Source organism: Canis lupus, chromosome 22 (genome assembly GCF_011100685.1).
Source record: "Canis lupus familiaris isolate Mischka breed German Shepherd chromosome 22, alternate assembly UU_Cfam_GSD_1.0, whole genome shotgun sequence".
In the NCBI taxonomy this organism is placed as follows: Eukaryota; Metazoa; Chordata; class Mammalia; order Carnivora; family Canidae; genus Canis; species Canis lupus.
Window position 1 is genome coordinate 32080645 of NC_049243.1, and position 72089 is coordinate 32152733.

At 41.7% G+C, this 72089-nt stretch overlaps 2 protein-coding genes and 2 long non-coding RNA genes across 4 annotated transcripts; 1 reads left to right on the forward strand and 3 right to left on the reverse strand.

Annotated features, from left to right (window-relative positions):
- Positions 1-5619: 5619 nt before the first annotated feature.
- On the reverse strand, positions 5620-7972 carry POU4F1 (POU class 4 homeobox 1). The gene is made up of 2 exons (XM_038569375.1): positions 7743-7972; positions 5620-6998 (listed from the first exon to the last, which is right to left on the reverse strand). Exons 1-2 carry the CDS (start codon positions 7863-7865, stop codon positions 5856-5858), a joined length of 1266 nt encoding a protein of 421 aa, XP_038425303.1. The 5' UTR covers positions 7866-7972; the 3' UTR covers positions 5620-5855.
- A 1393-nt stretch (positions 7973-9365) lies between these two features.
- LOC111091761 lies at positions 9366-11195 on the reverse strand. The gene is made up of 2 exons (XR_005376040.1): positions 10327-11195; positions 9366-9952 (listed from the first exon to the last, which is right to left on the reverse strand). It is a non-coding gene; the product is annotated as an uncharacterized LOC111091761 (long non-coding RNA).
- Positions 11196-17558: 6363 nt separating this feature from the next.
- Positions 17559-58734, reverse strand: OBI1 (ORC ubiquitin ligase 1). The gene is made up of 6 exons (XM_038569835.1): positions 58579-58734; positions 46198-46333; positions 44032-44123; positions 41929-42177; positions 38177-38265; positions 17559-20383 (listed from the first exon to the last, which is right to left on the reverse strand). The coding sequence occupies exons 1-6, from the start codon at positions 58648-58650 to the stop codon at positions 18868-18870; spliced, it is 2154 nt and encodes a 717-aa protein (XP_038425763.1). The 5' UTR covers positions 58651-58734; the 3' UTR covers positions 17559-18867.
- Positions 23006-27491, forward strand: LOC119865208. The gene is made up of 3 exons (XR_005376425.1): positions 23006-23115; positions 23438-23516; positions 27299-27491. It is a non-coding gene; the product is annotated as an uncharacterized LOC119865208 (long non-coding RNA).
- Positions 58735-72089: the final 13355 nt, after the last annotated feature.

Below are 72089 nucleotides of genomic sequence, written 5' to 3' on the forward strand. Positions count from 1 at the left end.
GGGCTTTGGTGGTGCGCACCTTAACTACAACAACAACAAAACAAAAACCGAGATCTTACTTCCCCTTATTATTATTATTAATTATTATTTTTAACGTAAACCAGTGTTGAAAGTTTCGTGGTGCTTAAGGCGTCCGCATGACCTAGGCAAACTGCAGCGAGGGGAGCCTTTTGAACCTCGCTGAGCTGCTAGTCGCTCCCCTCTCGGGACGTCCCCGAGGCGCTCACACGGTGGGAGTGGCCCTGCGCGAGCTCCTAATTACCCGCTGCGGAACTCCGGCTCCGTCTCGCAGGGGACGAGGAGCACGCAGCGCGCATGTGCGGGCCCCGCGCGCTCCCCGCGCGCTCCGTGCGCGCCCCGTCCGCCGGGCGCTCCCAGCCCGCGGCGCCCCGCCTGCCGCCCCCGACACCGCTGCGCAAGCGCGCGGGGGGTCCGGGCCTCGGACCGCTGACCGGTCGCGGGGCGGTTAGCGGCGGGGCCGGGTGGCAGCCGGGGCCCGCCGGCTGGTGGCTGTCCCGCCGTCCGAGAGGAACTGAGGTCGGTCTCGGGCGGCTGGACGCCTTCAGGCCGCGAGTCTCCCGGCAGGAGGCGCTTGGCCGAGGCTCGCGCGCTCGGGGCGCTGGGATGCCCCGCGCGGACGGCCCCGGGTGGGCGGGTGTCTCCGAGGCTGGGGGAGAATCCGAGTCGGGTCGGGGGAGGGCGGGTCCCTCCTGGCTGCAAATTATGACCCAATCAGCTCAGCCTGTGGTTGGAAACGGCACCCGCCCTTCCACCCGCTCGGGACTCCGAGTCCAGCCCGGGGACAGGTGAGCTGCCGCGGGCGGCGGCTGCAGGGGAGGCAGCAGCCCCGCGAGGCGGCCCCCGAAGCAACTCCCGGAGTCCGAGGAGCGCTCGTCCGCTCCGCTCCCGAGGCCCTGCCCCGCCCCGCCCCGCCCCGCCCGCGCCCAGCCCCGCGAGCCGGGCTCTCCCGTTTCGGGCAGAGCGACTGGGAGGGCTGCCTGTCTCCCATCAAGTTGACAACAATTAGGAAAGTTTTTAATTAGCTTCTTGTTATCATTCATTTTATTAATTTCCAGGACTCTCAGGCCATGAATTATTCAAAGGGCAAGGCAACCGGAGCGGGGCGGTCGCGCGCCCCCGCCGCACGTTCCCGGCCCGGCTCCGGGAGCGCCGCTTGCCCGCCGCCCCGGAGGGCGTGAGCCGGCCCCGCGCCGCCAGCCGCGGCGGCGCGAAGGTTTGATCAAATATTAAATAACGTAATTATTGCGACAAGGCTTATCTCGCAGGTGGAAAAGAGGCTCCCCGCGAGAATTAGAATTCGGCTGCTATTTAAAAAAAAAAAAATCAATTAAGCTTGCGGTCTCCTTTGAAACCGCCCGCGAGCTGTGTGTGGCTCCCGTCGTGGGGCTACGACCGCGGCGCCAGGAACACCGATAAGCAGCACCGCACCAGGTAATAACTGTGGTCCTCACCTTTATCATCCCGCTGGCCACCAAGGCAATTCAAGTGGAGTGCGGAACACTTGCTTTTTTAGCCAAAGTCAGAAGTCACAATTCCAACTTCATGGACTAGACACTTATGAAAGCTCATCCCCGCCCCCGCCCCCCCCCCCCAGACAGGTGCAGCGGGGATGCTTCACGCAAGGTCGACGGGAGAGGCCCAGGCGACACCGCCCAGAGGGCCGCGGGCGGGGGCTGGCCAGGTGAGTCGTAGGGGCTCGGGCGCCCTGCCTTGTGCTGCGCGTGGTAACAGGGCCGAAGAAGGCTTCATATCACGAGCAACGTAAAAATTGATACGATCATGGCAGCGAGTGCCTACGATTTATTTACGAGAGTGTAATCGAAGTTGAGAGCAATTTCAGAACATGCGTCACACAAAAATCTATTCAGAAGTTAGTTGCTGTGTCTTGAGGACATCATTTCCTAGACCTATGGAAGGAGCAGGACCCTGAGCTAGGACTGGGACAAAGAGAAGTTTAAAATGAATGGATGGCATAAACGTCGCAGGTGCATTTCATGCTTATTTTTCCTCTGCCCTTCCTACTCCACGACCGCCTGGATTTCCTGAGAAGCTGAAATACAAACGGAGCACAATTTTCCCACTCTCTCCAACTGGAGAGTATTCTTTTAAAGTACCGGAGCCACGCGTTTTACTATTTCCACTCACCGACTGGTTTCAGAAACTGCTTAGAGTGTAGTTCCTCTTCAGAACCAGAAAACTTTGAAAGGCCAACTACCGCTGAGTGAAAAGCCTTTGCACTCGCTTCAGGAGGACGTTTGCTTGTTTGTTTCTTCCTAAATTGACAAAGGTGTCTTAGAATAGTCTTATTATTCCTTCCCAGGTACACAGATTCACTCACCAGAGAGCAAAGCATTTCTGTTTTGCACAGTTTCCTACTACATAAAATAGGAAACTCTGCAAAGCATGTGTTTTCATGGTGTTTTATTAACATAATATCGTCTTCTTTTTATTTGGTAAGGATTTTAATACAAAACAAATGCTTAAGTTCTTATTACATACATAGGTCATCATTATATAATACAAATGTATTTGCCTGCAACATTTCTGTTTGGAGCAGATTGAAAAAAAAAAAAAGACAGTCTTTGTAAATCTTTTCATTTGTTCATTCCTGATTCTCCAACAATGAAATCTGGTCGTACTTTTCCTATAAAATAACAGTTTGGGTTTTTTTTTTTTTTACAAATGCATTTTATTAAAAACTTTGATGACATTTCAAGTCAATAACAACAGAAACAAATCAATTTTGATGGAAGAGATCTATTTTTAAAAATACCTCTAGTGCTTTTTTTTTAAAACATTAACAACTGTTTAAAATCACAGCTTTTTAAATGTATTATCCTTTTTTGAACATCAAGTGTTTTGTTTCACAGATTTGCCGGTGAAATTAAAAAGATTTGGCTAAAATAGGATGATGTCAGAAGATATAATCCCAGCTATTAAGAAACTTTGTACATTTGGCATCTAATCTAGTCCGAAGGTCACCAAGAAATAAACCATCTCTGGCCTTTCTGGAGCAGTAGGTGGCACACTAAATGTTCCAAATGAACACAGGCATTTGACATGGTGGCTGGACAGATCAGTGGATGATTTTTTTTTAAAATATATTTCTTAACCTCCAAAGAAAAGTCATTTAGTTACAACATGTTTAAAGAAATGTTTATAGGCTAGAAAACCACATATATACCTCCAAATGCCTCTTTCCCTGAACCTCAATTTAATTTGGGGTGTGGGGGGGAACCTGGTTATTTACAACCTTCCACCACTCTGAAGTGAAGGCTGTGGTTTAAGAGTTTTTGTAGTTTTAAAAAAAACTGATAAACACAGGCAACTAATATAGAATTTATTTTATTCAGAGCACCGCTTTTCACATGAGTTATCTGAAAGTGAATTCTGATTCAGCAGAAAAATACATCATTCTCACCCCTTCCTCACTTTTTATCCCCCTTTGAATATCCTCCCCTGTATTTGTGGTTGAATTGAGTTTCATTTTTTGACCGGCTCTACCAGGACTTGGCCCAGTATAAACAAAAATGCACCCAAATCATAAAATTGCTCTTCTTTCAGTTATGTTTTATTTGTAAGCGTACCGGGACACATCCCCCTGTTGTATTTTGGCGCACAAAAATGGTTCTAATAGAAGTGGGGAGGGGAAAAGGTAATAGAGCAAAGACATAACCAAGGAGAAAGCTCAGCAGACATACATGGACAGGTAGATCAATCCGTGAGACATTTCAGGATTAACACTGGCAGTTTGTAACCACTGTGTGAGTGTGTGCATTAAAGAAAATATTTACAGTAATCTTCCTTTTTTTTTTTCTCTTCCTCTAAATACAAGAATATGACAAGAATGTTGTGTTTTCGGTGAAAACAGGCAGTAGACTGTGAAATCACACTATCCACAAAACGGTCTATCAGAAAGCTAGCCCAGTTTAGTGCTCAGTTTCAAATGCATAGTATGTTTGCGCTGCAAACAATGATATACAACATAATTAAATAAATAATGCCTAACCAGAGTGAGACCTAATTGTGTTTCTTTCTGCACCTTTCAGATCATGCATGATTTCAGTCTTGTTAAATGGCAGAGTTTTTTTCTCATTTGTTCTGTTTTCAATTTTTTAGTTCTTATTAAAGGATGGTAATAAACCATCTCCACACGAGATCAAAAGAGTATCTTGTGCACCAAGCAGGCATTTTACCTAACCACCTTCAACTGTCTCATTTTTTAAATCCAGCAGCAGTTCATAGAGTACCTTGATTATTACTATGAAATACTATACATGATTTTCTATTTGGGAGACTGATAGTGCAAATTAAAGTTCTTCCTACCCAACATTTATCCCCAGCAATAAATTACTTTTGAATAATAATAACAATAATAATAATAACAATAATGAAACAGTTGTTTTGCTCTCCCCCCCCCAACATGCAGACCCCTTTGAAACAAACGGAAGGGCTTTAAACCTCTCTTCCTCTCTTCTGGGATTTAGTTGATTTTTCTCCCAGCCAAGTCCTGCTCCAACTGAAAGCAGAAACTTTCCAGTATTTCAAAGATTTCATGTTTTTCAAAGAGAGAAAGAAAGGGTACCTAGAAGAGCAAGGTGGGTCTTGTTTTGGAGAGAAAATAGGGCACAGTATTTCTCCTACCGTCTTCCACCCCATCAGTGTATTTGAATCAATAGGGGGAAAAGTCAGTAGAGAGTTTAAAATAAACCACACTGGGAAAAATAAATGAAAGGGCAAGCAAGTTCCATGGGGGGGGGGGGGGGGGAGCTTATTTGGAAGTAATCTGTTTTCCAGATCTTAGATATAAGAGCAGAAATGCAAAGAGAAAAACTTTGTCAAATTGTTTTATTCTCCTGGAATAAAATATTTATTTCAGAGCTCCTAAATTCTGCCTTTTAGTCAGCTCAAAAGCCCTGTGTGTCTCTCTAAACGTCCCCACCAGACAGTGTCGAGGCCAGGAGTATAGGCCAGGTCACAGGAAAACTTGGGACTCCCGAATAGCCTCCCTCTCATTCAGCTGTGCCCACCCCCCTCACTTTCTGGCAATGGAGAACAGGTATGGGGTCTCATTGGAACGGAGAAAATAAATCAAAGAGGACACGGATGGGGTGGAGGTGAGACTTGGGAGGGAAAAAGTAAACACAGAGACAGAACAGCTAGCTTCGCTACCCAGAATTTCACCTTCTGGTGTGTTTGGTTTTCGGTTTTTAACTCAGTTCAGGTATGTAGGGTTGGGGTTGGTGGTAGTAATAGGGGTGCTCTTTTTTCTCTTCCTTAGGGGGTAATGAAGCTGCAGAATACGGCTCCCCAGAGTTAAGTTTCTAAAGCATTTTTTTTTCTTTGCTTTTGTTCTGTTTTAGTTTGTCTTTATTTGTCTGGTTTTTGGTGGTTGGTAGGTTTGTTTTTGTACATAGTCCCTTGGTCCCCAGGAGATTTTGACAAGTGTCTCTGGTCAAAAACAGTTCATTTCCCTACTCTTCCCGAGTCTCCCCCCCCCCCCACCCTAACCCCCAGAACCAATCTGCTCCTCTGAACCCCTCCTCCAGCCTCTGTCTTCCTTCCCCCAAACTCCCCTCTCACCCAAATATCCCCCCTTTCCCCCCGCGCCTGGCTCTCGGGTGTCCACACCCAGCACCCCAGTCCGCTTCTCTGGGGAGGGTAAAGGGCAGGGAGAGCGGAGAGGGGGTGGAGGAGAGTGCGCTCGGAGGGACTCCCCAGATGCAAGCAAGGTAACGGACACTCCAGATCTAGGAGGAAACGGGCTCAGGGAAAGGCCCCCCAAAGCCCCTTGGGCTCCCGCTCTGCCCCGCCCTGCACCTCCCACTCCCCCCTCAGTAAGTGGCGGAGAACTTCATCCGCTTCTGCTTCTGTCTCTGGTTGCAAAACCACACCCGCACCACGTTCTTTTTGAGGTCCAGTTTCTCGGCGATGGCGGCGATCTTCTCGGAGGAGGGCCGGGGCTGTACGGCGAAGTAGGCCTCGAGGGAGCGCTTCTCCGGCGCCGCGATGGAAGTCCGCTTGCGCTTCTTCTCGCCGCCGTTGAAGAGCTCGGGCTTGTTCATTTTCTCGCGCTGCGCGCCCTCGGCCTCCTCGAGCCACGCCTGCAGGATGGGCTTGAGCGCGATCATGTTGTTGTGCGAGAGCGTGAGCGACTCGAACCTGCAGATGGTGCTCTGGCTGAGCGAGCCCACGCCCGGGATCTTGAGGTTGGCCAGCGCCGAGCCCACGTCGGCCTGCGTCACGCCCAGCTTGATGCGCCTCTGCTTGAAGCGCTCGGCGAACGCCTCGAGCTCGCGCGGGTCCGTGTCCGAGTCGCAGATGGACGCCAGGCCCGCCGCGCCCACCACGGCCGCCGCCGCCGACGCCGCCGCCACCTGCCCGGCCGCCGCCGCCGCCGCCGCCGCCGCCGCGCCGTGGTGCGCCGCCGCCGCCACCAGCCCGGGGTGCGGCAGCCCCGACGGCATGTTCATGGCGGCCGCCGCCGCCGGGTGCGACAGGTGGCCCAGGCCGTGCATGTGCGGGTGCGGGTGCGCCGAGCCGCCGAGCAGCCCGCCGCCCGGGCCGCCGCCGCCGCCGCCCGGGCCGCCGCCGCCGCCGCCGCCGCCGGGGCCGCCGCCGCCGGGGCCGCCGCCGCCCCCCGGGCCGCCGCCGCCCCCCGGGCCGTCGTGGGCGCCGCCGCCGCCGCCCGCCGCGCCCGCGCCCCCCGCGCCGGCCATGAGCGCGAGCGAGGGCGACGAAATGTGGTCCAGCAGGTCGCCGGGCTCGAGCGCCTGGTGGTGGTGGTGGTGGTGGTGGTGGTGCGCCAGCGGCACGGTGGACGTGGACGTGCATGGCACGCTGTTCATCGTGTGGTACGTGGCGTCTGGCTTGAAAGGGTGGCTCTTGCCCTGGGACACGGCGATGTCCACGGCCGCCAGCGCCTCTGCCCGCGCCAGCAGCGTTTCGTCTAGGCTGGCGAAGAGGTTGCTCTGCAGCTGCAGGCGACACAAACCAAACCAAAACAACAAACAAACAAACACACACACAAAGCCACAAAACGGAAGGGGGAAAAAAAAAAAAAAGAAAAGCAAAAGCGCAAAACAAAACCACACACAAGCCGGAGAGCACGAGCAGAGGGCAAACCAAACACAAAGCAACCGAAATAACAACAAGGGAGGTGGGGACAGTGGAGACCGGGAAAGACGCAATAGGAAGCACATTGGGGACAAGACAGGGGGGAGAGAGGAGAAGGGACGTGAGTGTGGGAGAGAGGCAGGTGCAGGGGAGAGGGGGACACGAGAACACATTCCGGGAACCGGCGTGGGAGACCAAAAAGGAGGGGGGGGAGAAGAAGAAGAAGAAGAAGAAGAAGAAGAAGAAGAAGAAATGGAGATGTAACTCGCAGCTGGGGACCCGTGTCACGCACCCGAGCACGCACAGAGGCCGCCTTTCCGAGGCGTGAAATTAACGGAGAAAGTGGAGGGAAGTCGAGAGTCATGGCCCCAGCGCTCCGCTCTCTGATCGCAGGCGCCCGACACAGAGGCAGAGGCGACGGGTACACGACAGTAAGCGCCACCGGACAAGACATGCCTCGCGGCGGGATTCCTCTAAAAATCCCTGCCCGCAAATGCAAATCCCCGCACCTGGACCTGTGCGCACACCGGCACCCGACATGCAGTGTCTCGGAGACGGGGAGGGGGCAGGCGCGCGGGCCGGGGCCGCGGGCGTGGGGCGCTTACCGGCGGCGTGGGCAGGCAGGCCCGCCGGATGGCCTCAGAGCTGGAGTGCAGCGACGGGTACTTGTGCTCAGGGAGGGTGGGATGCATGGCAAAGTGAGGCTGCTTGCTGTTCATAGACATCATCTTGATGGCTTGGCATGTAAATCCACAAACACTCCGAAAGTCTGCGGGAAAGTGCGCACGCCGGCTCCCCCAGCCTCCCTTCGGAGGCTGCAGCCGCGGCGGCTGGCGGCGCGGAGGCGGCGGCCGCGCCGGGGGCTGCTGCTGCTGCTGCTGCTCCTCTGCTGCTGCCGCCGCTGCCGCCCGGCGCTCCCTTTGACCGTGCAGAGCGCCGCGCACCGGCCTCGCGATCCCACTTCTCCTAGAGCTCTAGCCCCGCGCGCCGACGGGATGCACTCCTCTTACACCTGAGCCCCACTTCTCGCGGCCGGTTCGGGGAGCTCTCGCGAGAGCTCCCGGCCCCGCCGCGCTGACAGGCATCAGCTGTCTCTGTCTGTCTGACGCGCGCTCGCTCGCTCGCTCGCTCTCCGCGGCGCCGTGCGTCTGCGCGCGCGCGCGCTCGCCCGGCCGCGGCAGGCGCTTGGGAGCCGCTCTTATAGTGACCACCGGCAAGGACAGCGCAGGTGATGCACCTGTAGCTAGCCGGGCATGCGCACTGCACGCCTCACCTTTCCCACCGCGGCTCTGGCAAGATCGAGAGGGCTGGCTATTGTCTCAGGGTACGCACCTTTCAGGGGGAGGAAGACGAGATGCTCGAGATGCTCGCAAGCCCCTTGGTGCTCTCCCTCTCTCAAACTCTTCCCCCGTCTCCTTCGCGGGCCCTGAATATATGCGCAGTACTCAGGCACACCTCCACCCCGGGATGTCTAACAAGCTGTTATATAATGTATACAGCTGGATATTTGTATGTTAAATTATGCCCGCGCATTCCTCTGTATACGGTATAAATAACAACACAGAAATGCAGAAGATGCTGTCTTTTGCTGCAAGAACCTGTTTCTTTCAAGGTTTATAAATAGGTTCCTGGAGAATAATCGCGGTGACAGACATTTGTTTGAAGCAGTCAGACGCTATTGATTTCCATATAATTTAATTTCCTCTGCATACTTTGTTGTTGTTGTTGTTGTTGTGAATATAACTGTGTCAGGCACCGACAGTGACAGCCACTTAGGAGCCACAAGGAGCGTGTGCTTTCTACTAGGGAACCGCTGTTGAAATGAAACTGTGCATTTCTCTTATTGTTTGTCTCCTTTAACCGTGTACAAACCCACATTTCAAACGAGCTCCGGGTGATCTGAGGCTTCTAGTAATCAAAAGGAAAAATAGTGAACAGGGTGTTGTTGGGATCCTTTCCTCTCCTCAGCAAGTACACACACACACACACACACACACACACACACACTTTATGCTGGATACTCCGGGAAAAGGAACTCACTTCAGAGAAAAAATAATAAGATGTTGAAAAGAGAACTTTATTTTCTCTCCCATTGTTTTTGCTTTCTTTGCCTCTTATCTCTATATACACATATATTCTTCTCCAATAGGGGACAGGATCAAGCCAGTTTATAGGGAAGTGTGATTAAAATATTAATTCAAACCAATTTGAAAGAAAGAAACCTAAGCTCTGGTCCGGACTTTATTTTTTATGTATTCTCTTATTGTGAAATCAAAACCTAAGAAGAATGAATCAATTAGCCAACCTGTTTTATGGCCCTTGTGTGGCAGGCAGATCAAGGGCCTCCCAGGAGAACCACAGTTCAGGTGCCAAGTCCCCAGGGACACAGAGCTTGCCCCGGGTGATAATAACAGCCCAGATGTTATCACATCTGTGGCAAGAGAGCTGGAGAGCGGCGAGAGGCTACTTATGGGAGGCAGAGATCAGATAAATAATCTTTCTGGTCTCTTCCACACCAAAGAGGACTGTATTTTCACCAAAGAACAGATCTCATTTCAATAAACCTCAGTTGCGAATGTGTGGATCTTTTCTTAGGATAAACGTGTCCATATTTAGCATACCCACTCAATGCTCAAATTCCAAGAAGAGCCCACAGGCGTCACCATGGCTTTTTCTTTCTTTTCTTTTCTCTCTACACTCCTCCCCCGTTGCAGCCAGAGACGGGAGTAAGAAAAATGTTCACTTGCTGGTGTGAGAGGAGCTGCGTTTCCATCCATTACGTGGTCCCCTGGGAGTGCTAAATGCAATTTTATCTCTATGGGGGATAGACGAGAGAAGCAGGACATCGCTGGAGGGAGCGAGTAAGTCCTAAGGTAGTTCTCACACCGGGTGCCCAGGCTTAGCCTAATCCTTCCTGATACCGACGGCAGCGGTTCCCTGAGCTGTCTCTCTAGGGGAAGGAAGGGTCCCGCAGAGGGTGAGAGTCTAGATCCTGCCCGCTCCCCAGGGAAAGGGTGGCTTTTAGGGGCCCGGAAGGGTCCATGGGAGACAGAATTGCAAACAGCACAGGTTCCTCCAGGGTGGGCCCCCAAAGTACTGGAAGCTCATCTCAGTTTACACTATGATGCTGGGAGGGCACCAGGAAACCCAGAAGTCAGGCACCCTGCCAGAGATCAGGAGTGCACTCACCTGCCAAGGTTCCTTCTATAGTTCAAGTTTCTTTGGACACCTTTCTTTGAGCAACACCTTGGGATGGGGCCAGACCTTTGCCGAGAGTATTTCAGCTTTTCCTGGGGTTAAAATATGAGGGCTGTGGGTTCAATTCCCAACCCACCCCTAACCCAATGGACTGCAAGCCCATTTGGGGCTCATCTGTGTCCACCATGGTACTTAAGAAGGTGCTTGTCACAGAGCAAAAATGTACCACCAAACAACACATGTATGTAGGAAGGAAGAGAAGGCAGATGTGGAGGGCCCAGAAGAAAAAGCCAGAGAGTTCAGCAAACCAGAGGTTAATGGGGAGCAAGCAGGAAGATCACTGAAGAGTCTCCTGTCTTCCTAAAAAGGAGATGGACACTGGACCAGAGGGGTACGTTGTCCCCACGCAGAGCTGTAAAACTTGATAGTAGCTTGTTCTTTTTCGGAGTTCAATTATTTCATCCTTCCCTCATTTACTTTCTACTTTGCTTTCCCTCCTCAAATGCTTAGTAATCACCAGGTTGAGCCAGGGCAAGACATTGGAGAGAAAATGAGGTATAAAATATGGGTATCCGCCCTCCAGGAGGTAGCAGTCTTTAAGAGTGGGGCAGCCCCAGGTGAAAGGGGTATTTATGGTACAGGCTTGAGAGGTGCGAAGAGAGGGAGGTGTAGAGAAATATGGGATGGGGTGGGAGATGATGCTGGGACAGTTATCCTGCCACATCCCTGCTGGGCCTCAGCCCCAGGCTAGAGAGTGAGGCACAGTGGCAGATCTGCTGGCAGTTCCTGGGACCTCATGAAGTCTTTCTTCTCTACTCACCCCACTGCCGGTGAAAGAAAAGGGTGGTGGACTGAGGCTCGCCAATAAGTCACTGCTTTGTTTTTCTGGTTTGGCAAGTGCAGTAACTAGTTGGCCCCTGACTGTGCTAATGATGCCCACATGGGGTCTGAGCCCTGGCATAGATTCCTGGAAAACATCCCCCCCCCCCCCCCCCCGCCCCCACTCCTTCTTCTTGTTTAATGACCAACAGAGATTCTCCCCTCCCCCCATCTCATAGCTTTGCATTTTATCAAGAGGGGGATAATGAATGCACAACTATCGATTTCCAAGGAATTTCCGCCCCCAGGGATAGGGAGTCTATCATCTGGATCAGAGACACATTTCTTTCCCTCATTAATTAATTTTCTCCTCCTCCTTTGGCAGGCCCCACTTCACATCTCCTTTGGCAGCTGCCTTTTCCCGAGCTCGGAGAGCAGAGAGATTCCTTGGTTGGAGTGAACGGCAGGAGAGGGGCCGTTCAAGGGCCGGCGGTGCTGGGAGTCAAGTCTCCTAACCTTAGACACCCACCCACCTCTACAGATCCCGAGAGCGCGCCCGACAGCTGCTGCCCGCTCCGGGCTGCCTTTCTCCTTCCAAAGGGGCGCGGGGAAAATCAGCGCTGGACTTAACAGCCCCAGGCACGCACACACACACACACACACACACACACACACACGCCTTAGGGACTGAACCCGAGTTATTTGTTCGGATTCAGGGTCAGGGGGTTGGCCCTGAAAAATGTCTACTTGAGTGCGTGGAGTTGGCGTGTGTGCACAGGAGGAGGCATCGGCCCCAGTTCGGGCCTGAGCCCAGGGATCCGGCCCTCCCTGCAGGCCGGCCCCTTCGGGTTCTGGCGGCCCGAGCCGCAGCTCTGCACCTCCCAGGCTCGGGACGTCACGTTGCCGGCGGGCAGGTGCCCAGTTTGAAAGGAGGCACAGTCCACAGCGCAGCAGCCGGGGCTCCGCGAGCAGGGGGGGGCCCCGGGCTCAGAGCTGGCCCGCGCCAGAACCAAGGGGCCGACGGGGGGAGGAGCAGGCCCTGAGGGCGGGGCGGGGGTCGGTTCTCGGGAATTGGAGCTGCCCCTGGGTGGGCCCGGCGGCGCCCTCTCGCTCCCACACTGGCCGTCCGCGGGGTGGGATGGGGGAGCTGCTGGCGCGGCCCCTTGGCTGCTCGGCCAGGCGCCTTCCCAGGGCCGGGCCCGGGCTGCCCGGATCCTAGGCGTCTCGGCGCTACCCCTCGCGCAGGCCGATCCCGTCCCCCCTGCTCCGGTTCGGGGCCGGGGCTCCCCGCGGCTCGTTCCCGGGTCCTCGGAGGTCGCTCGCGCGGGGCCGCAGCGCCCATCCCGTCGCACTGCGGGCGGTGGCCCTGCCCTCCGCCAGCCGCGGGGCCCAGCCCTGCCCCGGCCGCCGGTTCCGAGCCGCGTTCCGGCCGGCGGGAGCTCGGGGACTTCCCTGTGCCGCGGCCCGGCCCGCCCCGGGGGCTGCTCGCCGCCCTCCCCAGAGCTGAGGTCGAGTGAGGTTTGGGCCCCACGGTGATCTCCGTAGGGCTCCGGCCCCGCGTTCAGCCAGGATTCCAGCTGGCACCTGCGGAGGAGGTTCCCGGGTGAGCCGGTAGATGCCCCGCTGCCGTCTCCCTGCCGGCCGCTCCATTGAAGTGCATCTTCTTCGGGAACGTTCTCCGGGATGTGGACCAGCCCACCCCACAGGCCGCGCCCCAGTCAAGGTCACTGCCGGTCCTTACCACTCTCGGCGTTACTATGTGGGTGTCTCTCTGTCTCTCTCCCTGTCTCTGTCTCTCTCTCCACCTGCATCTCTGTGTGGACTTAAAGCCAACCTACCTTGTGGCACATCTACGGGGGGAGCCGGGCCATTACGTCTCGGCCCTAACTGGGGCACGGCCTTCCCCGCCCGCTAGTTGCCAGTCCCAGTTTCGCCGTCCGAGTGAACCCCGGGGCCCTGGGGAGGAGATCCTAAGAGGAGCAAAGGCCCCCCACGCCCCCCACCCCACCCCGCTCCACCAGGCTCCTTCAAAACCGGAAGGGCGCGCTGTTCAGAAAGCGGTGTTGGAGGTGCCCGGTTTAAAGCAAGGCACAGAGCGAGTCTACAGCAGGCATTCCCGCCAGTGGCTGTGCGACGACACAGGAATTCAGTCGCCTTCCTCTTCTCAGACAGTCGCCGCCCGCACGCAGGCCCGGGTCGAGGGAGCCCCGCGGGCGCCAACGGGCAGCGGAGGAGCCCGGCCCCGGCCGCGTGCAGGCCGCGCCCTCCGCAGGCTCAGCTCCGCCCGCCCGAGCGGGATCCCCGGGAGCGCCCAGAAGCCGCCGAGCCGAGCGCGAAGCCGCCAGTCCCACCGCAGACGTGCGGAGTGGGGTCCCGCCGCCGGGCCCGGGCGCTCCCCGCCGCCGCCGCCGCCGCCGCCCCTCCTCCTCGCCGCCCGCACAAATCAAAGCCCCTTGCGAGGGACTGGGAAATAGTTGCCTTGTCATGTAACACATTGCCCTGATTTATTATAAAATTTTAACGAAATCATGCATATTTTAACAGCCTTTAATCACTGCATGAAAATTTAATTCATGGACTGTAGCGCGTTTAAATAAATGAAGTGTTAATTCATTAGGATTAATTAATTTGTTAAAGGATTGTGTGCAAGGTTAAGGTGGAAAGAAAACTCTTTGTTGGTTTCGCGTCTTAATCGCCAGGTTTCGCGAGTGGTGATAAAATGAAAGGAAACCGCAGAGCAAGTCCGGGGTGGGGCCTGGGCGAGACGCGCTGAGGGCGCCCTCGAGAGAGCGCGGGAAATCCCGGCCCGCGGGGCTCGGGCGCGTCGGTGCTCCCGGGGGCCGGCGGGCCGGGGTTGGGGAAGAGCCGCGCTGCGCTGGCCGCGGAAATCCCGAAGTCCCGAAGGCCGGGCCGGCCGGGGTGCGAGGGAGGGAGGGGGCTCGGAGCCGAGCCGAGCGGGCTGGACCTCAGCTCCCCGCCCCCCGCGCGGAGATGACCCCGTGAGTGAAGGAGGTCGCGCCTTCCGGCCTCGCCGCGCCAAGCCCGGGCTTAATGGACAGATGATGGGCCCGCGCGGCCGCCTCCCGCGCCTCCCCGCGCCCAGGGAGCCGCTGTCTCGCCAGCAGGCCGCCGGCCCCGGCGGCGAGGGCGAGCTTCCTTCCAGTCTCGGGGGACGCCGAGAAAGAGGAGGCGGAGCAAAGCCAAACTTGCAAGGTCAGGCTGGAGCAATCCAGAGCCCTTTCTCAACCGGATGCCCTGACGTTAGGCAGTGGCGCCTTGGGCACCTCTTCTGAGACGCCCGTGAAACAGGCGCCCCTACAAGGACAACCGACAGGCCCCTCGAGGACGCGTCCTTTCCCACACCGAGCTCTTACTCATCCTGAGAGACCCAACGCGAACGGCACTTCCGTGGAGGTGCCTGGTTTCCTCTCTGCTCCATGCTATCCCCAGCACCGACGTTTTCTACTCACCGTGCTTTAAGGATCAAAATGGGCCAGAACTAGCTTCTCTGTCAGAACAGAAAGTCTCGGTAAATGCCTAAATCCTTGCCTTTGGTAACCAGATCTTTACACCACGAAATTACGAGCGTTGCACAAGGCACACACGTCTCCACATTGGGGTCATCCAACTAACATTTATTACAGGGAGTTGGCTTGCTCCCTCTAAAGACACAGCAGATCTAAGAATCTGCCATTTCAAGAAGTGGAGTTCCAATTCAAAGTATTCTGGGTCGCTTCCGTCCTATACAACTGAAGATCACCGTAGCTTGAGCTCCAGATGGGTTCTTAAAAGAAATCTGCATCTTACTAGATGTTTCCTCGCTCAGAGCGGGGTTCCGAGAATTAGGCAATAAATGTTCACTATGCACTCTGAGATCATTGCTTAAAAGGTTTTCTCCCTGCCAAGTATTATTAAAAGGATTGGGTTACATCATCACAGCAAAGACTGTGTTGTAGGACTCCCACAAATAGGAATGAAAGACCTTATGAAGCTTTGGGAAACACTTTTAATCTAATAGGGCCACACTCCATAAATGTTAAACTGTTCATCTCAGTTTGATGTTCTACAAGTATCACTCACAGGTACAAAATCTGGTATATGTATTATACAGAATAATTGAAAACAATTCAAGTAGACAGAATCAAGTTCCTGAAACATCTTAGGGTTTAAGACCAAAGTTCTTCCTCTATTCAGTGGTAACTTTAGTTCTAAACCAATGTAAATAGAAAAGAAATTATAAGAATACAAAGCAAATTTGAAATTAAGGAGCTATACATCTTAAAACCTACTATTTTCACTTTTAGTCACAGCTGATCAATTAAAACAGGAAAAAGTCATGTCATTGTGGATGGAATTAAGATTTTGAAAATTAAAAGATGAACACTAAAGGGCATGTAAAACAAAACAAAAAGCCCAGCATCATGTTACATTCCCTTACCTATTACATTTTAGAAAGAGGAGCAATCGAAAGATGCTGTTTTTAGAGACATGACAGATTAGTGTCTGCTTCTCTTATCACGAGTGCGTATTGTTCTAACACAGCCTTAGTGCTAACCCTCCCAATGAGGAAGGGTTAAATTCATCAAAATGTCAGAGCAAATACAAACTTTCTAAATGTCTAAGTGGCACACAACTCTCATCACTGAGCTTCCACTTAGTAGTGGAGTTAGACCCTGGAACATTGGCAGGAATTAAATGCTACTTGGAAAGAAACATGTTAAAAACATGTTTAGAAATATTTCTAAAGTAATTTAAAAAAATCCTTGGAAATTTCAAATCCATTCATCCTTTGGCCTCCAAATGTGAACTCTCAGCATAGGAGAGCAAGGGTACAAACTCTAGTCAGAGGCCCAGCTCTAAGACCTGGCTCTATCCCATTCCAGCCATGTGACCTCTAGTCCTCAAATCATTTATTTTTTTTGTATGTATTTTTAAAGATTTTATTTTAGAGAGAGATTGAGAGAGAGTACAAGCATGTGGAAGGGCAAGCAGAGGGAGAGGGAGAAGCAGAGTTCTTGTGGAGCATGGAGCCCCATGCAGGGCTCAATGCCAGGATCCTGGGATCATGACCTGAGCTGAAAGTAGATGCTCAACCAACTGACTGAGCCACCCAGGCACCCCTCAAATCTCTTATTTTAAACTGAGGATAACAGTTCTTGGCTTACAGAGTTTGGGAAGATGATTAAAGGAAATAGAAGTTAGCAAAGTACTTGGTTTATTTTATTTTTAGATTTTATTTATTTATTCATGAGAGATACACAGAGAGAGGCAGAGACACAGGCAGAGGGAGAAGCAGGCTCCATGCAGGGAGCCCGACATGGGACTCGATCCCAGGACCCTGGGATCAGGCCCTGAGCCAAAGGCAGACGCTCAACCACTGAGCCGCCCAGGCGTCCCAAAGTACTTGGTTTAAATAAAAGTTTTTGTTTTGTTTTTAAAGTGTGCATATAATAAATATACTTAAAAGATATATGAAACCACCACATTTATCATGATAGATCAGATTATCGTAAAAGAGGTAAAGAGTACACGTGAAAATATGTGATTAAAATAAAATCCTGCAGGTTATTCCCTTCAACTGAGAAATGTCACAGGTTTGATTAATATATGAAATATTGTTTTGGGAAGAATAGAGCAATGTTTCTGAAGCAGCTGGGAAAGACTCCGGTCCAACAGAGGCACTCTAACCCTGATTAGACATTAGTAAATAAGGTTACACGTTCTGGAATGCAAGGGCACATTGTCAGTATATATTTGGATTAATGGATTAAAAACTGACACATTCATAGTAAAGATGAGTTACAGATAGAATCAGAGTGAGGCTTACCCCCAACTTGCTCTATGATTACTCAGAAAAATTGTGGATTTCTACATTTAATAGAATTTCAAATATATTACATTGTCAAAGATATCTAAACCTCTGATATCTCATAAACTATCAGTTAACTTTAACACATCAAAAAAAATACAAATACTTATTGGAAACTATTTATGATAAAACAAAAATTACGCTTTGTTAGCTTTTATTTTTGGCCCTTATTATTTCTAAAAGTGGAGGGCATTATTCTTTAAATCATAAAAATGATCTGTTATACTTTTATGGTTCATTGAATCCTAGAGTCTATTATTAACAGGGGTCAGCGAATTTTTCTGTAAAAGGCCAAACAGTAAATATTTTAAGCTTTGTGGGCCATATGGTCTCAATGGCAACTATTCAATTCTGCCACCGCAATGTAAAAGTAGTCATAGATGATACGTAAACAAATGAGTGTAGCTGTGTTCTAATGCGACTTTATTTAGAAATACTGAAATTTGAATTTTATGTCATTTTCTTGTAATATGGAATATTTTTTGGATTCTTAAAAATCATTAAAGAATGTAAAAATCATTCAACCCTTATAAGATCAATTAGAAATGGTAAGTTTTAATGGTCTTTAAAGGCTAATTCAATATCTGAGACAACATCAAGGATTACAGTGCTTATGACATCCTTTATTCAATTCACATAGAAAAAAGCATGCAGTATTAATGTAAAACAGTACAGTATTAATGTAAAATGTTCAGTGCACATTAGATAAACAAGTCATTAGCATACAAACCATTTTTAAAGGCCTATATTGGCATACCAAACATGTTTAGAATATACTTTTTCAGAGCCTAAATTAAAAATTGTGCTTAGCTCACCTATTCTCAACACTCTTCATGAAAAAAAATTCTGTCCTACATAAAAGATATGCTATTAGCCAACTAAAACTTCTTTTTCTTAAGTAAGGAAAACAGTGCAAGCAAGAACACTACCATGCATACAGAGTTTCCACAAAGAACAGTAACATGCAAACAAGAACTTCACTCCAAAAAAAAAACCTCCCCTGGGATGAAAGTGGATCAAGAATTTGGCAAAGAGCACTTCTGCACCTGTGTATCTGGAATAATGAAGTTCCCACGTTTAGGCTCCTCCAAACCCAACCAACCGTTCTACGCCTTCTTTCCAAAGTAAGAGTAGAAGGCTCAATTTCTGATTTTCAACACACATACAAAAAGATGAGGAAACGAAAGCTACCTGACATAAAACAAATATTTTCATATAGAAAATGTATTCTTTCATTTTAGCAAAAGGTTTTCACAAAAATTGTACAAAACACAATGTTAAAAATGCAAACATACGTACAAAAAAGTCTTTAAAAAAAAAAGTAAATGAGTATTGGACTAAGGTTAGAGTGCTATTTCTCCACCATGGCCCTGCCTAAAAGTTGGGCCACCACTAAACATAAATAAAAAAGGGCAAGCAAAATTATTTTTACCCTAGGAAAGCTTTAAAGAACTCAAGTGTCTTATGAGCAGTGTGTAGACAACACAAAAAGTCTTATTTAAGAAATCCAAGTTCTGAGGACAACCAAGGCTCATTAATAGGCCACTGTATCTAACAGCTAAATTAAGATTCAAGAAAACAAAATACACCCAAACCAGATACATATAATATTCATGAAACTATCTTTTCTAGTTAAAAAGATGCCCAAATGAAACTGAAAAAGGACAAATTCTTTAAAATGAACAGAAGTATTTGGGCTACAGGCTAAACCACCATTCTGACTTGACACTTGACTACAGATTATCAATTCAAAATCATACAGAACTTTTACGAGGGGAAAAAAGTAACTTTAAAAACTTATATTCCTCTCAGGACAAAAACATAAATGACACCTTTCTAATGAGTCAACTTTTAGTTGCTTTTGATGGGCTAGCATTGGAAAGACTGCTCTGGATTTTTCTTTTCGCTGATTGATTCATATTTTTATTCCTCTTCTCAGGCACAAAGGAGGCAGACCATGGAGACTGAAGGTGGTTATGAAGACCATGCATCTCTGAAGTCATCTTAAACAAAGATGACCCAAACCGCTGATCTTCAAATAGCCGGTGTGAACTGCTTAACAAAACACCCTGGGAAAACTCAGTCTGAAACAAACAGCTCGGGGGTTTGATTTCATTAGTTCCTGGGTTAGAACTAGTATGAAGAGAAAAATCTTCATTCATTTCTTGGTCAGATGGAGAGAGGAGAAAAAAAGAAGTGGGTTTCCATTCATTCCCATTTTCTAACTGATCAGTAGTTAGAGAACCTTTGGAAAGGTTTGGCTTAGTTCTTTCCTCCAACTTATCTGGTTCCTCAAGAAATTCACTGCCTTGAGATGACTTGGATAATCCATCCAGATCCACGGACTTAAAACCATTATTACAAGGGCTCTTGCTGTTGTCAGATTCCGACATCATTGAATCCAGTTCAGAGATTTTGTCAAGGTAAGCTGCGTCCATTGATGCCTCACTGGATGTTCTTGTCCGATTCATTTCAAAAGAGCGAATAGAATTCAACCTTTTGGATAAGCATGAGCCTGATTTTTCACTTAATTTTAAAGAAATTTCTCCAACAGAATTTGCTATCGTGTTCCCCTCTGAGCTTTCAAAATCCAAGTTTTGGGCATAGCTTGTGGAACAACAGTCCCAAAACCCTGTCTTTGAGGAAGTAAAACATTCTGATTTCTTTTCATTTTCACTTCTATCATCTTCTGATGAATCTTTATTACAAACATTCGGAGAATCACAAAAATCATCAAACACCAATTTTCTGAGATGATTTGAGTGCTTTTTGGAACCTACTGCTTTGACCACAGAGCTCTCTCTGTTTTCTGGAGTACTGAGCTGAAGGCAACTAAGGGACAAAGGAGTACAAGGAGCTGGAAGATCATAAAGTTCTTCATCTTTGTAGGGTATACAATCACTTGGTTTATTACCCCATTCTCTTTCCAAGTAAGTATCCATACTTGTATCTGTGACATCTAACATTATTTCCACCTGTTTCTGATATAGGTCTTTGTTCTTCGAACAATTTGGTTCTGTTTTGCTGGTGCATTCCTGCCTCGCAGAACTGCTAGAAGGTTTTGCCAGGTGAGAACTTGAGGTGGATGAGCCAACCTGCTTTCTGGCACCATCACCTTGACTCTTTGAGGCCATATCCTCCTCGTTACCTATGCTCCCCTTGCCATCAGTAGAAAGTGCTCTCTGGCAAATGGAATTCATAGCTTCCTTCTCTTCACTTGAATTTTTTAGCTGTGCAATTTGAGATTCTAGTTCCTCTATATATTTATCACTTCGTTCCAGGGCTTTCTTGAGGCGATTGGTTTCACGTTCATGCTGTTCTACTTTGGACTGAAGAGCAGCTACTGTAAACCTTCCAAACCTGCAAGGAATGGAAAGATAGTTAAAACTTTAGAGTTCGAGCTTTTTTCTTTACTTTTCAAAGTTTAAGAATACAAACTGTCCCAACCCATTCCAATTTCACCTACCAGTGACATCTCAGACCATTCAAAGAACAGGTCAAAGCAATGCCAGATGTATTAGTTTCACAAAAGAGTTTTTCCACTTTATGTAATAATACGCATGTGATAACAATGGCAAAGATCTAATAGGATAGATAGATAGATCTGATTTTGTGGTCAAATCAGATTAGTAGTAGCAGAGATGCAGAAACTCATGGCTGATTTCCCTTCCAAGAGCTAGCTCTATCAATTCAGCTCATATATGTATGCAGGGTTATCCCCTAAAACAATGGCAAAGATTTATGATAACATTTGAACAGTGGTCCACATCTTGAAATATTTACATTCAATCATTTTCCTATCGTACAGCAGTGTTTTACAATACATTTCTTATACAATGTCACCTTGTCAAACATAAAATGCCAATTTGAAATTCAGAAATCTTAGCAGTCCCAGCAGGAGTGGTTTTAAATACTTATTTGGACCCTTTCAATTATAGCCACCCTTGATCTGAAGCTTTTACTTGGCCTTTTTGAACACTGGGCTTTAATTCATTCTAGCTCTACTTATTTTTGGCATTTTACAACTGTGTGGAACATCAATCTCATTTCTTCCAACTTTGAAATACAAAGTCAGTGCTTGTGGTTCCAATATATTACACATAAAAACATTTTCACATTTCCTGAAAAGGAACATTTTGGAGAGTAACTGAAAAAAGAACATATCAAAAATTCACTTCTTTTACTCAGGATTATCTTGTTTTCGTTATTCCCTTAAAATGGGTACTGGGGGTGGGATGCCCCAAGTGGCTCAATTGGTTAGGCAGCTGACTGTTGATTTCTACTTGGGTTGTGATCTCAGAGTCATAAATTGAGCCCCACGTGGTGCTCTGCCCTCAGTGTGGAGTCTGCTTGAGATACTCTCCCTCTGCCCTTCCCCTTTTGCACTCACTCTCACATGCATGCTCTCTAAAATAAATAAATAAAAATAAATCTTAAAAAAAAAAAAAGAATTGGGTATTAGGTTCAACTCAGAAAACAGTTTTGAGCACCTAGTATGGGCTGACATTATATCTGGAGCTGGGGATACAAAGATCAATAAGACTGTCCCAGCTCCAATGGATATAAAAGGTCTACCTTTAAATTCCATCTGAACATCAAAGAAAATTCCATCTTTTAAGAAATTGCTTCTTATGAGCCAATAAACATAAGCACTGCATTCTAACCCCATGGAAAATACTTTTCTCTACAAAAATTCTTTTAAAAAGCTTCTTTCTATCATCTTGAAGAATTCACAGATTGTCTATTTGGAGGAAAGTACTTGAGAAGGTTACTTCTAAATTTTCTTTTATCTATGGGTTTATCTTTTTCTTCCTTTCCCCTTTAATTATAAGAGTAATTACAATTAAGGGACATCTGGGTGGTTTCTTAGTTTTGGCTCAGGTCCTGATCTCAGGGTTTGTGGTATCCTCAGGTCTCATTCAGCAGGGAATCTGCTTTCCCTCTCCCTCTGTTTCTCCTACCCCCAAATCACACGCTTTCTCTGAAACAAATAAATAAATCTTTAAAAAAAGTAATTACAATGAAGAGAATATACTAGGTATTTAAAAAAAACTATAAAGAAGAAACCCAACAGTAATAATCTTTTAGAGACAACCACTGTATAGTTTTATTACTCTCACTCAATGCCCAACACCTCCTCCTACACTCCAGCCCAATTCTCGCTTTAGCTCATTCCGACACAATCCCAGCTCTGGTCATTAGGGGGAAAAAAAGCAGGGCAGAGGTAAACATAGATTCTTAAAATCTCAGAGTTAGAAAGGGCCTTAAAAGACACTGTACTGAATACTGATCTACTCACTACAATTAACTGAACTCCCAGAAAGAGCACACTCCCTTCAGCCTCTAAAAAACAAAGCAAAAACCACAGGTATAACAAAAACAAAATCAACTACAGTAACAAGCCTCCCTATATTAAAACCAAGTTTACTACTATGAGTATCAAGTTAAGTCAATGATGGTAGTTGTTCCTTCTTTGTTAAGAGAAAAATGTTTTGGTTTGTAAATGTATTTGTAGTTTCTTCAAGGGAATTTTAAAGAGCAGATAAAGATCGTAAGGACATCAGCAAAGATGTTTGTGAGTTCTTGATTGTAACTACTCTATAATCGAGTAACCCACATATTTCTAAATGGAAAAAAAATGTGTAGCATGTTTATTTCATGCAAACAGCAAAAGTGACAGCCTTAAATTTGCTTACCAAGATAAAACTTATTTTTTCCTTAAGTGCAATTTTTACAATAAAGGTAAACTCAGAAAAAAAAAATCAAACAATTTGGAATCAAATACTGTTACTAGATAGTAAGTCAGCTATTACCAAGGTATGTCCTTGGGAACTCAGAGACTTATATAAGAAAAGACTAATGACAAATAGTCTTTCCCAAAAGTTTCCCAAAATCTTATTATGTTTTTAAAAGAAGTTAACAAATGGTTCCGCATTGGAAGTCAAAATAACAGTCCCAATTGTGTAATTTTTCTGTTATTTCAGAGAGAAAGCTGAAGTGCTATGAGAACTAACAACAAAGGTCAGCAACGGAGCACATATGACAGGGACAGCAAGCAGAAGTCACTGATGGAGCCAGCTGTTTTCTAAAAGGTCACTGCCCTCAATTCCCCAAAGTTCCATTTCAATACTTTACAAGTCTATAATACTTTGAGTGATCAGACCTTTTTACCATGCTAATCAGAGGCCTGTGCTGGTGAGCAAACTAACAGAAATGTAGGGTGAAACCATGGAACTGATCAATTAATTAATCAATCCATGTAATTTTTTTGTCTCTCTCTCCCCCATTAGAGTATAAGCTCCAGGAAAGCAGGGAGTCTATCTTATATTTCACTGCTAGCTCCCTAGAACAATTCCTGGCATATAGGAGTCCTATTAAATACTTCTTGAATAAATGTTATTTTCTTACTTTAAGATCCATCAATGGCTTACATCAAGAGAGAACCACCACCATAGCACCAGATAAGCCAAAGGTCCTTGGGTCTCTTCTATATGTAAGTATTCTGATTTACTATGTTACTAAACTGAATGTTTCATACATTTGACTCTCTTTCTTTTTTGTCTTTATTTCTTCCTTTTTTTTTTTCATTGACACCAAAGAATGCAACAGAGAACAACATATACAGAGTATAGTTCTGTGGCTTTTTGTTTGTTTGTTTGTTTGACTACAGGCTTGCCATCCTATACTGCTCCTTCTAAATAAAACCTTCCATTTTAACTTTAGCAAAAGAATGGAAACATATGAGACTTTTGACATAGCTATTAGGGATTTTAAGCTAACCCTCAATTACTATATTATATTTGGCAAAGGAAATTAATCAAGTCATATAGAAGTAACAATTAGGGCTGCCTATCTGATGCTATATTTCCATAAAAGAAGACAATGAAGATAAGAGCTTATTTAACTTTGGGTTTTAATACTCTTATTCACACTAATTCCAGATATTTCCAGAGTACATAACATTAAACGAATCAATGCCAAGGCAAGCCGGAGGGAATTCTAACATCATTTACCATACTTCCTTTTCCTGAGCAAATTTCAAAATGGAGTATTTTTATAAACATTCCATTAGAGACCAAAAGGCTTTGATTTTGAAAGTAGCAGTGATGGCCAAAGGCTTCATTATGTCAGAGAAAACATCGTAAAGCAGTTTGGGAGCTGCAACTGATATATCGGAAGTGTGCTAGAATCTGGGAGAAGCTTAAAGAATTTTTCAGTGTACAATGTTAACCTATATGTACACTCTGGATTAAGGTTCCCCTTGTTCAAAAAGCTACAGAGGTAGAAGACTGTTCCTGTCCCCACTAGCAGTAAGAGAAATGAAAGCCCTACTAGTTTGACCTCTGAGGTATTACCTAGAGCAGATTTTCCCTAACAATGAAAAGCTCCTCAGTCCACATTTTCTCACAGCCCATCACACAGGGGTAACAAGAAGTGCTTGGAGGTGATCAAAAGAAAGCAACTGCGGTAAAAAAAATAAATCCCAGAACCAAGTACCAGAAGACCTAACCTTCTAGTGCTATGCTGCCATTAACAAGCTGTGAGAACTTTAGCGATTAGCTTGCCTCTCTAGTTCTCAATGGATCCCCAACAAGACAGAAAAAGGCAGCCAGCCCAGGGGGTGGCTGAGACTACTAAACTTCAGAAACATCTTCAGGACATAGAGGGACATCAGGAAAGTGAACTCACCTGCCCCCCCACTTATCTTTGATTTCATATCTTTTCCTTACTTACTAGGTAAGGAAGTAATTATGAAACAAAATGAAAGTAATCTTTGGATCTGGACCAGCTTTTCTGATCTGGTCTATGTGACAGTTTTCTAGCGTTGATATCCTTGCTGTACATGCTTCTAATATGCATAAATTTCAGTTGCTACAGTTTAGTTAAATAATACCAATTACTTAACAATGTGGCTCAAATTTACCACATTATATTAACTATTATTATATTAACATAACTATTTTATGCATGAAACTGCATAAAATAAAAACTTCAACACTCGCTTTTCAGTTCACAGAACACTACATAAATAACAGATGTACATCAGTGACCAATCAGGTCACTTCTTTCAAAGTCTGAAAGTAACTGGTCACTCTGCATCAGTCATTCAGTTCACACACAGACAGTAAAACATGTAGTCCCATCACATACATTTTACAAGAATGGATAATCAAAAGACAGAACTGGCCAACAAAAATGAAGGTGCAGCAAATAATTGAATAGTGATCAATGCTACAAGTAAAACTGGAACCAGGGATCCCTGGGTGGCGCAGCGGTTTGGCGCCTGCCTTCGGCCCAGGGCGCGATCCTGGAGACCCGGGATCGAATCCCACGTCAGGCTCCCGGTGCATGGAGCCTGCTTCTCCCTCTGCCTGTGTCTCTGCCTCTCTCTCTCTCTCTCTGTGACTATCATAAATAAATAAAAAAAAAAAAAAAAAAAAAAAAAAAAACTGGAACCAAGTGTAAATGTAATTATTGAAGAACTGACCATGGAAATTTTGAAACTGTCACTATTCCAGAGACTCTAGCAACACCTGAGAACTTGGAAGCAGTAAACTTACTGATAAAGAAAAGTAGTTGTGATAAAAAGAATAAAGTTGTCTAGAAATGACAGGCTAGCAAAAACCTTCACATTTGAGCAATATGGAGATGTTTCACAACATAGTAAGCATTAAGGATAAAATGTTGGAAGCTGATGCAAACTTAGAAGTATGACAATTCGTCAAGGCATTATAGGACAGGAAGACAGGCACTATTCAGATTATTTTCCACAAGGTTTTTACAAAGAAATTAAATACTTCTCAATGTTTCTAATGTTTTAAATTATACTACATAAATATTAATGTACTAAATATTAGTTTTACTCTTTTTTCATTTCCATATACATTTATAACTGATAGTAAAAGACTTCATGTTTTGACAAAAATTATTAAAGTTTATAAAGCAACTTGATTTTTCCTATTGATTATTAAGACTACTTTTCATGGTTTTTACTTGAATGGCCTTTTTTATGGTCCTATACAACTCTGCAAAGTGAGAATTACCTCACTAAACGAATAGCTGATATGTAAGAAAAACAAGTAAACCTAAGTGAGTCTTGAAATTTTTTTAAAGAGCTGTCACTTTACCTACCCTAAGAAAGAATAACCTATTCACAGAGGGAATTTTATTGTATGGTTTACACAACTGCGGTTGCATATCTTCTCATTCCCAGACTTTCAGAGATAACAGAAAAGTATCTTATTTTAAACATAGAGGAGAGGTAAGGTTTCACAAAGGAAGAACATTCCATTATTCCTTTCTCTTTCCTAAATACATTCTCCTAAAGCAAAATTCACCAGTTGGAGATTCCTTAAATTTGCAAACTCCTCTTTTTAATTACATATAACTGAAGTGAGTAGCTTATAATATCAACTCTTCAGAAACATGAATTTTGATAAGAGTAGGAAGAAAAGGGAGAGGCCCAAGTGCTATGTCCTGCCTCATGCTTATGTGTGCAGGGTGCGTAGAGGGGCATATTTCAGGGAAAGGCAGAGAGGATCAGGACTGTAGGAAGCTGTACTTGGTGATGGGGGCCTTTCTCTTTCCCTGCTTCCAAGAAGTTGTCTGTGTATTTACCCTTATCTATCTCATCCTTGTGTATGTGTCAGGAGGATAGTGGGGGGCATTCTGTCTTTAAACGTCTAGAGAAGCTTTGGAAGTGGCCTACATATTTTTATCTCCTGCAGAACTGTATGACTTGTCAGTGTTTCTTCAAGAGTTTTCTCTTTTTAAAATTAAACACTCAGTTATGAAAATGCTACATTCTTAATTAATTAATTCTTAATTTATTAATCATAAGAGTACTGTCTATGACCGATCCTAGCCATACAAGTCGGTTCCACAAAAATATGTGAAGTAATCTGAGCCATACTAAGAGAACAGGAAGAAATTCTTCCCCCCTGACGATTCAAGACACTTCTTTTTCTGGACCATCATCAAATAAACAAAAGAAAGAAACAGCCCCTCAATAAATGAATGAATGAATGAATGAATGAATGAATGAAGTGAACTTTTGTGTTGGAATTTACCAAGAGTAAATGTAACAAGTAAGTCTTTAACAGTAGCCTGATGACTACTGATAATGATTCTGACAAAAATAATAGCAGCAACCACAATTTATTCAATGCTTACTTGCATCAAGCACATTGCTATATATGTGTATTACATATTATCTTTTTAATTTAATTGTCGTGTCAACCCAATGACGGAAAATCTGTTGTTTTTATTTTAAAGATGATAAATGAAAAAGACTGTCTCTTGCTTAAGGATTTGCAGAAAGTGGCAGGAATGGGATTTGAATTCAAGCATGTCTGAGTCCAAACACCATGTCTGACATTATATGAAGTGCCTGAATGTAAGATCCCTTCTTCAATAAACATAAGCACCTTTTTATACTATAAAGTAATGTAAAATGCAAGCTAGGTTTGCTGGGTATACAGTCTGTACACATTGTTAAGTAACTAGGACTGTTGCAATATTTATTAATACCTACATTTGCTAATAAAACATGGAGAGGAAACAAGGAAACAAGATGTATGTATGTATGTACACATATGTATTCACAAAATTGATATTTATCAAACACCTACTATGGTTTTAGACACAGTTTCTATTAAAGTGGCCTTGCAGGAAATTATAGCATAGACACATCACCCTGACAAATGCCAACCCAAAGAGGTTAGCTCTGGGTTGAGATATGAAGACTAAATCTGAACCTGAACCATAAATTTGAAAGCTCCATCTTTAATTGTGCTCACAACAGAAAGTATACATGATCATCTTGTCTACCTTATGCATAATCAGCAGGCATCTTCAACTTTAAGGAAACAATATTTACTTGAAATGAGCAAAATGTTAAATGCAATATTTAAGGGCCTAAGCATTACATATGTATTTGTCCCTGGGTCTAATACTGAGGAATTAAAAAAAAAATACAAGCTATATTATGCTGCATCTTAGTTTTAGCATAAAATAGAAAGTGCTTCAACCTTTGTAAGAATAAATAAAACTCACAATTTCCTCCTTAAAGACAAAGGTCTCACATAGACAGTGGAACTAGGTAAAGAATTAAGGCCCAGGCAGCAATTCTTCCTCCCTCTACCTCCCAAAGGTACTGTTTAAAGATTAAGGTATAGTCTGTTTTGCAAGCTTTTGAATGCAGAGCAGAGTTTTAAAATAACAGCTCACATTAATACAATTTTGTTTTATTATTATTTTAAAGATTTTACTTATTTATTCATGAAAGACACAGAGAGGGAGAAGACAGAGACATAGGCAGAGAGAGAAGCAGGCTTCTCGCAGGGAGCTCAACATGGGACTCGATCCCAGATTCTGGGATCATGCCCTAAGCTGAAGGCAGATGCTCAACCCCTGAGCCACCCAGGTGTCCCTTATTAATATTTTTTAAAGGTTTTATTTATTTATTCATGAGAGACACAGAGAGAGAGAGAGAGAGAGAAAGAGAGAGAGAGGCACAGACATAGGCAAAGGGAGAAGGCGGCTTCCCTGTGGGGAGCCTGCTGTGGGACTTGATCCCGGGATCCCGACCTGACCCAAAGGCTCAATCAATCATTGAGCCACCCAGGCATCAATAAAATTTTAAAGAAAGTTTTGTGCATGTGTTTATTTCATTAAACTAACCATGTATTTGTAGTTAAAAACTGTGATGTTGAAAATTGTTGCTGAGATACCTAGAAACTCCTAACACAAACGACCTTAGTGTTGGGCTGCATATGGAAATTGAACATGAACAGATTCCCTTTCGTGGTCTCTAAAAAGGGCTGACATATGTATATATTAACTGCCTGTGAAGGTGGACTACTCTTTTTACTGTGGAATAAATTCCATTTTATTTGATAAATATATTTCAATTCCACATAGAAATGCCCTATTTTTCTGCCCCAATAGAAAAGATCAGCCTTGAAATTTACAGGACATCAGTGGGGATTCTAATCTTTTGTAGAAAGATAGAACATATGACATGCTATTTCATATCTTTTTACAGTTCTAAAAGGAATAAAGGATTTAGATCTTTCTCCAAAATATAATAATCTTAACAACAACAAAAATCTCAATAGTGTAAGAAGACAACTATTGTTATATGAAAAAAGCATACTTAAAAATCTCTGGACTACTATCTACACATTTTTCACTATAGTTAAATCAACCTCTCTCTCACCATGAGGAATAATCTATTTTCTTATTCTTCCAACTCCAAAGGGAATGTTTATTAACATGAGAAACAACCTAAAACAAAACAAAATAAAACAAAAAAACTGTGATCCAGCCACCCTGTAATTATTACTCTGATGACAGTTACTGAGGACTTAAAGTATGCGGAGGAAATATGAGAAAAGAAAACAAAAGGAGGAGAAGACGTCTTTGTTCTCAAGCAGTTCCTAATCTTTCTGACAACCTTGTTGCTTAGTCATTAGCATGCATTGCAGGCTCCTAAAATCTCTTATCAATACAATAAAGACAACTTGACAGAAACTGCAGTAACTGTCCATCCCCAATTAGCTGAATGCCCAGAGAAGGGCCCCTCAGGCAGCTGAGGGGCCTAAGCACACCTGGCTGTCACAGTCTGGCCCCAGGGTATCATCAGGCTCCCCTGACAGTCTACAAGTTCCCCTTCCGGGAAAACCAAAGGGCATAGCAGAATCAGTCATCAGATCAGGCTGGGGTCAAATACCAGGAATCATGGCATTTGTCAGAGAAGAATCATGAGAAGCAAAAAAAGGCCAGAATAGGTCAAGAAGGGACAATAGCCAAGGCCAGCAGACCAGAGGTGTTGCTGAAGAAGCCAAAAGACAGCAGTAATCTGAGTGGTACTGGCATGTTTTAAGATACGGGTTAGGAAGAGCGTGAGCCACGAAGGAGCCACAGCATGGAGGTAGATAAAGGCAGGAAAAACCCAGTTCAAATAAGGAGATTCAGATAAGAAATCCTGTCCAGTAGCCCAGCAACATCACCTCCTCCTCTCCCCTTTCTAACTCGCAATCTCTAAGACGACTCAGGAAAACTTCAGGAAATCCCTCTGCTCTCCTCATATGGAGAAAATGCCAAGAATTTTGGGATTTCCTGTCCTTGTAAACTCTTTGTACTTTAAGCTTCAAGGAAGCTCAAAATCTTAATTCCCTGGTTAGTTCCTTCCATATTGTGGCATGAATATAAGGACTCCTTGCTTCTGCCAGACTCTAGAGAAGGAACTCCCTCTCTCACACACATGTATTTTATACAGATACCCATATGGCATGCATTTTTAAAAATATGTCTTAGCTCCAAGAAGCTAGTTGGTAGATTAACTGGGCATGACAGTCATGGAACTTGAGAGTATAACACGTGATCCTTAATAACATAAAAACAATGGGAATAACAAGAGAAGTGTTTCCTCTGTCTTAGGAAATCATGGAATGCTTCACAGATAGAGTGACAACTGCAGGTAATTTACAAAGCAGAATAAAAACGAAGAGGCTAATGGTGAGGACCAGGGAAAGCAAAGGAAAAGGCATGAGTAAAGGTGCAAAGGCATGTCATAATATGCTAAATCTGGGTTCAGTGAGAAATTCAGCATGGCCAAAGCAGGGTGTAAGAAAGGGAAGATTGGAGAGGACACAAAAAGGCCAAAGCTTGTCATATGGTAAAGAGCTTCACATACTTACAAAGAAATTTGGGCTTTGAGGACAACAGGGAAGCATCAAAGGTTATTAAGCAAGGGAGTGAGATGATTAAATTTATATTCTACAATCCTGGCAACAATAAGGCAGATGCTTTAGGGCTGAGAGTGGAAAAGAAGAGCAAGCAGTCAGAAGGTTGTTTAAAATAGGCTAAGCAAGAAATCATGTGGATCTAAACTAGTGGGAATGAGAAGATGGATTACAGAGACATTTAAGAGGTAGGATAGATAGAATATACTAAACAATTAGGTGTGGGATGAGGAGAAGACGTGGAGAAACAGAAGACTGAGGTTTTTATCTGAAGCAACCAGATGAGTAGTAAAGCCATTAAGGAGGATAGGAACAAAGCAAGAGGATAAACAATCTTTTGAGTAGAATGGATAATGGATACAATTATTTAGACACACAACTCTATCAGTTCTTTGTGCTACACACTGTTCCAAGGACATAAAATTATTTCCGTTAATCCTCGCAATACCACATCATCCACATTTTATATAAAGAAAATGATGGCTCCAAGGGATTAAGTAATTTATGGAGTGTTATTTATCTATTCATTTAATTATTCAACAAATATTTATCAGATGCCTTTAAGGTGCTGGGGTTTTGCAAGTGAAGGGAATAGGCAGTAAGATCCTTACTCTTGTGGAGCTTAGAGTTTAGAATGGAAAAGACGGACAACAAACAAGCAATTAAACAAAGAGATAATTCCTGATTAGGGGTAGGAATACAATAATACTATAACCTCAGTTCAGCACTAGCTGTGGGCTCTGTTATAAGCACATTTCAAGTTTTAATTCACTTAACCCTTACTACAACCTATAAGATTGGTACTACTGTTGGTCTCATTTCACAGAAGACAAGTACAAGACATACAAAAAGGTTATCTTCCCCCAAATCACAGAGCTAGTAAGTAGACAAAACCAGAGTTCAGTCCTAGGGAGTCTGGCTCTGGAGTCTGTGCTCATAATCACACACTATACTGCTTTGTCATACTATGATTTTATTACTACGGTATTACAATAAGACAGAGTAAGGACTTAGAAGGTACTGGAGCAGAGGGCTGCTTTAGAATGAATGATCAGGGAAGGCCTCTCTGAATCTGATGACAAACAGAAGGAAGCAACCACATAAAGATCTGCAAGCAGAATATTCCTTTTTTTATTTTTTTTTTAAGATTTTATTTATTCATGAGAGACAGACAGAGACGGTCAGAGACATGGGCAGAGGGAGGAGCAGGATCCGTGGGGAGCCCAATGTGGGACTTGATCCCAGGACCTGAGGATCATAACCTGAGCTAAAGGCAGACGCTCAACCACTAAGCAACCCAGGTGCCCCTGGAAACAGAACATTCTAAGCAGACAGAAAAAGTCCAGCATATTTTAGAAACAGAAGGCCAGTATGGCTGGAGCAGGATGAGCTGGGGGAATGAGATGAAGTGGAACAGGCAAACATAGACTAGTCTGTAAAGAATCTAGATTTTATTTTAGGAAAAAACAGGACACTTTTAGGTAGAAGACTTATATAACTTGATTTATATTTTATGAAAAAGGTAATTTCAAGTATGGTGAAAATGAATTGGGTAGAAGAAGAAGGGACAGAGTGGAAGCAGGGAAATTTGAGTCCAGGTAGCCTGTCTCCAGAGTTAAGCATTTATTTAAGCACTATGCTTTATGGTGAATTTAAGGTATAGGATCTTGGGTGAAGGTATAAAACAGACGGAAATATGAATCTACAGCTGAGGAAAAAAGGGGAGGCCAAAAATTTATTAGATTGTATTTTTATCTCTGACATATATGTAGATGATTACTAAAGCCATAGGAGTAAATGAAATGGTTCATCAAGGAACACGAATATAGCCCAGGTCATAATTTATGAAATCTATTCTTTCCTCTTCAGAATACTTTTTTTCTTATACTAATAATAGGAAATACTGTTCACTATCCAGAGAGAATCTGGAACCTTTATCTTCCCCTAGAAGGAGCAGGGGCATGGGGGAAGATTGGTCCATAATGACAAGCCTTGGGGTTGCTGTGCAGTAAAAGAGCTGCATGCAGGGAGACATTATCAAATCCATAGATCTCACTAAAGACACAATGACAAGAACACATAACATTCCTGAATACATATTTATAGAAAGGAAAGCCATTAATCCAACTATAACCAAGTTTGATATTAATGACCTACAGAGTTTTGTACATGGAGTTTAACACCCTCTGCTGTTAAGGTAAGTTAGTAGCCAAAGGCAAGAACTGTTGCTCCACTAAAGGCTCATAATAGCTGGCACAATCCCTGCCCACAGGGGGGAAAAAAGGGCACAACTGAATAGAAAGATCTCAGACAGAGGACATGAAACTTTCAAATGCTTTATTTACAAGTCAATTCTTCATATCTCTTCAAGCTAAAAATAAATAAAAAAAAAATGACCAAAGAACTCCTAATTCTATCAAGGACAAGTTTATCTACATTCCTGGGCACAGTTTAGGAACAGTAATTGAAGCCAAGGGAATTCAGCAAAATGAGAAATGTTAACACTAAAGTCTTCCCTCAGCTTCTTCTCATTCTTGTTTTTCTACCATGTGGAGGTGTGACTCTTAGCATTGCTCACTAAACAGGAGACTAAGAATAGGACTTTCTGTTTAAAGCACAGAGTAATGGAGGTAGTAGTCATGCTAACCAGCTATTTAAGTGGGGATAATGATGGCCACTATGGAGAGATGTGCAAATTACATAGAGGACTTCTGATGAGTTTGAGAAGGAAGTCACCATGTTTCCTGAGCATAACTGGAGCTAAAGGGACTACTTAGTATCTCTAACAGCTCAAGCTGTTTCCCTGCAGCTCAGAATGCTTTCCTCCTAATAGAAACCTCTATCCTTCAAAGCCAGGCTCCAGTCCTGCCTCTTGATGAAGACTCTTTCCACTGAAGCACACTAGTCATTCTCAACTCCTATGGCTGTCTCTGCTATTTTACTTAGTATCTGTTTAGTGTCTGTTTTATGTCTTTTTGTCTCTTGCCTTCGGTAGATTATGAGTTTCCTAGAGGCAGAGACCATGTTTTATGGATTTTATTTTTTTATTACAAAAATGTTCAAGCACTCACAGAAGTAGAATAGTGTAGGTGATATATATGTGTAGTGTAGGTGAATATATTCATATTCATCACCCCCATATATTCATCACCTACATTCAATAATTATCAAGATTTTGTCTCATTTTCCTTATATATACATCCCTTTTCTTCTATTAAAATATTCTGTAGTCTATATTTAAGTATTCATTTCTAAAAGAAAATACGGACATTTTCTTAGGCAACCACAATACCTAAACAAAATTAACAGTAATCCCTTGGTATTACCTAATATCTAGTTTATAATCAAATTTATGCAATTGCCTCAAAAATGTCTTGACATGTTTTGTTATGAATCAATTTTCAAAGACGATCCATATACTGCATCTGATTATTATATCTCTTAATTCTTTTATTGTAAAGCATACCTCCCCTTCCCATTTTGCCAATGATTTTTTATTCATTTTTTAAGTTTAAAATCAATTAATTAACATATAATGTATTACTGTTTCATCAGAGGTAGGGTTTAGTGACTTATCAGTTGCACATAATAACCATCTACCGATTTTTCCTATTAAGTGTACCACATTCTGGATTTGTCTGTTTCCTCCTAGTCTTAAAAGCTATGTTTATCATGCATTTACTCAACAAGTATATATTAGGAGCAGAATATGAGCCAGAACTCTATAAAATGCAGTGCTACAACAGTGAATACAACTATAGTCCTGGCTCAGACAGAAGAAAGCCATACAAAATATTAAGTATTAGCAATTATAATATGTGCTATGAAGGGAAAGCACAAAGTAGTAAGAGAAATTATAGCAAGGGAACCTAACCTACTTTAGGGGTCAGCAGGAGTATTTATTTTATATAGTTCAATGCATCTTGTACAATATTATGTAAATAAACATTCAGTACTCCCAGGCTGGCTGGGAGAGTAAATTTTCTTCAAATTATCAGCCTTGTAAGTTAAAGGACACATCACCATCTCTGAAGTTATGAACATCAAAACTGATTCTCTTAGGAGTCCATGTTAAAGAAAGCTGAAAGGGCAAACAAATTGTTTTCCCTAGGTGAAATAAACTATTTTAGAAGAGAAGAAAAATTCAAGAAATGCATATCAAGTCAAAGAAAAAGACCACATTTTCTGGACCACTAGTTTAAATATTAGGACATTTTTGACAAGGAACAGAATGGATATTATTGAAACCTAGAAGAACAAGCTTAGTAGAACTCCTGCCATATTGCTCAAAAGGGCTTTCAGGTTAAAGTTGAGGGAGGAAAACTATCCAGGCACACTTTAAGACTGGCTAGAATGGATGGAAACCAACAGAACAGAAAAACAGTAACAGAGGAGATTAATGATAATCCAGATTTTCATTTTAAAAGGTTACAGCACTATTTTTAAAGTATTACAAAATATATAACTTTCATACAGCACTATCTGCTTGAGACCAGTGTAAATGCTTAAGTCACCCTTGTCCACACCATATGTTAGTCTCGTTGGGAGCAAATACCTTCTGCTATGGCTTATACTGTATTCTCCACCCACTGCCAAATTCACATGTTGAAGCCCTAACCCTGAGTGTGACTATATATATTGATAGAGCCTTTAGGAGATAATTAAGGTTAAATGTGATCATATGGATGAGGCCTTAGTCTGACAGAACTGGTGCCTTATAAGAAGAGGAAAAAAAAAAGGAGTGCCTGGGTGACTCAATTGGCTAAGCATATGACTTGATTTCGGCTCAGGTTATGATCTCAGGATCATGAGATCAAGCCTTGTGCTGGGTGTGGCATGTAGCCTTGCTTAAGATTTTCTCTCCCCCTCTGCCCTCCCTCAACCTCCCACCAATCCCACCAAAAAAAAAAAAGAAAGAAAGAAAATCAAAAATTTTCAAAAAAAAATAAGAGGAAGAGACACCAAAACTCTCTTGCCGACATGTGAAGAAACAGTGTGAATGTGGCTGTCTGCAAGTCAAGAAGAGAGTGCGTGCCAAAAACTAAAACTGCTAAACCTTGATCTGGGACTTCTAGCCTCTAGATTGTTGAGCAAATAAATATTCCATGTTTAAGCCACTTTATCTTTAGTATTTTGCTATGACATCCTAAGCTGACAATTACACTTTCTTAATTCTTTTCTAGTATCAGAGATTTAAAGCTCTCTATTCTGCATGACTTGTAGAATATGCGTAATTTGAAGGATACATCAGAAACTAAAGCTATGTGTATAAAAAACATACCTTGATACCTCATCAAGAAGACAGAATAAAAATAATCAGTTAAGGCTCTTCCCAATGAAGGGAACAAAATGGAACAGATGGTTTTATTTGCTTGCATTTTTTAAATTCTTGAAATTTCATATTTTTTCAACACAAATAGGAGTTCTTCTCAGGTGAACCAGATCTGGGTATTTTCAGCTGTGGTCAGCTTCTCTCTGAATCCCACTAGAGTTTGGTGATGCAGAGTAAACAAGGCTATAAATCAAATGCAATGCATTTAATACCTCAATGCATTGCAAATTGATCTGGAATAGGGGTCAGTTCAAATCGTTTTTTAAGTGAAACTATTCCCCTCCCCTGAAGGAAAGAAATGGAAGTTAAAGATAGCAAGTCCTAAAGTTATAAGAGATTCAGAAGCATGGCTGCTTATTAGAAAAGACAGAGGCCAAGTTTGTTTAGGTAAGATTCTTCCTGTTATTTATCAGGTTGGAGCCATGGATATTTAAAAACACATCCTAGTGGCTGGCATTAAATCTGAAATCTGGTGGGCAACTTTTCAAGAAATAAAAGCTACAAACAAAATAGCTTTAGTTCCATTGAGCATACTGTGGGAAATGCAGCTAATGGACAAGCATTACTGTGACTGGCAAGGCGAGGTGCCAATAAATGAGAAGAGCAGAAATTCAAACCACCACATAACAGCAACATTTCCTAAGCTTATTTCACTAATTTGTCAAAGTAGAACATTATCTGAAGTGAAAGAAAAATGAGGTTGGAAAGCACAGGGGAAGGAACTATTTAAAAGTAAAAGCTATGCTTCTTTCTCTATTGGTTAGTTATCTCTGCTTTGAGTAATTATGGTATACTTCTACCATTTCCTGATACCACACTTGGTTTTACTAAAGGCAATGTTTTCTCTTTTTCACATGATAAGCAGAGAGCTACTTCTGGTAGGATAAATTTCCACTGGTTGCTTTTTCCATTGCCTTGCCTTTTCCAGTAGGAAGAAATAAAGTCTAGTGGTTACAGAAGGAAAATGTGGAGTTCTGATATGCCACTCCTCAGAGAGGGAGTGAAGGGCCATACTCTGCTTACTGGTCTTTTTTTCCCCTAAAGAAGAAAAATTTCAAGTGCTATCTCCCATCTTTTCTCCATCTTTAACTCTCAACTTCCAACTGTTTCTTATAATTTTAAACAAACTCTTACAGGTCAACACTTGTACTCTCTTATTTGGAATGGAATGAAAAATATTCCATCATAAAGGAAGAATAGATTTCCCTAATTGTATAATTAAAACCAGTCTAAAATTCAACAAATAATGCCTTAAATTCTATTTCAGGTAGGTGTTTTAGTATAATGGTTAATGTAATAGTGTAATGATTCTCAGTGAAGCAATACAGCATGACTCTGGGCCTGGACTTCTTGGGTTCAAATCCTATTTCCACCACTTACTAGCTGTGCAGATTACATAAATTAACTTAATCTCTCTATGCCTCTTTCTCCTCATCTATAAATGGAGAACACTAATAGTACATAACAGGTTGTTGTACCTAGCAAAGAGAAAGCACTATACACATGTTAGCTACTATTAAGGTTATTTCAGAGACTATCTAAAGGGCATTATGTTAATCGCCCTCTTTGTTAGTACTATTAAACAGTTTTTAAATTAATTATTTATTTATTTTTAAAGATTTTATTTACTTATTCATGAGAGACACAGAGAGAGGCAGAGACAGGAGAAGCAGGCTCCATGCAAGAAGCCTGATGTAGAACTGGATCCCAGAACTCCAGGATCATGCCCTAGGCTGAAGGCAGGACACTCAACCACTGAGCCACCCAGGCATTCCCTATTAAACAGTTCTATGTAAAATCAAGTGAAAGTTCTGTCTTAGGTCACATAAAGCAATCCTCTTGCTAATCGGATAAGGAAAAAGGATAAGAATGAAATCCTTTCCTGAAAAATCAGTCTTAACTGACACAAAGATTTCACCCAATAACATAAGTATATACTTGACTTTTAGAGCCAAGACACTCTATTTAAATCTACGTTTCAATGAAAAGAGTCAAATGAAAAACACAATGATAGCAGCTTTTTCTAAAACACTGACATAATCTGAAACATTGCTTTGTGAGCAAAATACATACTTCTGGGGTGATCTGTTATCAACTTCAGCCTTCAGTCGTAAATTCTCTCTCACCAGGCCACCATTTTCCAATTTCAATTTTTTATTTGCCTTTAAAAAAGAGTTGAAAATAATTAAGCATTAGCTAAAACAAGTACTTTGTAAAAACTATGTCATGAGCCATCTGTATTTTTGAGAGTGCTACCAGAAAATAGAATACTAGAACATGGCCTTCAGAAACTTAAAATCACCACTGGGAATGACTTGTGAAACTGTGAACACAACCAAGCATTTTTAATCCATATTGCCCAAGCACTTTGCAATTCTCCTATCCAGGGAAATAAACAGAGCTATGTTAGTTAGCTTAGTGTCATTAAGGGACTATAGTAATGGCAAATAAGTTTTTTCCTTTTTTCACAAATGAATATTCTAAGTATAGTAACATTATACTATACGCAGTTATTTGCAAAACTAATGCTAAGAGTTAATTCTTATGAATTATGAGCTATGAGATTGATTTCTGGTTGCTACTTATTTTTTTTTTTTTAAAGATTTTATTTATTTATTTATTTATGAGAGACACAGAAAGAGGCAGGCAGAGAAATAGGCAGAGGGAGAAGCAGGCTCCATGCAGGGAGCCTGATGTGGGATTCGATCCTGGGTCTCCAGGATCACGCCCTGGGCTGAAGGCAGATGCTCAACCGCTGAGCCACCCAGGCATCCTTAAAAATAGCTACTTAAAAATAGCTTTTTAGTGATAACAAATCTAATATAATTAAACTACTTGTTTTCTTTCTTCAAAAGGCTTTCCCAAATGCCTTGGCTCACAACTTCTGGGACTCTCAAAATTGGGTCAATATTTTCTAATAAATTCTAAGGATTCTCTTTTGATAAAAAAAAAAAAAAATCCAACTATGACTTTCTTTTTGAATTGTCCGATACCTACACATTGTCTAACAGAATATTAATTGCTAGAAAATTTAGAAGTTGAATATTGATTCTGGACAAAAAGTAGTGTACCTCAATTTTAGAGTCTTCTTAAAAGCTATTTAAATTCCTCAGTCATTGCATTTTTTAATTCCAATGACTAACACTCCCTAGCCTACAAACCAATCTCACTAACTTGATCAGAGAAACATATTTGACTAGAACACTGACATTTAAAACATTTTAAAGTGAATGGGTCACAAAAACTACTGTCAACAAAAAAGCTTAAACCAAAAGACTTAAAGATTTCAAAAACCTCGGGATCCCTGGGTGGCGCAGTGGTTTGGCGCCTGCCTTTGGCCCAGGGCGCGATCCTGGAGACCCGGGATCGAATCCCACATCGGGCTCCTGGTGCATGGAGCCTGCTTCTCCCTCTGCCTGTGTCTCTGCCTCTCTCTCTCTCTGTGACTATCATAAATAAATACAAATTAAAAAAAAAAAAAGATTTCAAAAACCTGACCAATGTTTTTGACTAATTCCCAGAACTTCTGACTATATTACTTGTCCACCCACACATAAATACCCCAAGAGGATGACAAGAGAGGAAGGACAAAAAGCATTCTTCTGGGTACAACTAGCTCTTGTACTCAGACTCATCAGGGTTCTTTATTGGGCTCCTGAGTAGGTGCTCACCCTCATGGTTGCAAACAAACCAGTACTGTAGAGGGTTAATTCTTTAAGTGACTGATAAACACTATTACTGCCCCTCTGCAGATATAAAGAAAGTCATTTACTTCCTCATACACATAGACAATGAATAAAGCTCTCAAGCATAGCACCATAAGAGGAAGCACTTAGTGTATGCTTTTTGATGATGATGACAAGCTTAAATTAGAAACTCATTTGATTTCTTTTCCTCATCCCTTCCATACTGTATCGCTACATTTCAAGGTCTTTCACCAGTCCTGTGGCTCTCTAATATCCTCTTTATTGACTGGCTGGTTCCTCAACTATCAAAGGTCTTTTCTTTTTTCTTTTTTTCAACAATCAGAGGTATTTTTAGTTTAGGTGGGTAAAGATTACAAAGAGCAAAGTTCTGCCCATTTATTGCACCTAAGAGTAATGAAGACTTGAGCTAACTATTTTGCATTTGCAACACTGATTAGGTATTGATACAGGCCTCATGATGGTTTCAAAACTCACCTAGTCCTGGAAACATCAGAAAACAAGTCTATTTCACTCATTCTATGTAGTCTGAATGTTTTGTGCTCCTGTATTTGATTTATTGTATGTTATTTTGTACTTCACATTCAAATTTTGCTTCTACATTTTTAATTCATTTGTGCCCCAGTATATTGCCTAGTACTACCTAATACCACCACTAGACATCCAAAATGGGCTTATCAAATATCCCAAATAATTCTGAGGTCTCAGTGTAGCTTTGGGTATTGAATTTACCACCTGATCTTTAAAAGAGCAAAGAAAAACTTTTTTATGTATTTTTCTTTCACATATACCCCTTATACCACTTTTATAAGCTCTAGAGTAATGTTTTGATACAGATCCTGGTCTTCAAAGTAACATTTATTGCCAAAAATTTAAATCAAGTTTAATAACTATAAAAAGGAAACCACATAGAACTTAATGATGGGTCAAGAAGTTAAAGGGGACATTACTGTAACTTTCCAGCTTTCTTTCCTTTTCATATCCTCTTTTCGGACAAATCAACAGGCTAATGTTGGCCTTCAATACCCAAAGAAAGTACATTCCTCTAAACTTGGAACAAACTCAGTGCAATTATATCTGTTTTTTTTTTTTTTTTTTTCTCTCTGAAAGCACTATGTTCCCTTCTTTCTCTCATTTTGGCCTTTCCTGAGCTTAAACAACATTTATTTTATAGGTGGGTATACAAAGATGGCTTAGTATTTACACTAAAGTTTCAGACTTCTATGCTACTTAGCTTTACTGAGGATCTGAGGGTCAGTGGTGGTACTTCTTTAAGGAGCTCATTAATGATTCCAAGGAGGCAGGATTCAATAATTCAGCACACTAACAATATCTGAAGGGAATGCAGACAGGTTAATGGGTGGTTGTGGACATGGATACCACAAAACCATCTCCATTCAGCACAGCAGGACTCCACTGCAGATAAACCTGAAATGAAAGCCAAAGGCTAGTCCCTTTGGCCAATAGAATTCTACAGCACTTGATTATAACAACTTCTCATACTGCTGGCATGGATCTCATCTCCTTTCCTAGATTGAAAAATCCTAGAGATTTGCCTTTTTCTCCTATGCTTTATCTTGCTGGATGAAAGAAAGAAAAATTTAAAAATACTCTTTTGCATAGAGTATTCTAAAATAGCTACTCAAAGGCTTCTTTGGAATTAGTCATTAAGTCCTTAACTATTTACAATCTTAAAAATCAGAGCATGGTAGTACTAGAAAAAATATGTTCCAAACCTTTCATTTTATAGGCAGGGAATTGGATACATGTTTTTTCTTATGCATATAGGGCAGTCACTGACATAAGCTTAAGAAAAAATCATGGCAAACCACAAAGCAGAGAAATAGAAACACATCCTTTAAATTGATGTCACTCTTCTACAAGAAGATGCAAACTCATACAGAAGCACTACAGTCTCCAATTATGGTCACAAATGGAACCACCTGATATTTCTTGGCAATTAATGATATTTAAGGAGAAAAAAGTTTAGCCACTGCTTATAAATGCTCATCCAGAGATTTTTGTACTTTTCAAAAATCTTCTAATGAGTCAAGATAATATGGCTATTTATATTTTTGAAGGTACTTAAAATACAGAATTTTAAAAACAACCACAACTTACTTCCTTTAACTTATCCACATCATCTTTTACTTTTTCATAGATTTCATTAGCTGTTCTAAGTTTTTTCTTCCACTCTGCCTCAGTTTCTGGGCCAATTTTACTTGGATTATCTGCAACTGGATGTTTATCTTCATTTTGGTTGCCTTGCATCACAGCTAAAGGATCCAGAATAGTTTTGATTTGTGACTCCAAGCTGAGATTTTTACTCTTAAGATCTTCTACTTCTTTCTGCAGACAATCTATTTCATCCTGAAAAAGAATTGCATGGCCATTATTAGACAGACACAGATTAAACACATATGTATGCTAACTTGAAGTCAATGTGTTTTTAAATTTTATACTCCCAAATTCTATAGGTATACAGATTCATTATGCATCAGAATGGGTTGTGTGGGCAGAAAGTCACATACAGTTGAAATTCTCAAATGTATTTGACTCTGATAAAAACTGGCATTTCCATTGCTTTCATTTTAATTCAGTGACAGTTTGTGGTTAAAAAAAATATAGAAACATTGGGGCGCCTGGGTGGCTCATTAGGCTGAGCATCTGACTTTCGGTCTCAGCTCAGAACTTAATCTCAAGGATGTGAGTTCAAGCCATGTTGGGCTCCATGCTGGGTGTGGAGCCTACTAAAAAAATAATAAGTAAGTAAGTAAGTAAGTAAGTAAGTCAAATCTTTGATTTTATTGAAGATATCCAGAAAACAAGTCACATGAATTCAGCAAGGAAGCAGATTCTGCAGAAGAAAATTCTGAAGAAGAGGATGTTTAATTGTTTTAGTGAAGCAAATTGAAAAAAACAGTGTTGATCAAGATCACAATAGTTTTGATGTTTACATTTTTGTTTCTGCATTTGAAGTAGGAGTTTACATTCCTATATCATATCCATCCCTATACCATATAGGTTTACTGTAATACCATATCCATCCACTTTCCATTCAGAATAATATATGTAGTTAATTTGGATATGAATATTAAAACATCATGTTGTGCTCCTTAAACACATACAATTTTTAGATTTTATTCATTTATTTATTTATTTGAGAGAGAGAGAGAGAGAGAGTGCGAGTGTGGACATGTGTGTGCACACAAGCCAGAGGAGGGACAAAAGGAGAAGGACAAGCAGACTCCCCGCTGAATGGAGAGCCCTAAATGGGGCTCCATCCCAGGACTCTGAAATCATGACCTGAGCCAAAGTCAGATGCTTAACTGACTGAGCCACCCAGGTGCCCCAAATATATACAATTTTTATTAAAAAACAAAAACAGGGGCAGCCCTGGTGGCTCAGCTGTTTAGCACCACCTTCGGCCCGGGGCCTGATCTTGGAGACCCGGGATCGAGTCCCGCGTCGGGCTCCCTGCATGGAGCCTGCTTCTCCCTCTGCCTGTGTCTCTGCCTTTCTCTCTCTCTCCCTGTGTCTCTCATGAATAAATAAATAAAAATCTTAAAAAACAAACAAACAAACAAAGACACCAAAAAAACCCACAAAAAACCCAAAAAACCCCGCACTGGTTAACATAAAAAAAACAAATTAGAAAGTAGCATATTTCACACCAAAATCATTTTGCTGGCAGTTGACATAGGTATATTTATCTTACAAAAACTAATCAGACACAGAATTCTGAGGCAATTTATAGACAAACAAAATGGAATGAAAGTTATAGTCACTATTTACCAGAGCATTCACAATGCCCTGTGGGGGCTGAAGACTGACTTTCACAAGAGGGTTTATCTCCCAACTTGAGGGAGCAAATACCTACACAATGATGTGTCCGTTGAGGACAAATCTAAAACTAAAAAAAAAAAAAGGAAAAAAAATGCTTACATTTGTTCCTATCTTCTATCTGAAATAGAAAAGGGAAAAAGAAGATATATTTTTAAGTACGCTCCACACCTAACATAGGCCTTGAACTCAGGACCCTGAGATCAAGAAGCACATGCTCTACTGACTGAGCCAGCCAAGTACCCCTCAAATAAGATATTTTTTAAATGGCATTTAAAGTAAGTTTTCACTGGATGTGTACTGTAAAAAGTCCAGAGACTGAGATAGCTGTTTTACCTTGAATTCAATGTTGTCCTCATTTAAATTATAATTCTTATTTACCTCATACTCTTTGTGGAGTAACTCAAGTCTAGTTTTCCGAAGGTGCTTCCTGACTGTATGGCTTAGCATAGGTTCACTTTCACTTGTTCCTCCTACAGGGGGGAAAAAAAAATCTAACTTTCATTCCAATTTAGGCAGTATGAAAACAAAGATAAATGGTTTTCTTATTGTCTTGTATAGTTCTTCAGCTTAATTTCTACCTTTTCCCTTATATACACACTTGGGGCTATCACCTAGTCCTTTTCTTGATCTCAACCTTGAGAAAAGATAAATATCAAATAACACCATAAAAAATATCTTCAGTAAAATATCTGGGTGATTACTTACCTGTGTATCTTATTATAATAAACGCAATGAAGGCAAAGGCTGTATGTTGTTAATTATCACATTTGGACTACTCCAAATTTGAATACAAGACAACTGTTAAATGATAATAAAACCAATGATTTTATTTATATTTAACCAATAATTATATATATATTATCCATATTATCAATTTAAATTTCAGTTGTCAAATATTTATATATATCTTAATATGATCTCATATATTATAATATATATTATTATAACCAATGTATTCAAACATATCTAGTTACTGGTAACACAAGTGAAAAGATTAATGCATCTTTTTACTGAATCTAACAACCCAGTTGCAATGGATTATGAATCACAGCATTGACTGTATGTCTGTAATTCAATACAAATATACTTAAAATGAATTCTTCCTGAGAGCTCTTCATTTATGCTGTGGTTACTTTCTTGTACTTCTTAGTATCACCATAGCAAAGGCATTTTACAGATGCTCATTTTCAGGACGTTCTATCCAAATCGAAGGGTGAAAGAACTATTTTACTTAAGAGAATTTATGAAATATCACTTAGATACGAATGAAGGCAGGAGAAAGGATGTGAAGAAAAGCCGAGGAAAACACATTCAAATTATTTTAATCATCAAAGTTCACTGCAGAAAAATACTCCTCCAGCAGATTTCACCCAGGTACCGAGAAGGAAACCTTGACACAATTTCTGATTTCCCCTTCAGATTTCTTAGTCCCAAAGTCCTACTAGTTCTTCGTTTATCCTAGTATCTATCTTCCTTTCCATTTCCACTGTAAAAATCTTAAGTCCATTTTCCCTAAATTGGGACTATTAAAATGTCTTCTTATGTTTTCTGAAAAGTGTTTTCTATACATAGCAAATGAGAGATTCACTTTAAATTTTTCCTAAAACAGAAACAAATAATTTTAATTTCTGCAATCTAAGTAAGATAACTTATATGAACAGAATAAAATCCAAACACTAAAAGAGCTCTTTAAATGTTTAATTTTTCAAGGATCTTCTAGTTCAACTTTTATTGTCCCTTTTATCCACACTGGTATGGCACTGAATGTTCTTTTTTATCCTTAAACCAGACTCACATTCTCCCTTAACTGGCTAGAGCCTCCTACATGACCTACTCACACAATGTCTTTCCGCTTCAGCCCAACCCGCATATCATCACCCCAGTAATATTCCTCAAGCACATTTTGGATCTTGCCACTTCCCTGTTCAAAACCATCAGCTCACTTCACCCTTATTCTCACCCATAGAGCCAGTCCATGAATGAGTTTATTACTCAAGATTCCATGCACTAAAGTCTCAAATTTATCTTTTCATCATTATTTCAGTAGTCAGACCCAAACTAAACTACTGATCATTTATTTCTAAAAACATGCTTTGTATTTTCCTACTTCTGATCTTTAGGTCATGCTATTCCCTCTGTATGAAATGCCCTCCCCAATCTTTACCAGTTGAAATTTTATCCATCTTTCAATCTCTTAAGGCTACCTGCTTTATGAAGCCTTTCTTGATGTTCCCAGCTGAACTTCTTTGCCTGAACTCTACGGGCCTCTTTTGACCTTTAGCATCTGCTGCTTTAAACCATTAATATTTTGGTTCACATGCACAGCCTCTACCAGAATGTTAGTTCCAGGAGGCTCTAAGAGTTCTCATAGTGGCTAGTGCCCCTCATGTGCTTCACTTACAGATTATACAAAATGACCAATCCATCCAGAATATTGGCAAAATGACATCAGTGAAAATTGTCTATTTTAGTCTTCCTCCAAGTATACATTATTTAGAAATAGTTTCAAATTTGTTTTCATGTGTTTATAAAATAGGCCCTTACCAATAATCTCTTTGCAAGGATTTTCAGGTGTGATGGGAACTCTGCAAGCTGGACACTGGCTATTATTCTTCAACCACAAATCGATACAAATTGAACAAAACACATGGTTGTTGATGCATATAACAGGCTGGCGTACCTTTGAAAAAAGAAACATTACTTTTAGTACAGGGCAATAGTCAGAGTTAGTATCTCAATTGGTTTAGTTTATAATTTTTTTTTTTTTTTTTTTTTTATTCATGATAGGCACATAGTGAGAGAGAGAGAGGCAGAGACACAGGCAGAGGGAGAAGCAGGCTCCATGCACCGGGAGCCCGACGTGGGATCCGATCCCGGGTCTCCAGGATTGTGCCCTGGGCCAAAGGCAGGCGCCAAACCGCTGCGCCACCCAGGGATCCCTCAATTGGTTTAGTTTAGAGCAAACAAATAGTTTCTCTAGAGTATAGCAGAGTAAGTGCTTTAAGAGGAAATTATCCAGGATTTATAAAAATGCTGGTTTATAATTTAAACATCAAACAATGCTGACAGAAATACTGACATACGCTAAATAGAAAAATCTTTGACTCCATTTTAACAAGCACAAATATTAATACTTTAGATTTATACTGTCTTCTATTTTACAAAGGGCTTTCACATGCACTTTCTCTCTCTCTTTGCTTTTGTTTTAAATAGTCCTCCTGTGAGGTAAACACAGTAAATATACCTCACAAATAAGGAAACCAAAATGTGAAGAAATTAGGTGGCTCAGTCAGGATTAACTAGGTGTTCTGACTGTGTGTGGTTGTCTTATAAGACAGAAAATAGAAGAAACAAGTTACTTTAGTTTTCTGATATTGTGTTTGTTTACACATTTAATGTCTATCTTTCCTATTAAAAAGGAAGCGGCATGAGAGCAAGAACTTCCTTCATCTCATTCATTCCTAAGAAGACAGCCTAGTACACAGTAGGTACTCAATAAAAATTAGTTGAAGTAACTGCTATTAATTCAGTATTTAACACGAATTAGGGAATATAGCCAGAAGGAACAATAATTTAATATTCTTCAAGTAGCAAAAATTTTAAAATAAAACCCAAAATGACACAAAAATGCTTAGGCTCTCACTTGATTCACAAGGTAATGTTACTGTGGGACTCAGAACACTTTATAGCATTGTCAGTATTTTCCTGTCCTAATGATAATAAAAATGCCATTTTATAGTCTTTCTGCACTAGAGTCAGAAGATCAAGAGGAAGCAAAGAAAGTGGAGGGAGAAGGGAAGAGACAGAACTACCACAAACCACTTTCTGCAGAGAAAATGCTTGTGCTGTTGTACCTCTTGCCTCAGAAAGATAGTATTCATTAATTTGAAAGAAATCACAGATGTATGGTAATCCACGACAGGCAAGTAATTATTTTAAGTCTCACTGTAAAGAACTTCCTGGTCTTAGTCTGGCTTTCCAAACACTGAGATGGCTCCTTGATTATGAACATTAACATATGAAAACTAAACAGAGAAGATAATTTACCATGCATTTAGACTTCCTCTTGGAGAAAAATCAATTCTAATTCATTCAGTTCAGCTGATTTGACAGAGCTGATATGAATGAATGAATGAATGAATGAATGAGACCATGAAGGACAGCTTCTCAAACTCTTCCAAAGTATTCCTACCTACAACAAGGAGTGAATGCTTATCTAGAAGGTATTCCTGGTCAGTCTCAAAAGGCAGATAAGTCTAAATTTCCTTTACAGGAATTTAATTCCTTTAAAAGGAATTAAAAAAAGTTTTTTCCTAAAACTGTTTTTTCCTAAAAAGTCATGTGATTTGTCCAAGTCTAAACCATCATATATTTATGGGTGTTTTCATTTCATCTTTAAAGTCATGAAATAGGGGTGCCTGGGTGGCTCAGTCTGTTGAGCATCTGCCTTCGGCTGGGGTTATGCTCCCAGAGTCCTGGAATCTGACCCATATCCTGCTCCTGCTCAGCGGGGGAACCTGCTTTTCCCTCTCCCTCTGCCTGCCACGCCTCTTGCTTGGGCTCTCTCTCTGTTTGCCTCTCTCCCCCTGTCAAATATGTAAATAAAATCTAAAAAAAAAAGAATAATAAATTTTTAAAAATAAAGTCATTTAATGTTTTTAAAAATAAAAAAATTCTCAAACTAAGTACCAGAAAGATACTGCCATATCTGTCCTAGAGCTTCATTCAACATACACACACAAACAAACACACACACACACACACACACACACACCCTAATTCCTACAATACTCCCAGAGGTAGATATACCCCCTAAAATTAAGAAACTCAACTAAAAAAAGAGAAGTTATCCCCTTGGACTTTTAGAAGCAGTGATTTATTTTATTTTTTTAGTCATGAGTTCATCTAAAATGGATGAAAACCAATGGTCAAAACATAAAACTGCACATCTAAAAAGATTCAAGATGTTCTCCTACCCTTATAGGCTTCCTTCATTAGAAGCACATTTAAAGGAAGCAGTATTTTCAGGCAGCCCAAGTGGCTCAGCGGTTTAGCACCGCCTTCGGCCTGGAGCATGGTCCTGGGGACCTAGGATCTAGTCCTGTCGGGCTCCCTGCTTGGAGCCTGCTTCTCCCTCTGCCTGTGTCTCTGCCTCTCTCTGTCTCTCTCTCATGAATGAATAAATAAATAAAATCTTTTAAAAAATAATAAATAAATAAAGGAATCAGTATTTTCCATGTAATTCCTTCCACAACAAAGATTATCTCCCCAATCTAAAAGTGGTTTTGGATAACTTAGTGATTGGTACTATCATTAACTAAGGTGAGGAAGAGGAGGTCTCACATGTGGTAGAAATCAAGAATTCTGTTTTGGCCATGTTAAAACTGTGATGCCAGGTAGACTTGTAAATAGATAAGGCAGAGTCTGAGAATCACCAGCATACAAAATGATGGCATTTAAATCCACAGGACTAAGAAGATCCCTCCATGGGCAGAGTGGCTGGAGACAAGGCACTCCAGCAAGCAGAGGAAGGAAAAGGAAAAGCAATCAGCAAAGGGGGACTAGGAAGGAGGGGCCTATGCTAGAGGACAGGAGAGTATGGTCTTAAACAGAAGCCAAGAAAAGAAGTTTTCGAAGAGGAAGTCAGTGGCCAAGCATGTCAAATAATAAGAGAATGAGCTTGGGGCGCCTGGGTGGCTCAGCTGGCAAAGTGTCAGACTCTTGATTTCAGCTCAGGTCATGATCTCAGGGTTGTGAAATGGGGCCCTGCATCAGGCTCCTGGCTAGGCATGGAGCCTGCTTCCCTCTTTCCTTATCTCTCTGCCCCACCCCTCTCCATCTCTAAAAGAAAGAGAGAGAGAGAGAGAGAGAGAGAATGAGAATGAGCTTGATATGAACAGAGAAAATAACTATGGGATTTAATTGCACGGAAGTCATTGTGATCTGTTACTGACAAACACTGACAGTTTCAGGAAATGGTAGGAATAGAAACTTGATTGAAGGCTGAGAGAGAGGGAATGGTTAAGTGATGACACAGAATATAGACAATTCCTTCATGTTTTGCTATAAAGGAATGAGCATAAAAATAAAGACCATGGTAAGAAATGACAATGAGAACGATACAGTAAAGAGGGCATATTAATGATGGAGGAAGAAGAGGAGGATTAGAGCCATAGGCAGCAAAGTCCCTAAGAAGTCAAGATGGAATGAAATCCAAAGCACAAAGCAGAGGTTTTGGCTTGTATGGGACTGAGGATCTATCTTTCAGTGTAACAAAAGGGAAAGCCAGGGAAGTGAGAAAAAATGCAAAGGAGCTGAAGATCTGTTGATGGAAAAATGAGAGAACTCATGTTCTAAAATTCCAATTGCTTATATTTTATTGTTAAATATGAGGTGAGGTTACCAGCTGAAAGTGAGAAGTGGGTAGGGCTATCAACTTGAGAAAACAGAAAAAGCAGCTATTTTGAAAAGACGGTAAATTTACTAGAAATTTATATGTAGCAGGACTACCAAACATTGTTGAGTTCCTATTTGAGATCTAAGATTTTGACTATAAACCAAAACCAAATTAACACTAGTGTGTATTTTTATTTTTTTAAGTCATTCTTTTTTTTTTTTTAAGATTTTATTTATTTATTCATGAGAGACACAGAGGGGGAGAGAGAGAGAGAGAGAGAGAGAGAGAGGCAGAGACACAGGCAGAGGGAGAAGCAGGCTCCATTCAGGGAGTCCAACGTGGGACTCGATCCCGGGTCTCCAGGGTCAGGCCCTGGGCTGAAGGCAGCGTTGAGCCACCCAGGCTGCCCTAGTGTGTATTTTTCTTACCAATTTTTACCTGTGCAGTTTTACGTGGGAAGCAAATGAATAGTTGGGTTTACCCAGAGTTGGATTTTTGCCAAGGAGAAAGAGAGAGACAAGAGACTGATGATAATAAATGACCATGGCTAACAAGGGACATGAGTATATGAATGGTAATGATGACAGTGAAAAAGTGATATTCATAAGTCAACAAATTGGTCTGGATAAGACTAAAGTAATGCTGGAGAGTAGGTATGATGAAAAGAGGATCAGAGTGAGATGCTTACAGTCAAAATACTGGAGGTGGTACAGCTCCTTTCTCTAATGTTTTTTTCCTGGGCCATCTTATCTGGCATAGTTCTATTTTCTCTCTTAATATCATGTATCGCATGTTAACATATTTTCTATGACAACTCCTGAGAATCCTCTGTAACTGGACCTCAGTAAATGGCAAAGCTTAGGCTTTGAGAGACAAACTCCAGCTCTGCCACTTGAGCTGTTTGACCTTGGGTAAGCCCTTTAGTTACAATGAGCATAGGTTTCGGTCTCTAAAGATAGTGATTTAACTTAGTACACTCTTTTCATTCAGACATTAAGATTTAATAATGTAAATATATAAACATAGAGGGTTCCACATAGCAATCTCTCAAAAAAAGAAAAAAAGAAAAGATAATATTACCATTATCTCTGTGCCTCAGAGCCAACTCCTGTAAGGATCCTGGAGCTGCCTCAATCATAACATATCCAGACCCAAACTTGGCCTACTCCACACATTTGCTCCTCTTCTGGCACTCCTTATCTAAGTTAATGGCACTACCACCTCATTACTTGGGCTAAAATACAACCGTCTCTGACTCACCCTTTTTACTTAGCCTCACCATCCAATCAATTGGTCACCAAATCCTGGTATCATATATCAAGTCTAAGTAGCCAGAGATTTTAAGATGCACCATTATTTTATGTACCACTAAGAAAAAAGAATGAAAAATGCTGCCAATTACTATAAGATGCCATCATTTGTAAGGTACAGCCAGGTTTCAAAAAAGCTATAATGTGAAAAAATTACATCCTAGGATTGTCAAAATATGTCAAATCTACCTCTAAATGTTTTTGTTTTGTTTTATTTTACCTATCATCTATCCCTTCTTTTCCATCTTCACCTCAATAATGAGTTCAGGCTCTCATTCCTTCAGCTATGGATCTATTGTAGTGACCTCCTCCCAAGCTTCCTGGGAGGAAGTGAATTTGAAAAATATTCACTTCTGTCCACCCTTCAAACTGATGCAGAACTATCTTTCTACAATATGGATCAGCAGTGTTCACTGCTCTCCTGCAAAACGCAATGATTTTTCCCTGTTCACAGTTTTAAGAATAGCATTCAAAGAACAACATAATCTGGTTCTTAAACAGCCCTTTTATCTGCTATTTCAATACTGATCTTCTATTTCAATACTTGATATAACCTACACTTCAACCACACAGATCTACTGGATGTTCACCAAATTAACAAGAACAGTGGAGGCTTCTTGTTTACCATGCTCTCATTTCTTAGCTTAATAAATCTTCTTGGCCTCCAGCTTCCCCAATCAGAATTCTTTCCACCTTTTAAGATGAAAATCAAATGTTACCTCTTCTGCAAGGCCTTCATGAATCCTTTTTAGAATCCTTTGCAGAATAAGGTCTTTGTCTGATTTTCATAAGGGTACTCCTTAAGCATTGATTTCCCTGTTAGATTTCAGGCTCCTTGGGGGTAGGGGATGAGCATGCTCATCTTTGTACCCAACTACAGCACCTGATTTAATGCTCTGCACACTCTTAAGATTTTAAAAAGTGAATTTTGATGTAGTAAGATGAAAGATTAAGATAATGTTCCTAAAAGTGTCTCAAGAAGCAAAAAGTCAATGGCTACTGCCAAACTGTGAAAAAGCAAAAGTTTAACCTTCCCATTTAATGGCCAAATTCTATAGAGTAACCACCACAGGGAGATAACTTAGTTCTCTCTGCTAAGACCATTGGCAATGCCACCCACAGGAGAATCAGTGTCACTGTTTGATACCTGATATTGTCACTGTCATTGTGTTGGAGTTTTGAAACAGTTGACTAATTCAGTTCTTTGGACCAAGTACTTACCAGATGACAATTTCTAAACAATGGTTCAAATTTAGCTTAGGAGAATAGAAATCTATAAAGAAGAAATAACTACTAAAACAAATTACCTGTTATTTGTTTGACTGTAACGTTCAGGAGCAAAATGCAAAGAATCTAGCTTTCCCTCAATTCCTGTCTAGCTATCTTCCTCTACCCAGATCCTGGTATATACAGTACCTAAACACACACATAATTTTCCTTAATATAATCTTCTTGAGATAGAGAAATAGTCATAAGTTGCCTGTTATTAGACTGTATATCTATTTACTCTCAAATGAGATCTGTGGCATTAAAACAGTATTCTTATAAAATAAAAATGCTAGATGACAATGGCAAGTGACATGTACAATTCCAAACTCATCTGGAGTAAACATGTCGGAATGATACTCTAGGGCAATGCACCCTGAGGTTGGTGAGGAGGAGGGAGAGAAGAGAAAAGCAAGGTATGAAAAGTAGGCTCTGCTCATTGGAATGGGCCTGAGGGGGCAGTCCTAAGTGCAGAAAGATTAACTCTAAATCTGTAATTCTACTATGTTCTGTTCATTTCTTTTATTTGAAGATGTTTCAGTTTTAAGAGACCACTCTACCAACAAAGCTCCTTTCTTAAAAAATAGATGTACCTGAGAGAAGTCAAGAGGATTATTCATTATTAACCGTATTATCCTAGAATCACTTACTAGACGTTATTATACATTGGCTTAGGACAAGGTTTTTCAACTTCAGCACTACTGACATTTTGGACTGAGGATCTTTTTGTTGTAGGGAGTTCTCCTGTATACTGTAGAATGTTTAGCTAGCAGCATCCCTGAGTTCTACCCACTAACCATAACCAGCACACCCCTGGAGACAATCAGAAACATCTCTAGGCATTGCCAAATATGGGAGATGAAATCCACTCCCACCCCTTTGAGAATGAACCACTGATCTAGGGTAGTCACATGAATTTCCCTAACAACTTAATGACCCTGGTAGTATCAAATTCATTTTCAGCTGTGGAAATTGAGACTCAAGGAAATAATAATACAGGTTATATGTGGCAGACCAGTATTCAACCAACATTCAATATGACTCAAATGCAAATTGAGTGCTCTTTTAACTAAGAAATAGATTTTTCTTCCTTAGGACAGAGTTAGTAAATAACAGTCTGAGAGGAAGAAATAGAGGGCACATGCTCAAAGAACCAAGAGATTAGGATCAAGACTCTAGGATCAGTAGGGGCTATTGAAAAGGAGCACTGATGGAGGTGATGCGACAGAAAGGCAACTAAACCAACTGGCCTGGCAATTACACTTAAACTCAACTCCTCAGTCTTTTATCATCTTTACTAAAGACTAGTGCTAATCTTTCTTCAAAAAATATTATTTCTTGCACCTATGTCAAAATTTTATGGGTTTCATGAGGCAAGACCTAGAAACACCATGAAAAAGAAGACTGAGGTATAGAAATCATGGTAATAGCTCACCCCACCCCAAACTGGGAATTTGGAAACTTCAAAGTAAAACTTTTGGATTATTCTGCTTTGTTTCAAGAAATCTTTGGCTCTGGGCTAAAATTTAGGCTCTAGACTTTAAAACTGTGCTCCTGAACTAAGTTGCTTAAGGCCTATTCGCTTGGGTCATATTCATTTATGTCTAGGTAAAAGGAAAGATTTTGCCTCTCCTACCTAGAACGCTTTTAGGAATCTTATTTGTTTAGTAAACATGCCAGCTATTACATATCAACCTTAAGATTATTAGGATATATCAATATAAAAAATTTATTACACTCTAAGTATGTTAAAAAACTCACAATATTGATATACAGTTTTTCAAGTATCTTCATTCTTCAAACTTAATTTGGAAAAGAGAAAAAAATGTAGTCCATATGGCTTTCTTCAAAGCAAATTACTTGTGACAGTTATGTATAAGACTGGTTCTTAAATCCACTCTTAGGAACTGAGAGGCAATCAGGACTCAAACCTGGACTCAGTGTACCGAGGTTGATGACATGCTGGCCAATCAACAAACAGCCTCTGATGAACACTGATGAATGAATTTAGTCAACCTAGAATGAGGATTCTAAGTTGTATAAGGCTTTGTACCTAGACTGACCTTGTCAACATTTTTAATCAACTATATGGGTATAAAGCAGGGCAAGTAGTCCTCTCTGAAGGAAAAAAAAAAAAAAAAAAGGATTCTTCCTATAGTACTCTTAGCTGGAAACAATCCACTCTATTACTGGACTCTATAAGAGAGAGACACCCCACATCTACAGAAGCTGATTTCATCTCAGATTATATCAGCTAGAGAGCTTGTCCTTACAAAAGTACAAATCTTAATATTATGCAGCTACATAAAGCTTGATTCCCTTCCAAACGAAAGACAGTTTATATTTAAAGATTCACTATCATGTCTATTCATTCCAACACAATTCCATTCCACTTACATTCAAACCTCAAATTCAACTCCTTTTCAAATGACTTCAAAATACTCTAGTTCATTTATATTTATCTTAAAGTGTGGTATCCTAAACTGGACTCATTCCCAAGTGAGGAATAACTGAACACGATATACTAATACCAAACAGCATCAGAAATCTAGTTGCTTGGCACTCCACTTCAGAATCTCCTTCATCCTTTTATAAAACTATGGGCCACATTGGGAGATACATCACTCATGGAAAAATGCAGACATAGTCAATAAATGTATTACATGCAGACAATCTTTTGATTTCACAGCTTGAATCCTAATTGAAGAGATAAATGACTAGAATTATCTAGAGATAAACTGGTCTAGCAATCTGGTGTCAGGACCAAAATGCCATTTAACATATCCTGAGTTAGATCATTTAACCGATATCCTGAACTAGTTCATTCCTGTATTTCTGCTTGCTGGCCCACGAGACCAGGGCAAAGCGAAAAATTAAGGAGGAACAAGCAAGAACACACATTACACATAACTCATCCCACAAGATGTGTACCTACCTTCTTCAAGCCACACAGAGCTCTTGTGATATTGGCAAGGTTGCTAAACATTATTGAACAGAGAATTCATCTTTAAGACTGAGGTACAGACAAGCAGAAAATGCAAAATGTCTGAACGTCCAATTTTAAGGATATGTGTAACCAAAAGACAAAATACTGACAATGTGCATACTTAGGCTATCTCCACTAATTTCTTACCTCTCCATTCTTCCCCATTCCAATCAGCATCTATATACATACATCTATTCAGATTTGAGATCTCTCCCATCCCCACCTTCTCCTTTAAAGTAATATGCACTGCTTTTTTGTTTGTTTGTTTGTTTGTTTACAGTAACCTTTCAGGAATAATGGCCCTTAATTCTGTTGAACAATCAAAAGGAAAGGATCTTGCTAATGGTGGTATTTAGGAACTATAATGAGGGTGGCAAAACAATGTTATCTGGGAGAGGGCTAAGCAGAATGGACCTTAGGTATATCCCAGAGTTGGCCAGAGATACTGTCAGGGAGGGGGAAGTGACATTGAGAACATGGTACTTAACTACCATAGGTCATGCTATCTCAAATACCCCTCAAATACTGGTATGTAGGGAGGGTAAATGGCCCAAGTATATCAGATTTGCTTTAACTATACAAAAGGCAACAGTTACAGGAACTAGTTAAGACCTCTGGACATACTGTGGCAATCTCTAGAACAAATAGGGTCCCACTCCATTGGGAAAGCAAATCTTCAAGTGAGTGCCCTGCCTCAGAAAGCAACTGGGAAGAACAGTTACTTGAAAGGCTGATTGCCTCAGATGAGGTCTGTCTCAGTGCCCGCACCAAAGGTAAACATTTATTGAATATTATTCTGTCCCAGACCTTATGCTAAGCACTATTATATGAATCACTTGATTTAATCATCCCAAAATGTGAGGAAGGGTGTTGCTACCATTACCAGTCCCATCTTTCAGATAAGGAGACTGCTATGAAAGAGGTTAAATAACTTGTGTCAGGTCACATAGCTAGTAAATCGAAGAAGCTAGAACTCATGCAGTCTGAACATACAACACAGGCCTTCAACCACCACACCTTTATGCCTCCATAGGAGACTGAAAAGGACACAAATAGTTCATCTTTTATTAGCATATTTCATTTCAGAACATAGCTAACCAACACAGGGGAAAAAAGAGAGAAAGGGAGGAAGGGAGGGAGGGAAGGAGACCCCAAGAGTGTCTGTCATGGAAGAGCTCATGCGAGTTTTTAGGAAGTAATCTACCAAAGACACAAATGGTAACAACAGAGGTTCAAACCAGAGACTGTAAGCCTTAGCTTTCTTAAGTTTAAAAATTTCTTTTTACAAAATGGGGCAAACAGCCTATCTCAGGCACTGGTGGGAGGAGTAAATGAAGTCCTTAAATACATACTAAAGCATTCTGCAATCTGCAAAGCACTATGCTCTACTAGGTATCATCTTTGTTACATACAAAAAAGCACAGGAATGGAAAATCAACCAGGCAGAGCACATTTTCAACACAGCTGCAAGAGCCTGTTAACTAAGTGAAACTAGGTAAAATGCATGCAACTAAACAAATGAAAATTATTTCCCAAAGATACCTTTATCAGGTTTTAAGTGCTGGGAGCAAGTTCACTCAGAATTTAACACATACATGTGGGAGCTTCATGTCAGGAGCCAAACGCAGCCCAGCAAACACAAACATCATCTCCTCCTCCTCCCAACTCTGTATGTAGGCAGTGGTAGCAAACTGCCAGCTCAAATACCCCCCTCCACGCAGCCATCCTTGATCTCCCCAGTCAGAATTGATCAAGCCATCCCCCTGTACGCTCTCACAGCACATCTGCTATTTCCCTGGCATTTCATTCTGAGGATTTCAAGTTATCCGTTGCTTCCAAGCCTGACTCGCTACCTTTTTTTTTTTTTTTTTTTTTTAAACTCAAGTGAATTCACACAGAATCCCAAACACCTAAGTAAGGCAGATAGATAGATGATCGTGTTGGCTGGCACTCAAATGTTTGCTCTAGGAAGTTTTTAGGTCTCAATTCTAAATCTGTGGCTGTCCTTTCAGTCTGCATTTTAAGATAAACACAGACACACCACAAATGTAAAAAAAAAAAAAAAAAAAAAAACAATTCAGGGTGGTGGGGAAAAAAAATCTGATTGTTCATGCATAGGATCTTCCTTTCTTGATCGATGTGTTATAAACATAAATACTCTTCTAAAAACCGAACAGAGGGGTACAAACGGAAAATGAGAGAGGGGACGAATGCCTCAGAGCCTTCAAAATTCCGTTTCTGATTCAGAACTACTCTTCCCTAACCTAGTTTCACAGACACGTTAGGCACCTCTTGCAACACAAAGGGAGGGTATTATTCTGTCTCATCACTGATCCGTCCCGGGAATCCAACGCCGGGCCTCTCTCGTTCTAAACACCACTGGGGGCGGGTTACGACTTACTTTTCAAATTTCGAAGCCAGGGAGAAGGCCACTCTCCAAAGGCTGGGCTAAGAAAAGGAGGGGCGGTTGGAAATGGAAAAGACCCCCCAACCAGCGCTGCAGGCGGGCCCAAGGGCACGAGCGCTCCGCCTGTGTAGGGGGCGAGGGGATCCTAGCAAGGCTCCCAGGAAACGTGCTTCAGGGGGCTGCACTACACACTAAACCGGGGGCGACGCGGCGTAAAACACTGTAGCGATTTCTTTTTGACGAGGCCTCCTCCGACGCCGGAGTCGACCCGGAGAGGCCGCCGGCGGAGGCACAACCGCCTGGCCGCCCTCCCTTCAGACCCCAGGCCGCTGTCATCCTCCTCCGAAAGGGCACACGGGTGAGCCCGGGAACCGCGCCGCGTTCCCTCCGTCCCCCAGGACGCGGCCTCCCGCCGCTTGAGGAGAACGCGAGCCGGCGCCTGCACCCATCTCGGCGCCCTCTCGCCCTGTCTCCGCCACACACGGGGACCGCCCTCGGCCCCGGAGGGCGACTTCATACCCGACCCTGTTTCCTAGAAGTGCCCAGAATCACCCATTACCTTCCCCAAGCAAATGTGGCACGTGATGGGCAGCGTGAGCGACAATGTAACGTTCTGCACGGTCTGAGCCATGGCAGCGTTCAGAAGCCCGCCAACACGGAAGTCCCGCCGACGGCGGCCTCTCGCCGCGTCTGGGGCCGCGCGAGGCCGGCTACGGCAGCCCGGCAGGGCCACAACCCGCCGGGGGAAGGAAACGAAAACGCGCTTTCGAAACGCGCGGCCCCACCGCGGCTTTTCCTTTCCTTCCTTCCTTCCTTCCATTAAAAAAAAAAAAAAAAGAAAAAAGAAAAAAGAAAAAAAATCCCGGGTTGGGGAGCTGCAAGATTCTTGAGAATGAGAAGGAAGGCAGGATACTACAGTACTACAGGCATCAATGGAAAATCTTGAAAGTTTAAAGGAAAGAGTAAAAGTGCAGAGCCCGGAGGAAGATGGGGAAGGAGATTTTCGAATGCCTTACTCTCTCTACCGGAGGGTGGGAGAGTTTTAGTTTTTTGTTTTTAAGGTTTTTTATTTATTTATTCATGATAGACAGAGAGAGACAGAGAGAGAGAGAGAGGGGAGGAGGGAGAAGCAGGCTCCACGCAGGGAGCCCGACGCGGGACCCGATCCCGGGACCCCAGGACCGCGCCCCGGGCCAAAGGCGGGCGCCGAACCGCCGAGCCACCCAGGGATGCCCGGGAGAGGTTTTTCGCCTAAAAATCAAACCCTACACAGTCTGCAAACACACGGCGCAGTCTAAACAGGAAAAGATGTTATCTACACATTTCAAGGTTTCGAAACAACTTTCTGCCGCTCTCGGATCTTTTTTTTTTTTTTTTTTTTTTCCATTTTCAAATGATGTAATGTCACTTAAAAAGCAGCAAACAGGGATGGTCTCTCGGCCTTTTGACGACGGCGTTTGGGTACATTGAAACGCAGCCTTCCCTGAAGACGTGCTTATGGTCGGCCCTCGCGTGCTTTCTGTCTAACCGAGGCTTGGGGGTCCCGCGCCGCGGACCCCGACTCACACCCCCCAGCGAGCAAGCTGCAGAGGGCCAGCCCGCCGCGCTCCCCGGAAGGCGCTTGCACACTTGCACGGGCGCTGAGAGCCTTCGTGTCAGGGGCACGTTGGATCGGATGGGTGTCGTTGTGCTGTAGAACTCGGAAGCACAGTGTGTGAGGTTCCTAAGTCAGCCTTTCCTACCAGTGAGACAGGAAAACCCGGGAAGTTCCTACACAAATCCTGACTGTAACAGATTTGGAAGTTAACGGCAACTCACTCTAAGTGACAAAGGGCCAGGGTAATTATGCCAACAGATACAATTGGGGAGTAGGGAGACTTAGAAACAAAGCCAATGGAAGGACTTGTAGTAATCTTTTGGGAAAAGAGACGGTATAGAAACGGGAAACAAGCGGTCAAAGGGAGGGGTTCTGGACCTGCGCCAGGAGAGTGGAATTCCCTGCGCCAACAACTTCGGGCTCTACTGGCTTCAGGCCATCTATTTAACCTCTCTGCTTCTTAGCTTCCTTCTTGCTAAAGTGTGTGTGTGTGTGTGTGTGTGTGTGTGTGTGTGTTCAATGAGGTCAATGTATGCTAACTATCATATTTCAAAGAAACAGATAATAGGGGCCCCGTGGGTGGCTCAGTCCGTTAAGCATCTGCCTTCAGCTTAGGTCGTGATCCCAGGGTTCTGGGGTGGAGCCCCACATCGGGCTCCCCGCTCAGCACGGAGTCTGCTCTCCCTCTCCCTCTGCTGTTCCCTCTGCTTGTGCTCACTCTCTCTGTGTCAAATAAATCAATAAATAAAATCTTTAAAAACAAAACAAAGATGGTGGGAACGTGAACTGGTGCAGCCACTCTGGAAAACTGTGTGGAGGTTCCTCAAAGAGTTAAAAATAGAACTGCCCTACCTACCACCCAGCAATTGCACTGCTGGGGATTTACCCCAAAGATCCAGATGCAATGAAACGCCGGGACACCTGCACCCCGATGTTTCTAGCAGCAAAGTCCACAATAGCCAAACTGTGGAAGGAGCCTCGGTGTCCATCAAAAGATGAATGGATAAAGAAGATGTGGTTTATGTATACAATGGAATATTACTCAGCCATCAGAAACGACAAATACCCACCATTTGCGTCAAGGTGGATGGAACTGGAGGGTATTATGCTGAGTGAAATAAGTCGATCGGAGAAGGACAAACATTATATGGTCTCATTCACTTGGGGAATATAAAAAGTAGTGAAAGGGAATAAAGGGGAAAGGAGAGAAAATGAGTGGGAAATATCAGGGTGACAACATGAGAGTCTCCCAACTCTGGGAAATGAAAAAGGGGTAGTGGAAAGGGAGATGGGTGGGGGGTTGGGGTGACTGGGTGACAGGCACTGAGGGGGGCACTTGAGGGATGAGCACTGGGTGATATGCTGTATGTTGGCAAATTGAAGTCCAATAAAAAATATACAAAATATAAATAAATAAAAAATAAAAGGTAAAAAAACAAAAACAAAGAAACAGACAATAATGAGACAGGACCAGACAGTAATTCACCTAAAGAAGCCCAAGTCCAGTTCTATATCAGCTGACAGATGACAGTGAGAATTCTTTCCAACAGCTTAAAACTTCATTTTCTAGGAATTGGAGGCCTCATGGGTTTGGAATTGGAGAACTAGGCAAAATAGTCATATCACTTGTCTGGTTAATGGCCACTTTTTTTTAATAAATTTATTTTTATTGGTGTTCAATTTGCCAACATATAGAATAAAATCCAGTGCTCATCCCATCAAGTGCCCCCGTCAGTGCCCGTCACCCAATCACCCCCACCCCCCGCCCACCTCCCTTTCCACTACCCCTAGTTTCGTTTCCCAGAGTTAGGAGTCTCTCATGTTCTGTCTCCCTCCCTGATATTTCCCACTCATTTTTTCTCCTTTCCCCTTTATTCCCTTTCACTATTTTTTATATTCCCCAAATGAATGAGACCATATAATGTTTGTCCTTCTCCAATTGACTTACTTCACTCAGCATAATAATGACCACTTTTTAAAAATGCCTGGCATAAAGTCACCTGGTTTGGTCATTTTCTGGCTGTTTGAAGTCATATGTTTCTTGGGGACTGGAGTTCACGTTTGCTTCCTGTCCCTGGCTGGAGCTCTCAGACTTCAGAATGAGATAGCTCCAGGTCATTCAAGTTTCACTTTTTCCTCATCTTGCTGTTGTTCTTCCCTACTCTCAACTTGCCCATTCCCTCTTCTCACCTCTCTAATACCTAAGATGGTATTTGAGGACCTGTCATGCCCACCCTTTGAGTGGGATGTAGAACTGAGAAAGTTCTGCCTCTCACATCCATCCCTGGAAACAGTGCAGCAGGGAGACATGTTGAAGACATTTTTAAAAAAATTCTTTTCCATCATTAATGGAGCAAATTCATTTCTGGTTAGTCACCTTGGTGATTGGTTTTAATATTCAGTCACAAGTTGAGTTTAAAAAAATCGAAACCTACATTTTAAGTAGAATGTCAAAATCTAGAGTATTCCCAGCATATCTTTCCGTACTCACTATCATTGTCACAGCTTCTCAGTGCTGGTATAGTGCTTTGTCTATTTGGTTATTTCTGTACTCATCACATCGTATTATAGTTGGTTGTTTATGTGTTTGCCTCCACAACAGACTGTTTCTTGAGGTCAGATTGTATCTGATTTATAGTACTAGGTGACTATTCCACAGAAGGTAATATTTTCTTTAGCTACAGACTCAGGTTGCATTGTCTTTACTTGTTTTCCATTTCAAAATGGAAGCTGTGTTGCTTTTTGCTAACTATAAAAATAATAATGCTTATCTTAAGAAAATTAAGCCATTTATAAATATATAAAAAGTAAGCAAAAGTTCCTCTGTGCTTATGCCTTCCTTACCTTTCTATCCTATGTGGTTATCACTATTAAATTCTAAAGCATATCTTTACAAACAGTTTAATCCATATATTTGCACATAAGCACAAATAGGATCATACCATAACATACCTGTTTTGTTTACTTATGCTTGTGGATAGACATGCACACACACGCACACACACACACACATCTAAATACCATTGTTAGCAATACAAACTGTTTATGAATCTCTAGGTCCAAACAAATTACAGGCCAATTCTCAGGCTTCATTTTTAATAATTCAAATAGTGTAAGTCCAGGAACTATCCTTTCCCTCTGCTCTATGAACAGCATTTCCTTTTGTTGATAAATCATATTCTAAACAGATGTCATTTGGCCAAAACTGTTAAGTAATGTTGCCATTACTCTAATAGGAAAACGTTTGTTTTCCTAATTTGTTTCTTGACTTCTTAGCAGCCTTATGAAGAGTCCTGTAACCTGAGGGGTCCCACAGAATATAGCACCTGGAATGGGCTAAACTTCCCTAAATTCTTAAAATTTTAAACTTTTAGAACTAGAAGGAATCTTAGGGGGTTTTATGCAGGTCTCTCCTTTCACATATGAAGACATTAAGACCTAGAGAAGATAAACCACCAGAAAATGGTAGAGTTGGAGCCAAATACTAGATCTCACTTGGATTCCTTGAGATTGTTGGCCCAATGCCTTTGTGTAAGTGAAAGATGTATTATTATTAATAAAGTAGTTCTGTAATAAAAAGTCAGTCATAATTGAATTTCTTTGCTAAGAAAACCATCAAATAGCTATGGAACACCTTTTACCCCTTGTTTAAATCAGATTCATTTTTATGATAAATTATTTAAAAGCAAGTTTAAAAAAATATAAAATCTTAAGTGCTATTAAAAATTGATTAGGCATGCATTATTCTTTCATTGACCCAGTTCAGATTGTTTTTTAATTTTTTGGTCAAAGCTAATAAATTTGAGTAGATGTTTCAGAGAGACATTTTGTAATCATTTGGCCATCAGTCAATTAGTCACAACTTCATAAATATTGATTTCAGATTACATTTATCTTTCATTCTGAAACACAATCTTTTTTGTTGTTGTTTGTTTTAAATTTATGCTCCCTTGCTTGGACTGTGGTTGTCACTGAGGAAACTCATTAAAGTTAGATTAAAAAAAAATTAATCCTAGGTACTGACCCAGCTGCATGGACATCAAGCATGGGTCAGTCTTCTCATAGGCTGGGAATTCTGAGCTAAAATATCTCAGGATGGTGGCATGAAATATCCTTGTTACTATAGCAGAAGAGTTTGCATTTTTCCTGCAAGTCTTTTTTTTTTTTTAAAAGGATAGACAACAAGAAGTTAGCATGAATTCATTTAATGTATTTCTATTAAAAACATTATAAAACTACTAACTCAGACAACATTCTATCTCATGGAGCTTTCCTTACAGTGGGAAAGTTATTACTGCATTAACTCAGAACCAAGTTACTCCACACCTCTGGAGTTACAGTTGAGGTTTTAATACTGAATCTGCATTTCAAATTTGTATGTAAATCACAGTATAGGTGATTGCAAAATGAATGAATGAATGAATGAATGAATGAATACAATTAGTTATTTGTTATTTCACCAATATTTATTTAATTTTTAAATATACCACACACTGGTCTAAGAGCTGGGTATACAGCTGTGAATCCCTGCCTGCTTTTATTCATTCAACAACCACTTTGCTGACTATCATTGAGATCCCAGCCACTGTACTACTTTTTTTTGTGAGTTTTTTTTTTTTTTTTTTAAGTAGGCTTCCACACCAATAGTGGGCTTGAACTCACAATCCTGCAATCAAGGGTCACATGCTCCACAGACTGAGCCAGTCAGCACTCCACCACTGTATTAGTAATAAGCCACTTTATAAATGGAACTATGGAGTACAACTCTTCTATTTCACTGTGAGGTGCCTATTTCTATAGTAATTTCTCTTTCAGATGTTCTTATTGTAGGTTAGCCTCTGGCATTGTGACACAACAAGTTATAGTTTTAAATATTTTAAAAAGTTGCAAATTGGGTGATTGTTTTAAATTAGGTAATTTTTAAAAGAATATTTTAGTTCCACCTAAGGGTAAGTGGTACTTCACAAATGTTTGTTGAATGCTAGAGAATAAATAAAGGAAATATTATCTCCAGGAATATTGTAACAGGAACCACAAAGACAGAGAAGTTGTGGGATTTGCCGCAGAACAGACTACAGAACCCCATCCGGAGATCCTGACTGCTTCTGTCTTTGCCTGACAGACCACATTCTTCTCTTTGCCCTTAGCTTAGGTGTTAGCAGAACTTCCAAGATGAGATCCTCCATTAAGAACTGAAAACCAGACCCATATTATTTACTCAAGCCCTATAAATAATTGCATTCTGAGGACGCCTCTCTCACAAAGTATCCTGCACTTGGCCATAAAGTTATCAGCAGCTGGCTGCAGTCTTGCCAAATTGCTTTACCTTTCTTAGGTAAAGCATCATCAACATCTCCTTTACACCCTCAACACTCTCAGTCATTGTTTTAGCAGCTGATCATTTATTACAAATGTTGCTTAAGATATGGCTTCATTTCCTCATACCTCACCATCCTCAACTCTTTGATCTGTGATTTTAAATTTTTTAGTTATTTTTGAATATTTTATTTACTTATTCATGAGAGACACATAGAGAAAGAGATATAAGCAGAGGGAGAAGCAGGCTCCCTGAAGGGAACCCAGTATGGGACTTGATCCCAGGACCCCGGGATCACGACCTGACCCAAAGGCAGATGCTCAACCCTTGAGCCACCCACGTGTCCTGGTCTGTGATTTTTTACCTCTTTTCCCCCTCACGGCCTTCATTATGACCAAGTTTCAATTTTCACCTCTTTCATGATGCTTTTCTTGTCATCCCAGCCTCCTCATAACCCCCTTGACTTTCAATTCTGAATCACTTCTGATCTATATCAACTAATTTTGTACCTCATTAATTTATTCTACAAGCCTTGATTTAACACCTACTGTGGCTCAAGCACAAAGACGAAAGCTAAAGCTAAAAAGTTGAAAGACTGGCTAGAAGTCTGAGATCAAGGTGTCACAGGGTTGGTCCTTTCTGAGGTCTGTGAGGAAGAATCTCTTCCATGCTTGGCTCTTAGCTGGTGTTTTTCTGGCACTCTTTGGTGTTCCCTGCTTGTAGAAGCATCACTCAGATCCCTGTCTTCAGTTTTGCACGGCATTCTCCGTACATCCATGTTTGTGTTCTAATTGCCCCTTTCTGTAACGATGGCAGTCATGGATTAAGTGCCCATCCTACTTCTTATCTTGCTTAATTAATTATATCTGTGATGATCTTAATTCTAAAGAGGGTCATGTTTGACATACTGGGGTTAGGACTTCAACATATGAATGGGGGAGGGGGCACAATTCAACCCATAATACTATCCATGAACCCTGTATGATGTGATGTCCAATTCCCTCCCTCCTGACCACATGGTTGGTCTGCTCTGCCCTGCCCTCCTGTCTGTGGTGGGACTTTGAGTCTAGTTTAGCAAATAAGATGCAAATAGAAGTAATGTGGCTACTTCTTGGCTGGGAGCCTCTCATTGTCTGTTTGAGGTGGCTGAGAATTCTCTTTCCCTCTGCTGTGGTGATCAGTAATGTGTAAGAAGGAACCCATAAGTGAAGCAGCATGGAGCAGAGCTTTGACTCTTGATAAGGCAAATAACCAGAAAGAAAACTAAACCCTTTTTATTATGAGTGACTAATATGTGTTGCTACAGCATGACCTAGTCTTTCTGGATACCATTACTTTGGAGGATACGATTTATTTTTATTTTTCTTGTGGACTGAATTGTGTCTTCCCAAAATTCGTATGTTGAGGCCTGAACCTTCAATCTGACTATATCTAGAAATATTGTCTTTAGGAGGTAATTGAGGTTAAATGAGGTCATAAAGGTGGGACCATAATCCCATTGGACTGTGGCCTTGTAAGAAGAGGAAGATCTATGTGTCTCTCTGTATCTCTGTCTCTTTCCCTAATTTATTTCTTTCTCTATCTTCATTTCTCTCTTTCTCTCCCCTCCCTTCCCCCACGTAGGGACACATAAAGACAAAGGCTATTTGTAGGGTGCCTGGGTGGCCCAGTGAGTGTTTGCCTTTGGCTCGCATCATCACTGGGATCAAGCCCTGAGCTGGGCTCCCCGCTCCATGGGGAGTCTGCTTCTCTGTTTCTATCTGCCCCTCCCCCAGCTTGTGCTCTCTCTCTCCAGGTCTCTCTCAAATAAATAAATATGACCTTAAAAAAAAAAAAAAGACAAAAGCTATCTGCAAGCCAGGAAGAGAACTCTCATAACCTCATAACTCTCATCAGAACCCAACCACATCTGGCATTCAGATCTGGAACTTCCAGTCTCAGAACTGTGAGAAAATAAATATTTGCCACTAAGCTACCCCATCCATGGTATTTTGTTATGGCATCCTGAGCTGACTAAGACACTTTCTCTTCTTAGTTATACTGATATATATGTTTTCCTACTTGTACTTATTTAGACTCTAATTATGATTTTTTCCTTGTGCTATAAAAAATAATTAATTTAATTTTATTAACCATAAAAAATTTAACATGAAAAAAACCCTTCAAAGCATGCATCATTATGCTGTATATTTTAGTAGATGCACTACTTCAGGTTATCTTTACAATGAACTAAATTCAAAGGAAAACCTCAATTCAATTCAATTTCATAGAAATGTACTGAGAGCCACAGCTCTCATGGCCTCTTTAAGAGCCTCACACAAATCTCCTACCTCTCTTTCTGCAGATACAGACTTTTAATGATAACACACACCATTTCTGTACTTCACAAACTTAAATGGCGATTTGTGGTATTGTTCTTAGTCTCACAGAGTGTTCCTTGAGATGAATGTAACTGTGGTAAATTGTAGAACTGTTCACCAAAATCGGCTTCCCCTCTGGTGTCTGGGTGAGATTATATTTTAGAGTTCCACTGAAGCTGGGCTTGACCGGGCCAGATTTTTCCTGGCCAATGAAATGTAAGTAGAAGTGATAGAGATCTCTCCCCCCACTGAAGCTATATGAGCAACAAGCTGTGCTTTCTTCCTCACACCTTTTCCCCCTGCCCTGGTACTGGAAGGGCAGCTGTGCCCTATGCCTAGGTCACAGTGAAGACAACATAGAGCAGAACCTCAGGCCATGTCCAATAGGTTTGAAACATGAGCTGGAGAGTCCTTGCTGTTATAAGCCACTGAGATTTTGCAGTTTGTTGTTGTTGTTGTTGCTATTGTTAACAGCTGCAAATCCCAGCCCAACCTCACTGACACGTTATGTTAAACTCCGTGTATTGTCTATGTCTGTACATCCAGCACAGGCTGGCTTTTTCTCGGGACAACATGTGTCGTGGACACAGAGATAAACCACTCCATTCTCCTTTTAGGGAATTTTTTAAAAAGATTGTATTTATTTATTTGAGAGAAAGAGAGAGAGCATGAGCAGGGGGGAGAGGCAGAGGGAGAAGCAGACTCTCCCTGCTGAGCAAGGAGCCTGATGTGGGGCTCATTCCCAGGCTCCAGGGATCATGACTTTAGCCAAAGGCAGACACTTAACCAACTGAGCCTCCCAGGTGCCCCTAGGGAAATCTTGATTCAGTTGAGAGTATTGTCCGCAAATTCCTTCAGTTCTCAGTCCCTTTAGGGTTTGCCTCTGCTGCAGAAAACCATCTCAACCAATATCCTGTCCCTCCTAGGCTGGCCCACATCTGGTAGCTGATGGAGGTAGGGATATAAAGGCCTGGCCAATGAAGGACACATCTGTTGGGTAATTCAACTCTAGAGCTTCTTGTGAAATGGGTGAGATGTGGATGGGCCTGAACCCCAGCTTGTCTTTTTCCTTTGCTTAATGCTACTTCTTTCCCTTCCTGTCCAGAGGTGTCAACCACAAAGGCATTTCCTGACAAAACTTTTGCACATTCAGCACTGTTTCAGAGTCTTCTTCCCAAAGAACCCAGTCTGCAACCAACATGTCTACCTTTAAAGAATAAGAGAAGTGAGAGTGTGTTGGGGGGATGTGTGTGCGTGTGTACACACATATGCTTCCAGGGATCTCTGTATTGGTAGTTTCCCCACTTTCCTCCTTTGGTGACCCATTTGTTCATAAATATGCCATTATGACTAATTAGTTGCAGCCAACCTCTGCTCCTGTGGGCCTTGGAGACTGACTACCTTCTTCTAACAGGTATGTCAAATGTGCAAGCATAACTTTCTGAGTGTGACCTAGTTTCTTTGCTTAAAGTCACCGGGAATAGGAAGGACCATTCAGAGGTCAAGAGGCTGGGCAACTTTAATTTTTGCTCTTTATTTATTTTTAAGATTCTTCAGTATATTAAAAAGTGAAAAAATGCCAATAGAGTATCACAAATTTTGTGGTGGATTTTGAATATTTACCTTTGGCAGATTAATTCTTTTAGCCCAAAATACAGTGCAATGTAATTAGTTCCATATTGCCCAAAATAATGATAGGATTTATCATAGAATATGAATTCCTGGCACTACAGGCAGTACTGTCCTGTAAAATTTTTGTTTTTGTCCTTTTCAATCCATGGGTCACATCCCCATAGTGGGTCATGGAATCAATTAGTCTATGAAGAACAGGGCAACCAAAGTGTAAAAAACACTGCTTCACTCTCTCTCCCTCCAGCCAGGGTAAACCTACTGAATCTTTTGTGTGAGATTTGTGATTGCCCCTTCTAGCTGCCATAGCCTCAATCCTTTATCCTGACTTTCTCCCCTTTTCCCATCTCTTTCCCTTCACTTCTATCTGTCCTGGTTGTAACCAACACTTTAAGAAACTTTCAGTTGCACACAATGGAACAACAACAACAACAACAACAACAACAAAACACTATATTGCATGTGGTAATGGTAAAAGTATTTCTATTTTTAGTAGGCTCCATGCTCAGTGTGAACACAGGACTTGAACTCATGACCCTGAGATGAAGAGCTAAGCTGATCTCAAGAGTCAGATGCTTAACCAACTGATCATGTGATAAAGGTAAATTTGGGGGAAATGAATATTCTAGTCCTCTTCCAGAAGAGGCCTTCTTTGCCTCCATTGTCTCCTCTTCTTACCCCTTCATCAAAGCATAAAGTTAGACATTATATGTTTTCAGGAAATAGTCTCAACCTCATTGCTGTGGCTTTACAAAAATTGAGGAGAAGCAAAAGGAAAGGGTCTTTTATCTTTTATTTATTTATTTATTTAGAGAAAGAGAGAGAGAGAGAGAGAACACACAAGTGGCAGGGCACTTGGTGGGGGGCAAAAGGAGAAGCAGACTCCCCACTGAGTAGGGAGCCCCACACAGGCCTCAAACCAAGGACCTCAGGATCATGACCCAAACTGAAGGCAGATGCTTAACCCACTAAGCCACCCAGATGCCCCAGGAAAGTTCTTTTATTGCAATTTCTTCCTCAGATACATAACTAGCAGGGTTACAAAAAGTAACTCAATGAGAATGGTGCTTCAGTCCAGCAGACATTTCTGATCTATATACTATATGTTTCTTACAACAACCCTGGTAGAGAGCCTGCCATTCTTCCTGTTTTATAGTCATAAAATTGAGGTTCAGAGAGGTAGCAAAACCACATAGATATTAAATGCCATAAATAGATTTTCTAATTTTTTATTCCAGTGGCTGTTTATTCAACAATAGTTTGTCAAGGATGCACCATGTTCTAGAAAGTATGTGTTATACCTGGGGGATATTAAACTGAGAGATACATGGTATCTGCTTCAAGGAGCTTAAATCATTCTGATGCTAGAAATACATTTAAAACTTGATCAAAATATAATGAGATAATACAGCCGTAACAGCTACCAGTTATAGAACACTTATTCTGGGGCAGGTGTGAGATCTACATAGTGCTGTGGGGACCTTGAGGAGGAAGGTTTTGTCAAGGTAGGGATCAGGTAAGCTTTTGCATGCCTGGGAAAGAATAGTTGGATTACCCAGTAGTCGGAGGGGACAGAAAGATTCCTCAGAACAGTGGGGACAGTGTGTGCAGAGGAACTGGTGGATGAGAGAGAGCCTTCTGTTATTAGGATGCATGTAAAACTTTGGCTGTGTGGTAGGGGAAGGGGATGAGGACTATTCCAGGATTTCTAATTGGACAGCAAGGTGAGAAGTGGGATAGAGGCAATTACTGAATTTTAGAAGTTTACTCAAGATTCAGTATTGTGATCTTAACATGGATATTCAATGTCTAGCAGAATTAGCCCTTCTGAAACTGTTAGGTTTATCTCTGTCATAATTAACTAAGTTGTGGGAAAAGCTGGTTAAAATCAGGGGGGTTTGTTCTTAGTGTTGTGGAATTTATTTGGAAAAGAAGAATATATCTTGGTACACTTGAATATGCAAACTTTTCAATGAATGGCTTTTGTCTCTTGATTTAAAATCTATACCTAAAAGATTAATGAGCTAAGAGAACTCAGTTGTAGAATGTTTATAGAGACCTGAGAAACCAATGCAGTAGGTGGATAATGGACAGGGAATTACCAGAAGACACAATCTTGTTGAATGAAAACAATGTACAGTTAAAAATAAAATTTGAATTCAATGATGTTTGTTTAAAGATTGTATTTATTTATGAGAGATGCAGAAAGAGAGGCAGAGACAGGAGCTCTGAAGGAAGCTCCCTGAAGGAAGCCCAATGCAGGACTCCATCTGAGGACCCCAGGATCATGACCTGAGCCAAAGGAAGCCACTGAGCCACCTAGGTGCCCCGGATTCAATGATGTTTGAATAGCCCTGTCATGACTTTGTTATTTTAATCATTATTTGGATGGATCTCCAAGGGCCCAAAGTCATTATTTAAAAATAAACTTTTATTATATTTTTTGAACATATTTTATCTTTAAGCAATCTCTACACCCAACATGAGTTTTGAACTTATAACCCTGAGATCAAGAGTCACAAGCTCCAGCAACTGAGCCAGCCCAGCCAGGTGCCCCTAAAAGTAAACTTTTAAAAGTATGAGAGTATGAGTCTGTAGGAGTCAATGCATGTCTAGATGGAAAAAATTTTTTTTTGAAAAGATTTTATTTATTTATTTTAGAGAGAGAGGGGGAGAGAGAGAGCTTGTGAGGGGAGGAGCTGAGGAGGAGGGAGAGGGAAAAGCAGACTCCCCACTGAGTGCAGAGCCCCAGCAGTGGGGGGAAAGGGAGGCTCCACCTCAGGGTTCAGAAATCCTGACCCCAGGTGAAATCATCAGCTTGATGCTTTACCAGCTGTGCCACCCTGGTGCCCCAGAAAACGTTTTTAATTACTGACTAAAGCCCTTTTTTAAACTGGTGGAAAATAGGGTATGCTGTGCTTTTTAGAGGAAAAAATGGAGGCAATGTTTTAGAAAAGGAAAGCAAGGCAGGAAGGAAATGTCAGTGTTCTGTATACACACTATTTTCATGCTGTATGTGTACACATGTACACCCCCTCCACATACCTGCTTTTGTATGTACCTATATAACAAATGTCTGTTATGCAGAATTCAAACAGCTGGAGATCTCAGAAAACCAGTATCAATACCACACAATTATAATTGGAATTCTTAATGATGATTCTGTG

Excerpts from the sequence above, each read along its gene's own strand:
- POU4F1 (XM_038569375.1), bottom strand. The coding sequence starts at position 7,865 with ATGATGTCTATGAACAGCAAGCAGCCTCACTTTGCCATGCATCCCACC. Across the intron at positions 6,999-7,742 it reads CCTGCCTGCCCACGCCGCCG|CTGCAGAGCAACCTCTTCGC; the intron begins GTAAGCGCCCCA and ends TGTCGCCTGCAG.
- OBI1 (XM_038569835.1), bottom strand. The coding sequence starts at position 58,650 with ATGGCTCAGACCGTGCAGAACGTTACATTGTCGCTCACGCTGCCCATC. Across the intron at positions 42,178-44,031 it reads TACTCCACAAAGAGTATGAG|GATGAAATAGATTGTCTGCA; the intron begins GTAAATAAGAAT and ends ATTCTTTTTCAG. Across the intron at positions 20,384-38,176 it reads GATAACAGATCACCCCAGAA|GTTTGGAAGGTTTACAGTAG; the intron begins GTATGTATTTTG and ends CATTCCTTGCAG.